We start from the raw sequence: 72,089 nt of genomic DNA on the forward strand, positions 1-72,089 counted from the left end.
TGCTTCAATCTTGCCCACAATTTTCACTCAACTTCCACACCACTTGGAATTCGGTTCTAGCTTGAGGAAATACATCAAAATGTGGGATTTCTTGGAGATTTTGTGTTGGAAAATATGATCTTCATCTAGGGTTTCTTCTTGGACTTTGAAGGTATAAACATCTACCACCAAAGTTTTTACTTTCTTGTTCCATTTCTTGGTTTTGAAGTTTGTAGCTTCCTTCTTGTTGCTGTTGCTTGGATTTGGTTGGTTGAAGTGGGTTCTATGAACTCCCACCTTCATTGATCAAAACTAGAATTTTCGAAACTGCACGAAATCTGGAAATGGTCATCAGAAGGCTTGAACGGTGTATCTTTGATTGAACATAACTCTTTGTACAAAAGTCAAAATTAGTACAGTTTGTGGCATTTGAAACTAGACATTCTTAACTTTAAAATGGTATAAAAATCACTGTCTAGTTCCTTTTGTGTGAACTACAGTGAACTGATAAATTTGGCTATTCTGTTTAGTCTGTTCATTCAAATGGAGATGAGAAGCTGTAATTTGTGGCTTGAATTAGAACCACTTGTGAACTGATTTTGGAAATGATTTCTTCTGATGAAATGTAGCTTTTGGAACATAGTTTCCAACGCCACCAACTATTCTTAATTTGAGGTTGTATAGAATGAGATATGGCCTGATCTTTAACTTGCAGCAAAACTGGAAACCGGAAAGTTTCTTCTCTCTTGCTGGTCGAATGGTCAAACTTGTTTTGGAATGTTTTGTTTCGAAAACTTTGATGTCAATTACCTCTAAATTGCTCATTAGATATTTATGGAACCTTAGTTTCAACATTTGAGCTAATTGAGGATGATTGTGTGGGACAAAATGTTTGAAAAGGAAAGAGAACCACAGATGGCAGATTTGCTTTGAAATTTTCCCGAACATTGACTATCTTGTTAACTGTCTTCCCACATGAGTTTTTGCGTGAAATTTGGTAGAGATATAGTTCATATATGGAAGATTTAGTGTACCAAATTTGGTGTATTTTCAATGCCATTTCTATGGCTAAATGATACTTCAAAGATAGCTTTTCAAATATGGAAAAAAGACTGAACAGTTTACAAAACGCAACCAACTTTGAACTGATGTATCTTGATACTCGAAACTCAAAATTTAGTTCCGTTTATTATGTTTGAAACCTTGTTTAGAACTCTTATTGTGTTATGAATTCAAGGGCTGATTCACTAGGCCCTGCTCTTGGTTGCCAACCTGCTCGAACCAGGACTGGGCTCGGTTGGGTAGGTTCGAATCTTGGACCACCGTTTCGGTATACTCAAGTATTACCATTGGAGGGATAAGGTGATAACCAGACAACAGGGGAAATGACTGAAGTTATAAGGTGAAACTGACCGAAAAAGTTTCACTGGTACACCGTATTCTTTTAATGTGTGTTTATTTCTATAAAATGATAAATGTCTCATCTTGATGTGCCAATGTGAAATCTTGATCCATATGTGTTATGCTTAATTTATTTGATTTATTAGAACTGCTTATGTTTCTTGGAACCTCACTGAGTTGTTTAGCTCATTCCACACTTTTGCTTTGCTTAATAGAGTTCGAGACCGAGAATGCTCACGAATAGTACTAAGTTATTTTCTTTTGGAGATTTTAAGTTGTATTATAGCAGATGACTGTAGTACATATTCTTTTGGATTGTATTTAAGGTTGAAAGTTAACTAATGGTAAGTATGAAATGTTTTAAAGTACTTTAATTATATATTGAAAATAATTGACGTATTTCTAGCTCTTGAATTTTGGATTGTAGTGAGCCCCGGCAAGAGTTGGGCAGGCGTTCCACGGATACCCTTGGGTTCGCCCTTTGGAGAAGTGGTGGCGTCACAGGTGGTATCAGAGCCATTTCGCGCAGTTTCTACTCCGGGTGAGTTCGGGCCAAGGGGTGTTATGATCCCTATTATGTGAATGAGTAAAGAATTAAGTACTATTCTACAGCGTAAGTTGTGAATCATGAATATGATATGTATAAACCTTTTATCTTGATACTTGGGGAATTAGACATGTATGTTGGGTATGAATCTCAAAAGTGGTGATTTACTATTGGGACCGGCCGGCTTGAGTTGTGAATTATCTTATTTCAGATTCTTATACACGAGTATTTAAGAGTTGAGGGCAATGCTAAGGACTTGAGATCTCCGTTTGCGGGGAATAAGAAAGGGCTAATGTTTTGCGAGAGCAAGCGTAAGAGGTCAACAGACGTCTAGTTCGACTAGTAAGAGAAATGAGAGATCGGATGGAAAATATTTTAACCGAGTAGGGGACAATATCGGTCAGAGAGAAGTGGAATGTAGTTGAGCTTGAGAGAGAGGTGAAAAAGATCATGGCCTAGAGGATCCTAGTGTGGGAATGAAGTTGACTATGTTAGGAAACGAGAATCATCTAATTCCAATTAATCTAGTGAAACACTAATTTTGATATTTTGTAATGGGACGATGGAAATAGGACTTAAGAGTTTGTGTCTTGGAGATGCATGTACCTTTGTTAATCACCTGTTCGATTTTTTTTACTGACCTTGACTTGGTATATACTTTACTTGACTGTAACTTATGTTATGATTTAATGAGCTCTAGTTTGTGTTTGACTTGTACAGTGATATTGTTATTTGTGCAAGAGATTTCATTTTCCTCTAAAGTTATTACTGGCATGTGTGTGCAGTTTAGTTATGGTTTAGTATGGGGTTTATGCGTGTGCATATAGATTAGCTGTGCACATGGAAATTAGAGGACAACGAAAAGGACGTCAACCCAGACAACCCCGAAATCAAAGAGTAGATAATGGGTCTACTACTGATCAAAACGCTGAGCAAAGGGTTGGGGGTGGAGTTGACCAAATGACATTAGTTTTAACTCGCATGACGGGTGTACTAGAACTCCTAGTAGCTCAACAGGGTTAGGGGGTTGGATAAGAAAACCCACGTGAAAATCAGGAGATAGGAGAGGATCGAGTTTTGGAGCGGTTTCAGAAATTCTCCCTACCCAGATTTTCTAGAGAACCTAACCCAGAAGTGGTTGAAAATTGGTTAGAAAATATAAGAAATATATTTGATGTCTTGAACTATACAGAAGAAAGACAAGACACTTTTGCTGTATTTCAACTTGAGGGAGCTGCACGAATCTGGTGGAATGCTATAAGAAACAAGTGGGAAAGAGATCAAACTCCAAGAATTTGGATAAACTTTGTACGAGAATTTAATGAGAAATTTCTTCCTCCACTAATCCAAGAAAAGAGAGAAGACGATTTTATAAAACTTCGTCAAGGAACTTCGAGTGTGGCTGAGTGCGAAACATAATTCACGAAATTATCTACATATGCTTCAGAATTGGTGGAAACGGAGCGGAAGAGAATAAGACGGTTTAACCGAAGATTAAATTTAGAGATCCAAGATGCCCTTGCCGCAGCACAGATTGAAACATTTAGTGACGCTTTTGAGAAAGCATAAAAGGTGGAGAGCACAAATCTCAACTGAGAACCTTTCAAACGAGGAAAAAAGATGTATCGAATAGTAGTCACTATCTTGAAGTACCAAGAAAAATTGGACCGCCACCTAATGTTAGAAAAGGAGTGGATGGAGTAAGACTACCATTTCCTTCACCATTCACGATAAAGAAATCCGAAGGGACTATGTCATGAGAAGCTCCAGTAGAACAGATACAATCAAGGGAAACTTCGCAGGCAAATGAATTCACAACTCTTCATTTGACCTGTGGATATTGTGGAACAACGAATCATACCCAAGAAGACTGCTGGGTGAAGGGGCGAAAGTGTATGGGATGTGAAAGCACCAACCATAAAGTTCACGACTGCCCAAAGTGGTATTCACGAGAAACTACTATTCAACAAGGAAGACAAGTCAATGGAGAAAGAAACCGACTAGTGGCACCTGCAAGAACGTATGAAATGATCACACAACAGGGTTCAGGATTATCTGAGGTTGTGGAAGGTATGAACTTCGAGAACGTAATTCTTTTAAGAGGGAGTGGTTGTGATGACTCATGTTTTTATTCTTAAAATAGTCAATTTTATAATTATTTGCCCTAGTTATATTTAATTACCCTAGTAGTGCATGAATTTTTCATAAGTTTCGATTTTTCGCGTGCGCGTCGTAAGTTCGCGTATTTCGCATCGGAACGAATAAGTGGAAATTTAAAAAGTTTATATTAGGTTAGTAAGAGTGAATAATTACCATATTAAAGGAAGTACCTTGGACTATTAGTGCATGAGTGTATCAAACCCGAGAGGAAGTGGTAGTGCAAAATCCCATTTGGGCACTATTAAGAGTTGACTTTTTGTCCAACACTTATGGCTACTATTCCATTCTTTCTCCCCAAGTTTCACAAGAGTCAAACCAGAAAACTCCCTCATCTCTCACTCCAAATTTCAGCCAGCCCTCAAGACAAGAAAAGAAAGAAGAAAACTCTTCATTTCAAGCTTTCATTTTGCTTCAATCTTGCCCAAAATCTTCACTCAACTTCCACATCACTTGGAATTCGGTTCTAGATTGAGGAAAGACAACAAATTATGGGATTTCTTGGAGGTTTTGTGTTGGAAAATCTGGTCTTCGTCTAGGGTTTCTTCTTGGGGTTTAAAGGTATAAACATCTACCACCAAAGCTTTTACTTTCTTGTTCAATTTTTTGGTTTTGAAGTTTGTAGCTTCCTTCTTGTTGTTGTTGCTGGGATTTGGTTGGTTGAAGTGGGCTTTATGAACTCCCACCTTGGTTAAATGAGGGCTGATATGTTGTTTATGTGTGTGTTAGTGTGTTTGTGATGAGTTTTACTAGAAGAGGAAAAAGAATGAGAGAAAACCGTGAGAGGAAGTAAGTTGGCCGAATCAGTCCTGTTATTGCCTTGCCTATATTTCAAATTTTTAGTAATTTTTTTGCTGTGAAATTGGTTTTTAAACGTTGTATATTGTTTGTAAAAAGTTTCTACCAAAAATCATTTGATTTGGTTGATCAAAACCAGAATTTTCGAAACTACACGAAATCTGGAAATGGTCATCAGAAGGCTTGAACAATGTATCTTTGATTGAACATAACTCTTTGTACAAAAGTCAAAATCGAGTGTCGTTTGTGTCATTTGAAACTAGACATTCTTAGCTTTAAAATGGTATAAAAATCACTGTCTAGTTCCTTTTGTGTGAACTGCAGTGAAGTAATAAATTTGGCTGTTCTATTCAGCCTGTTCATTCGAATGGAGATAAGAAGCTGTAACTTGTGGCTTGAATTAGAACCACTTGTGAACTGATTTTGAAAATGATTTCTTCTGATGATTGGAACATAGTTTCCAATGCCATCAACCATTCTTAATTTGAGTTTGTATAGAGTGAGATATGGCCTGATCTTTAAATTGCCGCAAAACTGGAAACTGAAATGTTTCTTCACTCTTGCTAGCCGAATGGTCAAACTTGTTTTGGAATGTTTTGTTTCGAAAATTTTGATGTCAATTAAATCTAAATTGCTCATTGGATGTTTATGGAACCTTAGTTTCAACATTTGAGCTAATTGAGGATGATTGTGTGGGACAAAATGTTTGAAAAAGGAAAGAGAACCACAAATGGCAGATTTGCTTTGAAATTTTTCCGAACTTTGACTATCTTGTTAACTGTCTTCCCACGTGAGTTTTTATGTATAATTTGGTAGAAATATAGTTCACATATGAAATATTTAATGTACCAAATTTGGTGTATTTTCAATGCCATTTCGATGGCTAAATAATACTTCAAAGATAGCTTTTCAAATCTGAAAAATAACTGAACAGTTTGCAAAATGCGATCAACTTTGAACTGATGTATCTCGATACTCGAAACTTCAAATTTAGTTCTGTTTGTTGTGTTTGAAACCTTGTTTAAAACTCTTATTATGTTATGAATTTCAAAGGCTGATTCACTTTCTGTGAATTATGCCAATTTTCGTGCCAAAACTTAGAGATCTGTTTAATCTTCAACTCGGAGAATCTTGGACATGGCTTGACTTGGATTAATGTATGCTTAGATATTTTCAAATGCTACCCTCATGGATTAAGTTATTAAGTGATATTTGCATTCGGTTTGAACGCGTTATTTCTTAAGAGAGAGTAGCGAGAATACTACTAGAACTTGGTTGAATACCTAGATGAATTGTAATTGTATATATCTCAGGTGATCAAAAGGATCCCGATGAACTCGTATGATCTTGCCTCGCTCTTGTTTTATACTTTTGATTTCGGTGAGTGTTCCTTATATATTTAAGTGTTAAGTGCTACCTATAATTGTTCCAATGAAATTGTCCACCGTTTTAAGGCGAGTGCGTACTTTATCACACTCGACCTACTAAAATAATAAATTTCTACCGTTTAACTGTGAATTTCTACCGTTCACCATTGATTACTTACGCATGTTGTAAGTTCTAAGTTGAACTGGGCCCTGCTCTTGGTTGCTAACCTGCTCGAGTCAGGACTGGGTTCGGTCGGGTAGGTTGGAACCTTGCGCCACCATTTCGGTATATTCGAGTATTACCACTGGAGGGATAAGGTGAAGCTGACCGAAAAGTTTCACTGGAACACCGTATCCTTTTAATGTGTGTTTATTTTAATAAAATGATAAATGTCTCATCTTGATATGTCAATGTGAAATCTTGAACCATATGTGTTATACTTGATTTATTAGAACTACTTATTTGTCTTGGAACCTCACTGGGCTGTTTCTCTCATTCCACGCTTTTATTTTTTTTAACAGGGTTCGAGACCGAGAATGCTCACGAATAGTACTAAATTATTTTCTTTTGGAGATTTTAAGTTGTATTATAGCAAATGACTGTAGTACATATTCTTTTGGGTTGTATTTAAGTTTGAAAGTTAACTAATGGTAAGTATAAAATGTTTTGGAGTATTTTAATTATATATTGAAAATAATTAAAGTATTTCTAGCTCTTGAATAATGGATTGTAGTGAGACCCGACGAGAGTTAGGTAGGCATTCTGCAGATACTTTTGGATTCGCCCATTGGAGAAGTGGGGGCGTCATAGGTGGTATCAGAGCCACTTCGCGTGGTTTCTGCGCGGGGTGAGTTTGAGCCAAGGGGTGTTATATTCCCTATTATGTGAATGAGTAAAGATTTAAGTACTCTTCTAGAGCGTAAGTTGTGAATCATGAATGTGATATGTATAAATCTTTTATCTTGATACTTGGGGAATTAGATATGTGTGTTGGGTAGGAATCTCAAATGTGGTGATTTACTCTTGGGACCGGCCGGCTCGAGTTGTGAATTATTTTATTTCAGATTCTTATACCCGAGTACTTAAAAGTTGAGAGCAATGCTAAGGACTTGAGATCTCCATTTGCGGGGAATAAGAACGGGCTAATGTTTTGCGAGAGCAAGCGTAAGAGATCAATGGACGTCCAGTTTAAGTAGTAAGAGAAATGAGAGATCGAACGGAGAATATTTTAATCGAGTGTGGGACAATATCGGTCTGAGAAAAGTGGAATGTAGTTGAGCTTGAGAGAGAGGTGAAAAAGATCGTGGCCTAGAGGATCCTAGTGTGGGAATGAAGTTGACTATGTTAGGGAACGGGAATCATCTAGTTCCAATTAATCTAGTGAAACACTACTTTTGATTTTTTGTCATGGTACGATGGAAATAGGACTTAAGAGTTTGTGCCTTGGAGATGCAAGTACCTTTGTTAATCATCTGTTCACTTTTGTTCACTGACCTTGACTTAGTATGTACTTTACTTGACTGTAACTTGTGTTATGATTTAATGAACTCTAGTTTGTGTTTAACCTGTATGATGATAATGTTATTTGTGCAAATGATTTCATTTTTCTCTAAAGTTGTTACTGGTATGTATGTATAGTTTAGTTATGGTTTAGTGTGGGGTTTATGCGTGTGCATATAGATTAGCTGTGCACATGAAAACTAGAGGACAACGAAAAGGACGTCAACCCAGATAATCCCGAAATTAAAGAGTATATAATGGGTCTGCTACTGATCAAAACGCTGAGCCAAGAGCTGGGGGTGGAGATGACCAAATGACATTTGTTTTAACTCGCATGACGGATGTACTAGAGCTCCTAGTAGTTCAACAGGGCTAGGGGGTGGACAAGAAAATCCACGTGGAACCAGGAGATAGGAGAGGATCGAGCTTTGGGGCGGTTTCAGAAATTCTCCTCACCCAAATTTTTGGGAGAACCTGACTCAGAAGTGGCTGAAAATTGGTTAGAAAATATAAGGAATATATTTGATGTCTTGAACTATATAGAAGAAAGACAAATCACTTTTGCTGTATTTCAACTTGAGGGAGCAGCTCGAGTCTGGTGGAATGTTGTAAGAAACAAGTGGGAAAGAGATCAAACTCCAAGAACTTGAATAAACTTTGTACGAGAATTTAATGAGAAATTTCTTCCTCCACTAGTCCAAGAAAAGAGAGAAGGCGATTTTATAAAACTTCGTCAAGGAACTTCGAGTGTGGCTGAGTATGAAACACAATTCACGAAATTATCTACATATACTCCAGAATTGGTGGCAACGGAATGGAAGAGGACAAGACGGTTTTTCCAAAGATTAAATTTAGAGATCCAAGATACCCTTGCCGCAGCACAGATTGAAACATTTAGTGACGCTCTTGAGAAAGTACAAAAGGTGGAGAGCACAAATCCTAACTGAAAACCTTTTAAGCGAGGAAAAGAGATGTATCTAATAGGAGTCATTACTTGAAGTACCAAGAAAAATTGGACCGCCACCTAAAGTTAGAAAAGGAGTGGATGGAGTAAGACTACCACTTCCTTCACCACTCATGATAAAGAAATCCGAAAGGACTATGTCACGAGGAGCTCCAGTAGGACAGATACAATTAAGGGAAACTTCGCAGGCAAGTGAAGTCACAACTCCTCATCTGACCTGTGGATATTGTGAACAACGAATCATAACGAAGAAGACTGCTGGATGAAGGGGCGAAAGTGTATGGGATGTGGGAGCACCAATCACAAAGTTCACGACTACCCAAAGAGGTATCCATGAGAAACTACTGTCCAACACGGAAGACAAGTCAATGGAGGAAGAAACCGACTAGTGGCACCTGCAAGAACGTATGAAATGATCACACAACAAGGTTGTGGAAGGTATGATCTTCGAGGACGTAATTCTTTTAAGAGGGAGTGGTTGTGATGACTCATGTTTTTATTCTTAAAATAGTCAATTTTATAATTATTTGCGCTAGCTTCCATCTTGCTTCAATATTGCCCAAAATCTTCACTCAACTTCCACACCACTTTGAATTTGGTTCTAGCTTGAGGGAAGACAACAAATTGTGAGATTTCTTGGAGGTTTTGTGTTGGAAAATCTGGTCTTCGTCTAGGATTTCTTCTTGGGCTTTAAAGGTATAAACATCTACCACCGAAGCTTTTACTTTCTTGTTCAATTTCTTGGTTTTGAAGTTTGTAGCTTCCTTCTTGTTGTTGTTGCTGGGATTTGGTTGGTTGAAGTGGGCTCTATGAACTCCCACCTTGGTTAAATGAGGGCTGATATGTTGTTTATGTGTGTGTTAGTGTGTTTGTGATGAGTTTTACTAGAAGAAACTGGAAGAGGAAAAAGAATGAGAGAAAACCGTGAGAGGAAGTAGGTTGGCCGAATCAGTCCTGTTATTGCCTTGCCTATATTTCAAATTTTTGGTACTTTTTTTGCTGTGAAATTGGTTTTTATATGTTGTATATTGTTTGTAAAAAGTTTCTACCAAAAATCATTTGATTTGGTTGATCAAAACCAGAATTTTCGAAACTACACGAAATCTGGAAATGGTCATCAGAAGGCTTGAACAGTGTATCTTTGATTGAATATAACTCTTTGTACAAAAGTCAAAATCGAGTGTCGCTTGTGTCATTTAAAACTAGACATTCTTAGCTTTAAAATGGTATAAAAATCACTATCTAGTTCCTTTTGTGTGAACTGCAGTGAACTGATAAATTTGGCTGTTCTGTTCAGCCTGTTCATTCGAATGGAGATGAGAAGCTGTAACTTGTGGCTTGAATTAGAACCACTTGTGAACTGATTTTGGAAATGATTTCTTCTGATTAAATGTAGCTTTTGGAACATAGTTTCCAATGCCACCAACAATTCTTAATTTGAGTTTGTATAGAGTGAGATATGGCTAGATCTTTAAATTGTAGCAAAACTAGAAACGGGAAAGTTTCTTCTCTCTTGTTGGCCGAATGGTCAAACTTGTTTTTGAATGTTTTGTTTCGAAAAATTTGATGTCAATTACCTATAAGTTGCTCATTGGATGTTTATGGAACCTTAGTTTCAACATTTGAGCTAATTGAGGATGATTATGTGGGACAAACCGTTTGAAAAGGAAAGAGAACCACATACGGCAGATTTGCTTTAAAATTTTCCCGAACTTTGACTATCTTGTTAACTATCTTCCCAAGTAAGTTTTTACATGAAATTTGGTAGAGATATAGTTCACATATGAAAGATTTAGTGTACCAATTTGGTGTATTTTCATGGCCATTTCGATGGCTAAATGATACTTCAAAGTTAGCTTTTCAAATCTGGAAAATGACTAAACAATTTGCAAAATGCGACCAACTTTGAACTCATGTATCTCGATACTCGAAACTCCAAATTTAGTTTCATTTATTGTGTTTGAAACCTTGTTTAGAACTATTATTGTGTTATGAATTTCAAGAGCTGATTCACTTTTTGTGAATTATGCCAAATTTTCAAAGTTTACTGAAAAACCAAGACTGGTTCAAACCTGTCTTCTTGGAACTGAAAGTTTGAGCTGAATTATGAATGCTTTCTAGTTGGAATCGTGGAAAAGTTCTTCTGAGAACTTTTAGTACTCTGAATTTAGTTTTCAACAGTATAACGTTTTTCATTTTTGGACCTACAAAACTCGAGATGCGATTTTTCAAAGTAATGTCACTTTAAACTGGAAAATTTCTGTTTCAACCAAATTGCTCCTTTAAGAACTTTTTACCTTCCTTTGTGATTGTTGTATTGTTTTAAGTTTGATTTCGTGGTTTAATAAAAGGTTTCTTTGGAATTTTAAACTTTCATTTCAAATCTTGGTTTCCGAAGGTTAAACCTCTCTTGATGCAATTACTTGGTCATATAACTCTCTTGGTTAATGGTGCTTCTCTTCGTACTTAAATTAGGGACTTCAACCCCTATTCTTATGACCTTGATAATTGTACTAGAGTTGGCAATTATACAAGTGTTTTAAAAGAATGATTTGAAAGGTTTCTTGTGAACTTAATTAGTAATGCCCGGAATGCTTTGGCTAAGCTTTCAAGTAAATATATCAGTTTTCCTCGATTTTCGTGCCAAAACTTAGAGATCTGTTTAATCTTCTACTTGGAGAATTTTGGACACGACTTGACTTGGATTAATGTATTCTTGGATATTTTCAAATGCTACCCTCGTGGATTAAGTTATTAAGTGATATTTGCATTCGATTTGAATGCGTTATTTCTTAAGAGAGAGTAGCGGGAATGCTACTAGACCGTGGCTGAATACTTAAGTGAATTGTAATTGTACATGTCTCAGGTGATCATGAGGATCCCGAGAAACTCATTTGATCTTGCCTCGCTCTTGTTTTACACTCTTGATTTCAGTGAGTGTTCCTTATTTGTTTAACTGTTAAGTGCTACCTATAATTGCTCCTATGAAATTGTCCACCGTTTTAAGTCGAGTGTGTACTTTATCACACTCGACCTACTAAAATATTGAATTTCTACCGTTTAACCGTGAATTTCTTCTGTTCACTGATTTACTTGATTACTTGCGTATGTTGTAAGTTCTAAGCTGAACTGGGCCCGCCCTTGGTTGCTAACTTGCTCGAGACAGGACTGGACTCGGTCGGGTAGATTGGAACCTTAGGCCACCATTTCGGTATTCTCGAGTATTACCACTGGAGGGATAAGGTGATGGCCAGACAACCGAAAAAATTACTGGAGTTATAAGGTGAAGCTGACCGAAAAAGTTCCACCGGAACACCATATCCTTTTAATGTATATTTATTTCTGTAAAATGATAAATGTCTCATTTTGATGTGCCAATGTGAAATCTTGAACCATATGTGTTATGCTTAATTTACTTGATTTATTAGAACTGCTTATGTATTTTGGAACCTCACTGGGCTGTTTAACTCATTCCACGTTTTTGGTTTACTTAACAGGGTTCGAGACCAAGAATACTCACGAATAGTACTAAATTGTTTTCTTTTGGAAACTTTAAATTGTATTATAGCAGATGACTGTAATACATATTCTTTTGGGTTGTATTTAAGATTGCAAGTTAACTAATGATAAGTATTAAATGTTTTGGAGTACTTTAATTATATATTGTAAATAATTGAAGTATTTCTAACTCTTGAATTATGGATTGTAGTGAGCCCCGGCGAGAGTTAGGCAGGCGTTCCGCGAATACCTTTGGGTTCACCTTTGCGAGAAGTGGGGACGTCACAAAAGATCTATCACTCTAAGTCTAATCTACAGTAGAGCTATCAAGTGGAACCTCCTTCGGATCCCCCTCGAAAGGCTCTTCCTCAGTGCCCTCCTGAATTGGACTCTGAACAACATCCATCACCTCATCGATCAACATAGTAGTGTTTGCCAAGATCCCAGAAACCCAATCCCGAACCTCCTCACCTAGCCTAGTTATTCGAGTTCTAACCCTCCGAAACTCATCATAAGCGGTCTCAGCGCTAACCATCTTGTTCATTGCCGTCCCCTCTAATCTGCAATCCTATCACCCTGAGCGTTCACCATAAGGCTCAACTCCTCTATTTCCTGAAGTAAATCTCGGTTGGTATTCACCAACTACCGATGCTCATCGCCAAGAGATAACACCAGCTCGTTAGGGTAAGCATACTTCGCCCTACAGGGACAATGGGGAAATCTAGAAGCCGGCGAGTATCGGACTCGAGTTTCTCCACCCAGTGCTCGATAGTAAATAGACCTAAGAGACTCTACGTGGCCATTAGCATGACTATTACCATTAGCAACGTGTCCTCCATTACCATTCTCCATCCCTGCAAAACAACCACAATTTTCGGGTTAGAACTTAAAGTCACTAACTCGCTCAAACAGTACTTAAGGTATAACTAAGTTATCTCGTTCCTACTCTCGAGGGTAAAGTCCCTAATATATCTCCCATATAGATCTCTAATCTAGTGCTTTAATACCAACTGTGACGCCCCCACTTCTCCCAAGGGCGAACTCAAGGGTATCAGCGGGACGCCTGCCTATCTCTCACCAGGACTCGATACCATTCTAATTCAAACTTAAACGTAAATGGCCAATAATAAAAGTCGAACTAAAGGGAAGTCGCTTCTAAACATAAGTGTTCATTCTTACATCACCTGTTCACAAAATACATCAACTTTTCTAAAATATACGATTTTCAAAAGATGTCTAATCAAATACATTCAAAACCCTAATTAACCGTCCATCAAGTCCACTTCTCCACAATTCTTTCCATTTCAGCTCCTGTTAAGGAAAACAAAGCTAAAAGGTGAGCAAATGCTCGTGAGGCCAAGAAATACACATGAAAACACGTAGTCCAAGTTGAAACAACATTCATATTGTAAGTAAAACTGTAAAGTTCAGATATTTAACATTTCAAATAATACGAGTAAGCAGAAATAATTCAAGGATACTATAACTCTCAGGAGTTAATTTCCACATAGTCGAGTCAATGTCTTGATCAAATTCCATGTTGACACTCCGTCAACCACATAAGTATCAAATCTGTAGAAACACCACTTTTTTGAATCCCGTCACATTTACACCCCCTTACTAGGTCCGCTCGTCATAGTTTTGATATTACTCGAGTATATCATGGCAATACTATGTGAGTATGCCAAACAAGATCTCTCCAATAGATTAAACTTCACGAATAGCTCATGGTTGACTAAGCTGCTCGACTAAGCCCATGCTGGCTCGATTCGCAGAATTAGCCAACAAATTTGGGCATCCCCCGAATACGAATATAAGTCGAGGAGGTTCACCCCACTCGACAACACGACATGCACAACGAGTACGAGTATAATAGTCGATGAGATTCACTCCAATCGACTTTAAAACCAAGTTTCACACAAGTTGAGTTCGAGTAATCACATAACAAGTCAAGTAGCAAATTGAGCAAATGAGAGCGAGTGCAGTAAAGTACACACTCGTCTCATCAAATACTATTCACGTATTCAAGCAAGATAAATCAAGTAGACACAAAGAATTATGCACTTGAGACTCACCAAATCAAAAGTGAGCAAATGATCAAATAAGCTTTTAGGCGTCCGCTCCGAGATTCTCTTGAAGATCCTCTTGAGCGTCTGAGCAAATAACGAGTAACTTTTACTCATAGCCATGCATTAATCAAGAAAGAGTGTACACGTTTAGACTAAGTCAATGCCTTAAAAGAGAACCTTAATTTCTTGAAAATTGAGGTTCAAAAGTGAAGAGTTAAAGTCCCAAAAGAAACTTGCCTCTTCCACAAAATCGAGTTTAAAGCGGTCTATTGATATCAAAAGAAAGTAACGAGTTTTTAAAACTCATTCCCCAAGAAATCGAGAAATTTCAGATTTGTGCGACAATCTTTGGAAAATCAAATCTTGAGTTTCGCATGTCTAAAAATGGAAAAATCTATACTGTCAGAAACTAGGTTCGAAGTACTAAAAATTCCTAGAAGACACTTTTCCAAAATTCTAGACAGAAAGCACACATTTTTCAGCTCAGAGTTTCAGTTCCACGAAAATATATTTGAACCGGTCTTGGTTTTCTAGCCATCTTTGGAAATTGGGAATAATTCATAGAAATAGAATCAGCCCATGAAATTTGCCACACAATAAGATTTCCAAACATGATAAACGGAACTAAATTCGGAGTTTTGAACGTCAAGATATAGTAGTTTAAAATCGGCTGACTTTTGTTCACTAATAAAAAATTTCCAGGTTTGGAGAACAAAATTTGGGACGTTATTTGAGTATCGAAATGGTCTTGAATTTACGCCAAATTTGGTACGCTTAAACTTCTATATGTGGACTACCTCTCTATCAATTTATACATAAACTTACGTGGGAATGCAGTTAAAAAAAACTACCAAAGTTTAGGAAATTCTCAAGGCTAATTTGTTCTCTTGCCTTTCTTTCTTTTCAAGCGTTTTGCACAATGAAATCAGTCCCAGTTCGGTTCATTTTTGAAACTAAGGTTCCATAACCATTTGATGAGTAATGGATGGGTGATTGACATCAAAATTTTTGAAACAAAACATCTCAAAACCAACCTAACCATTCGGCTAGCAAGAAAAGGAAGATTTCCTGTTTTGCAGCTTTGCTGCACTTTCAAAATTAGGCAACATCTCACTCAATACAAACTCAAATTGAGAATGGTTGGTGGTATTGAAAACTAGATTCAAAATTTTACATTTCATCAAGAGAAGTCATTTTCAAAATCAGTTCACAAGTGAGAGAAAATTAAGCCACAAATTGTAGCTTCTCCGTTCCTCTCGGACAAACAGTCCCAGCAAGACAGTCAAATTTGACGAATAACTATGGTTGATTCAAAATGAACTAGCAGGTGATTTTTATACTGTTACAAAGCCCTGAAGGTCTAGTTTTTAATGCCACAAATGCCAATCAGTTTTGAATTTTGTACAAAAAGTTATGTTCGACCAAAGGAGCACTGCTTGGCTACCCTGAACCCATTTATAGATTTCTTTCAATTTCGAAAACTCAAGTTTTGTTCATCCAAATCAAATGATTTTAGCAAGGAATTTTGTACATCCAATATACAACATATATTCATGCATTTCATAGCCAAATAACTCACAAAATTTCGAATTACAAGCAAGATAACCACAGGATAGTTTCGGCTAGCTCTCATGCATGGCTTGTTCTCGATTTTTCCTTCACTTTCTAACCGTATTAATCTCAAATAACACATAAACAACATTAATCAAGCAAAAAATTCTCAAGGAAGCTACCTAAAGGTCACACCAATTCCACTAGCCTAGAGATTAAAGCAAGATAAAGTGTGTTTCCTCAAGTTCTCTACCTATTTCATGCTTAGAGTTGTAAATCCATGCAATCTAAGCTTGATCTTTGAAGAAAATGGAAAGATTTGAAGAGATAGTGGATACCTCTTTGTTGATCTTAATCCCTAACTTTTGATGTTTATAAAACAAATGGATGATATTAATATCTCTTCAAGATATACTTTCAGTTATGAAGTAAATCAGATTCAAAAATCAAGTGCAATTGAAAGAAACAAAAGTTGCTGAAAGCTATCGGACGCTTGTGAAGACAGGATCGGACGTCCGATAATCATTGTGGAACTTCAGACGCATGAAGAACTCCATCATCGGACGTCCGAAGGAAATAAGACATTCTCCCTAACTCATTGACCTCGATCGGAAGCAAGTATCGGACATCCGATAGGATCGTTCAAATTCGACGAAACCTGTCGGACGTTCACAAAGGCAATACCGAACGTCCGACAGAATTGAAGAAGATTTTGCAAACTCACTGCCTGCTGTCGGACGCATGTTTGGGTAGTACCGGACGTCCGATACTCCAATGACTAGTTGACTATTCAGCTACTTTCATCCATTGGAAGTATTAATGAAGCACTTTCTTGGTCTCCTATAAATAGAGTATGGTCAGAATTTTCAAATAACTTTTGCACACTGAAAATATATAAGATCTAGAGTAGTTTTAGTGAGAAAACACTCTTCAAGGAAGATTTATAGTCTTAGTGGTGTGAGATTCATCATAAGATTTTCAATTGTGAGTGAATACTTCATGAGTGTAGCTCTGTGAGAGTTGTCCTGGGGGATAGTAAAACTTCCTAAATTGACTGAGTGGAGTTCGGGGCAAGGAGGAGGTGAACCTTCCTTTGTACACAAGAGTGATTGTAATTCATTAACTTGAAGAAACTTGTTTGAATTAATCTATAAGCTCAAGAGGAGTTGGGTAGTTAATTGGTTTGCAATTCTTTCCTTTTTATTTTCTTATTGTTACGTTTGTGATTTTTATATTGCTTACCTCTTCTACTTCTCTCAAGTGATTTTGTTCATTCATTAATTAATTCATTGTGTGATCACTTAGAAAAGAGAGTAAATTTCATATTGAGCAAAAAGTGTCCATAACTTAATTAGATGTTTAATCAACCTAATTCACCCCCTCTTAGGTTATTTTCGATCCTTACAATTGGTATCAGAGCTTGGTCTCCTTGAGATTAATCTCAATCGGCTTTGGAGTAAAAATGACAAGCAATAATGCCATATTTTTTGAAGGACATTCTATCATTAGATCACCTATGTTTAATGGGTCAAATTATGTGAGTTGGAAAGAAAGAATGATTATCTTTTTGCAATCAATTGATATTGAATTGTGATTTATTATTAATGAAGGTCCATATGATACCTCTCTTATAGATGAAAATACTCATAGATCTAGACCAAAAATAAGAAGTGAACTGACTGCTGTGGATAGAACTCATCTCACGTTAAATACAAAAGCCATGAATGTGTTATATTGTGCTTTAAACTCAAATGAATCTATTAGAGTCAAAGGTTGCAAGTCAGTTAAAGAAATTTGGGATAAATTGAAAGAAATTCATGAAGGTAGTGAGAATGTTAGAGAACAAAAGAAATCTATCTTAATTACTAAATATGAGTCGTTTTAGATAGAACCTCATGAAAATATTGATCAAATGTATTGTAGATTTCATGATCTAATTAACGATTTAGAAGTGTTGGAAAAAGAATACTCTTTAGGTGAGAAAAATAGAAAAATTTTGAATGCCTTGTCCAAGGATTGGGAGAGTGAAATGACTGTCATTGAAGAAGTTAGGATCTAAATTTCTTGCCTATTGAATTTCTTATTAATTTCCTAATCTCTTATGAGCTGAAACTTAAGTCCAAAGTGCAAGAGGAAAAGGATGTAAGAGTAAGAATGAGCATTGCTCTAAAGGCATCTTAAGATGAAGATGATTCTATCTCCCTAGATGGAGAAGATGCAGAAGTTGACGACAGTGATCTAGCTCTCATCACAAAAAGTTTCAAGAGAATTCTCAAAAAACGAAGATTCAGAAAAGGAGGAAACAGCAACTCATTCCCTAATCAGTTCAGCAACACAAGAAACAAATGAAAGCAAGAGTACAATAAAAAATAAACTGATAAATGCTTTGAATGTGACCAACCTGGACACTACGTGAGTGAGTGTCCAATGATGAAGAAGAAAGAAGGAAGTAAATCAAGATTCAACAACTTTCAATTCACATGGAATGAGTGCAACTCCGATGGTGAAATTGAAGAGGAAGAAGAATCTGTTCAATTGGCTTTTATGGCCATTGGAGATGATGAGGTAATATCTTCTAACTCTCAATTTGAAAGTGATGATGAAAGTGATGATGATCTTGAATCTTTCATTATAAAATTGCATGATAGTTTAAAAGAGTCTTATGTTAGAAACAAGGAATTAAAACATAAAATTGGTTTTTTTCTTCAGGACAATGCACGTCTTTTTCAAGAAAATAAAAAACTGAAAACTGAAAGTGATTTCTTAAAAAAGAGTAAGAATGTTTTACACTTTAAGCTTGATAGAAAAACAAGACTTTGTAAAATGCTCAAAAAGGAACAAGGTGATTTGAAAAGAAGAATGGATAATTTAAATGATTTGCTCCAACATAAAAAAATAAGACTATTTTCAAGGTAATAAATCAAAGGCTCATCTTGGCACTCATGAGAAGAAGTTAAATTCTGGTAAAAATGAATTTGCTATTTATAAGAGAAGACAAGTAAGATTTATTAAACCTGTTCATGTAAATAACTCTTTGGTTATGTGTAATCTTTGTTATAAAAAAGGTCACATGAAAAGTGATTGTTATGTGAGAAAGAACATGAGAAGAGGCATGAAATGCATGTGGATAGTTAGACATGATACTAACTTTAACAAGTAGGTGATATTGGTAAGATTGATGAGATTCTTGTTCATAATACTTTTTTGTAATTCTTTTTTGATATTTCTGATGCTTTGAACTGAATTTTTCTTGATATTTTTGAATATTACTAAATTTGTATAATGTCAAAAAGGGAGAGAAAAGAACAATTCTGATCTAATGATGATTTGCTTTGTTAAACTCTCTGTGATATGTTAGTACTTCTTTTGGTATCAAGTCTCTGTGATATGTTGGTGATTGCTGAATTCTGGTATCATTTCTCTGTTTTTGTTTGGAATATTGGATTCTCTGTTATTGTTGCTGGATTACGGTATGATATTTTTACTCTCCTCTTATGATGACAAAAAAGGGGAGAAATGGATGCTATTTGTAAGGGGGAGCTTATGTGTAATAAGTAAGGGGGATGCTATGTGTAAGAAGGAGCTTATGTGTAATAAGTAAGGGGGAGCTTATGCTTATTTTTTTTTCTTTCTTCCATCCATTGTTTTGTCATCATCAAAAAGGGGGAGATTGTTGATCTTAGTCCTTAGCTTTTGATGTTTACAAAACAAATGGATGATACTAATATCTTTTCAAGATATACTTTCAGTTATGAAGCAAATCAGATTCAAAGATCAAGTGCAATTGAAAGAAACAAAGGTTGCTGAAAGCTATCGGACGCTTGTGAAGACAGGATCGGACGTCCGATAATCATTCCGCAACTTTGGACGCATGAAGAACTCTATTACCAGACGTCCGAAGGAAATAAGACATTTTCCCTAACTCACTGACCTAGATCAGACGCAAGTATTGGACGTCCGATAGGATCGTTCAAATTCGACGAAACCTATCGAACGCTCACAAAGGCAATATCGGAGGTTCGATAGAATTGAAGAAGATTTTGCAAACTCACTGCCTGCTGTCGGACGCATGCTTAGGTAGTACCGGACGTCCAATACTCCAACGGCTAGTTGACTGTTCAGCTACTTTCTATCCGTTGGAAGTATTAATGAAACACTTTCTTAGTCTCCTATAAATAGAGCATGGTCAGAATCTTCAAATAACTTTTGCACACTGAAGATACATAAGATCTATAGTTTTAGTGAGAAAACACTCTCCAAGGAAGATTTGTAGTCTTAGTGGTATGAGGTTCATTGTAAGCTTTTCATTTGTGAGTGAATACTTCATGACTGTAGCTCTATGAGGGTTGTCCTGAGGGATAGTAAAACTTCCTAACTTGACCGAGTGGAGTTCGGGGCAAGGAGGAGGTGAACCTTCCTTTGTACACAAGAGTGATTGTAATTCATCAACTTGAAAAAACTTGTTTGAATTAATCTATAAGCTCAAGAGGAATTGGGCAGTTAATTGGTTTGCAATTCTTTCCTTTTTATTTATTTATTGTTACGTTTGTGATTTTTACATTACTTACCTCTTCTACTTCTCTCAAGTGATTTTGTTCATTCATTAATTGATTCATTGTGTGATCACTTAGAAAAGAGAGTAAATTTCATATTGAGCAAAAAGTGCCCATAACTTAATTAGGTGTTTAATCAACCTAATTCACCCCCTCTTAGCTTGTCTTCGATCCTTACACTCTTGAACCCTTGAAGAAATCAGAAATTTCTCACCACAAAACCTCTAAAAAAACACCATAAGGGTTGCCTTTCTTCAAGCCAAGATGGATCTCCAAGTAGTAGGTGAGTTGGGTGAAGATTTGTGAGGGAAATGGAAGCAAAAATGGTGCAAGATGAAGAGAGCTTCTTCTCTTTTTTTCCTTTGCTGTTCGGCCGAGACTATGGAGAGGAGAGAGAGTGTTTTGGTTGTTGTGAAACTTCCTTTGGAAGATTGGAGGGAAAAAGGTGCAAAAAGGTGTCCAACGTCAACTTTAAATAATGCATGAATAGTGTCCCGTATTTCCACTTTTCTCTCTTGTTTGATTCATTTGTGCACTAATCCTCAAATGTAATTTCTTTAACACTATAATTATTCACTCTTACTAGTCTAATATAAATTTCTAAAATTCTTCAATTAGTCGCGCGGCGCGAAAAATGCGAACTTCCGATTCGCACGCGATAAAGTGAAATTTAAAAGCGATTCATGTAACGATAATATATTTAACCAATACTAGGGTAAATAATTATAAAAATAATTATTTTAAGAAATAAAAACATGAGTGCTCACATTTTTAATACTCAAATGCATCATTAAACACACTATTGGTGAGTTTAACATTCATGAGTCCTTATTGAGATCAAGTGTATAAAGTTCATACTAAGACTCATTTAAGTGTGAAAATAGTTCATTCACATTTCATTTCACTCATATAACTACTTTGAGGTGAATTTCTTTAACTTTGCATGCTAGTTTGCATTTTCACCTTTTCAACTCCATTCTTATTCATCCATAAGTTTGCACAATGAATGTATGAAGGTGCTTTAGGATGCATAAATATACTAAATGACTTCATATGACTTATTTTTGAGGTTCAAAGCATACATTTGCATATTAATTGCATGGTGAATAATTAGGATCAACAGAGCTCATTATTTGGCCATATAAGAATCATATGCACTTCTTGGACATTAGTAGTAAAGCTTGTTGCTTTTATTTTCAACTATTTGCAAACTAATAGTTATCACATGAAACTTTTGCAGTCTTTAACTTTCATTTATGTAGGTAATGGTTAAAATTCAAATAAGATGAGGTCATCAAAAATCTCAATCAAGATGCCAATTCACCATGGAGAGACTTATTTTTTCTTTTCACACATTGAGGACAATGTGCACTTTAATTATAGGGAGGAAAGGTTTACTTCCTTTTTAATTATAGTGATTTGAGAAAAGTGGTTTGAAATTTTCACAATTTTGTCAATTTTCAAAGAAATTCCATAACCATTAGTAGCCAAATTCTCCCTTCGGAGTAAAATTTATGTTTTTTAAGAATTTTATTTCCTATTTGACTTGGAAATAGCTTTTATGTGACTAGAATTTTTGTTATGAAGAAAGTATATCTTGTAAAGTGAAGTAATTATGACTTGAATTTTACATGCTTAATAAGTTTCCTATCTTGATTGAATTTCATAATTTGAGTGATGAATATGGTCAATATTTGCATTACTTTTTGTATAAGAGAAGTTCCTAAAAAAATAAAGAGAATAAATAAAAGTTCTACTCCTATGATTCTTGAATCATAGCAACCTGGAGTTGTCTATAAATGTCAATTTTCGCGTAAAATAGCTCTTGAATTATGACTTTGCAAAAGCAACTCTAGTTAGTAATAAAGTTGAGTAACCAGAGGTTTTCATCTGTCAATGTCGATTTTTGCATCAATAGACGTCTTCACTACTTGAGGAAGTTATATGCCTTGACTTGGCCATATGACTTGTTAAAAGGTGAAATTAAGTTGAAGGGAGGAAATGAGTTGAACAGGTCTTAATTCTTGATATAGTTCTCTCTCCTTTAATTCCTATGATGAGTATTTGTGGTAAAATGAATGGTTGTATAATGGTGCTTACGTTGTTATTGAGGAAATGAATTTGAAAGACGCATGGGCAAAAGGGATATATTTGAACTATTGTGATAGTTTGTACTTCTTAATTGCTTGAGGACAAGCAATAATTCAAACGTGGGAGAATTTGATAAGTGTGCATTTTTAGTGTTTTAAGTATATTTTATTATTAAATTTTGGTGTGTTTTATTTATTTTTATAGCTAATTAACTAGGTTTCTAATGAATTATGCATTTTATGGTTCAAAGTGTGAAAAATTACATTTCTATGTGTTCAAATGGTGAAAACATCATGTTTTTTTTGTAGGTTTTAATGATTCAATCATCAAATGGAGTGAATTGAGAAGATATTTGGATGATTGTTGATAATTTGAGGTGATTTAAATCGAATATGAAGTGCAAAATGTGTATGAAATTCAATCAAATATAAAAGAAGAAATGTTTGATAGTTTTGATACTTTTTGGTATTTTGAATATATTTTGAGTTAAAAGTATCAGATTGAAGTGATTCTTGAGCCATTTTGAATCTAAGACATAATTTATATTTCTTGTGAAAATATCTAATCCAATTCATGAGTTTTTCTGGTCAAAAAGTCAAAATACAATTAGTCATTTTTGCAATCAAAAGTTGAAACAAGGGATTGACTAGTCAAGGGTATTTTAATCATTTATCAGTCTAAAGAGCTCAAAATTATATAATTCTTGATCAATTGAAAAGCTAATTCGAATTACTGAAACTTTCATATTTTGTGCAGGAGGTAGTTCAACTTTCGTCATTGAGAAAATATCAGTTGAAATTGGTGCAAAAACAGAGTAAAGTTGAAAATTGATCAGAAAAGTGCAAACTTGCAGGGGAGGCAATACGCAAGTACAATGCATGACTTAGACCTACAAATTGACCCCGTGTATTCTGAAAACATGTGTAAGTTGAATAGTCATTTGTTCTTATTTTTACAGCTTTTTACAGCTCAATTCAAGGAAGAATATCGGTTGCAATTTTAAAGAAGGATATGGAGACTTGTAGAAGAATATTTTTGGAATCTCAAAAATCATTGATACCAACTTTAACAACTCATTTGGAGCTTTAATTTTCTAAATAGGGCCTTTATTGAGCATCATTATAAAACATTGGAAGGCTAGACACACTACAAAAATGTAATTTTCACTAGTTTTTCTTAGTTCATTAGTATAATATAATTAGTGTAGTTTATCTATCTTGTACTTGTAGTTACATTTGGTTGAAGAAGTAAAGAGCAAAATGGAGAGTTGGAAATCATATGACAAAGGTAACTTCTCTCCTATCATTTTCTCTTTTGTATTTGAGTTCGTGTTTAGTTATAATACAAGTTTTCTCTTTTCTTTGATTCTTTTTGTGTTTAGCTAAAGTTTATACCTAGAGTTATGGATGAACTTTCTATAACTTGTTTGTGATGTTTACTTGATTACTTGATGATATTATTTTGAAGAAGTTATTTATAACTTTTGCTTTTCTAATCATGATCAACTAGCCATTAGTTATGATAATCTTAAGGTATTAAGTATATAATGAAAATTGAAATTTAACACTAGTTCAAAAAAGTGCTAAACGTTCACTCACGAAAGTACAGAAGCATCTTTTGTAGCTTTAGCGGTTTGTTCCATATAATTTTATGGAAGAAATAAACTCGTCGTTAATTTCACAACTACAAAAGTAGGTATGGCTTAACTGTAAGTATAGTTAATTCACTACGAGAATATGTTTTACATACATTAGAAAATTACGCCATAACTAGTCAAGATAATAATATTCAATTTACCGATAATTTCACTTGCAAGAGAAGTGGGGAACTCCATAGCTCTAGGAGCTTTCTATTGTTATTTTTATTATTTTTATTTCATGTTCATAGTGTAGATTTAATTTCTTACATTTGTGGTAATCTAAATAATGAAGGAGTTCGAAAACCATCGGTAATTGACAACTTTCCCTATGAGATCGACACCTAGTATCTCTGTACTCGATAAACAATCTCTATACTTATAGAAAATAGAGTATTTAGGTTTTATTAAAATTTGGTGCATGCTAAAATCTCGTCATATTTTATAGATTAATAGAAACTAATTTCATTTTTACTAAAGTACATACTAGCTGATCGAAAAAGTTGACTTGGACAGTCCAAGATTTTATTGTGCCAACATTGTTTCATCTATTGAAATTTATTTTTTTATTTTAATTCTTATTTAGTCCATTTTGCATCAATTTTAGGGCAAGGATAGTTTTCATTATATAAATTGGTGAAAATTAAATATATACTACTTGAACGAGAAAATTGTTTTGAATAATCACACGATTTCATTATGGCAAAGCTATTTTAGTTGTGGAAATGTACTCACACATTGTTATTAATATATTACCACTTGCTCAATATACTTTATAGCAGACAAAGAGTGTGATAGCTTTCATTATACAAATTCATATAAATATAGTACTTTCTGCTGCTAATTATATGTTTAGATACTTGTTGAAAATTTACTTTGTACTGTCCATATTTTACATAGTCTAAATCTATTTTACAACATGAGAAAATCACCAATTTGGTCCTAAACATTTTCACTAACACCAATTTGGTCCCTTAAAGTTTTTTTTTACATGAAATTAGTCCTTAAAGTAAAATATCTACGCCAATTATGTACCTGTGTCGCGGCGCTGCTCCAAACATGTCTTTTATTTGAGTAGACGGCAGTCCATTCAGGGCTTTTTAGGCAGTTCATGCCAAGATCAAAAATTAAAAATAACAAATGAAAATCCAAATCAAGAAGATGATATGAAGGCAATGACGAGATGAGAGATGGTTCAATTTAGCCAAATTAGGGTCTTGAGCAGATCCCATTCTAAAATGTCTTCAAATTCCTCTTTTCGAATGCATAATAGAAGGAGAAATATGGATGAGGGGTCGTCCAGTTCAACCCCCAATGGAGATCCAAGGAACAAGACATCACACTTCAACTCTTGGAGGATTCAGCTGAGGAAAGGTTGAAAACTACAATGAAGATGCCTGTGTGGAGTGCCATTGCCAAGAAGTATGCAAAATAGTTAGTTCGTGGACTGCAACAAATCCATCAAGAAGGTTTTATGGATGTAGAAATTACAGTGTAATGTGACCAACCGGAATGGGATTTATTTGGGTTCATTCCTTTTTTTAGGCTAATTGTTTTTTTTATTACTAATCAGAGAATATATGATAATTTACTAATGCGCCATGCTTGCAATTTCTTTTTATGGCACGATCCTCCCATGCCAAAGTACACCAAGAACTTGATAGTGAAATTGCTACGAGAGCTAAGAAAAGCCGAGGGGGAGAAAATGGAAATGAAGAAAGAAGTCCTTAAAGTGAAATTGCTACCAAACTATTACTGTTGGTAGTGTTTGGCTGCTGCATTTTATTAGTGAGAGTGTTGAGTGATAATGCCAAAAAAAGTGATATAGGCAACCCTAGGGGAAGACCCTCCTAGAACCTCCCAACCTTGTAATTATCAGAGTTGGATCTTTTCTCCCAACAGAAATTGAACTCGATTGTTCTCATTAACTCAAGACCTCTGACACACAAAGGTAATCAGCAACCTTAAGCAAATAAGGATGGATGAAGCGACACCACGATTAGGGAACAAGCTAATCGATAAAGTCTGATTTGAATCCTAAGCCATGAACTCAAGAATTCAAGAGTAAGTTCGGTTAAGAACTTGAAGGAAAATTCCCCACGATTTCTGGTTGTAATAATCTCCCCTTTACTCTTACAAGAGGTGCCTTTTATAGGCTAAAACTAGGGCAAAAATCCGGCCCACATAAACCTGGAAGAAATTCGGTCCGCACAAAGAGCTTAAAGAGCCAGCTCTTTCAGGCTTTCCGATAAGGCCCAATAAGTAATAAAATACTAAATGCCTAACAACTACTAAACTAGACAGTCTTAAAACAACTACCAACTAAGCTAACAAGTATGAGATCATTCCTTCGCTTTAAACGTACAAGTGAACAAGGTAACTTCATGGTCCATCAAATCTTCAAACTTAGTTTGCTCCTTGCTTGTATGGTGAATGATCAAGGCTTGTAAAGCTTCCTTCACCCTCTTGGATCTTGATCTTGTCATCGGACCGCCAAGGTGGACCAAAGGATCCTTGACCCAAGGTTGAAGTTAATTATTGCACACCCGTATACCGTATCCGCATCATTCCCTCTTTCCTCGAAAAGATTCGTCCTCGAATCTTCAAAGTCTCCTCTTGAAAGTGAGTTGTCCACAAATCGATGGTGCGCTTAAAGGACAGCAGTGTTGGAAGTAGACGAATGACTACGAGCCATGTTGCATGTCGTTTGGTCAGCTTCGGGAAGCGCTCAAACAAGGACATGCGCCAAGGTAGGAAAGAGCTTGTGTAAGGCGTGTGAAAATCCCAAGTGGCAATCCAAAACTCTCTAATTAGTCTTTGGCCATGGATCTTCACATTGACACCTTGATTGTGCAAAGGTGTAAAATCCAGCACTAGTTGACATTGATTTGAATCATCTTGCTTGGATAAAATGGGAGTAACTTGTTGCATGGATGAGGCACTAAACAACTTGTGAAGGACAGCTTTGGGATCTTGCGTGACACACAATTTCTCATCTTCCAACATATAAGGTAGCAAACAATTGAATTCCACTTCATGAGAGTTACTCGAACTAGCACAAGTTGAAGTTGACAAATTGAGCACTTGGCCACCAACTTTTGGCGGAGTGAATAAGCATGAAAGATCACCACATTTAGTTGGAATAAGCACAAAATCAGGTTGTAAGTCTTGAATCAAAACTGGAAAATTGTGGACAGCTTTACAACCTACAAAAACAAAATAAACTTCAACTTGAAACAAATTTGAAATCGAGTAAAGAAGTAATGGTACATTATCAACTAAATGGTAAGAAGGTATAGAACAAGTTTTAAGTGTGAAAACTCCCTTTGACACTTCATCATTCCTTTCACCAATTGATTCAATTTGAGAAGGCATTGCTAGCCTTTTACACTTTTCTTCAAAATCTGGATAAGAAATACAAGTGTTAGGATGGAAATTATACTCAAAAGAAGGTAAAGATGATGAATGACCCATAGGTAGCAAATGAGAGTCAAATTTCGGAATTCTCCCTTCATGGTGGATTTGATGTGATTCCCCTTTGGTATGGACAGATTTGAATTGAAATTGTTCCATGAGATGATTCCAAATAGATTCAATTCCTAAAAGACAAACTCCATGGAAACTAGTGAATTGTACAAGTGACTTTGGAATGGAGCATGGCATGACTAACTTCACTTGACTTTGCTTAATCTGCACAAATGAAGAAACACTAAATAAAGCAAAGGTAAGTTCGTTAGAAAAATAATAAGCCCTCACATTTTTGCTCAAAATCGTCTCACTTTCTCTCTTTTCTTCCTTTTTACCACTCATCTCATCAGATTTTTTCATCTCTTTATCTAGTTTAACGCCCTCGATTGTTTTCTCATCATCAACCTCCTCAACAAATGGTTCAATAGGATGAGATACTCCTTTGTTGGGAATAGGGTCAGCTATCTCCTTCTTAGAAAACTCACTTTGATAGCATCCATTTGACTCCATTTGTTTTTGGTGTAGAAGACGTTGATATGTCTCCCAAAATGACTCCGCATGAGGTGGTTCAACTCTAAGTTTAGTCTTAGAAAATGCTGAATGAACCTTCTTATCACCTCTTGCATAAACCGGCTTTAAAGAGGTAGATTGCATGGAACCCCTCCTCTTGAGAGATTCATTCTCTTGCTTGAGTTTATGTTCGTTCTCTCGATTGTACAAGTCCATGGTATAATGGAAGGGTACAAATCGTTTCCTCATCACTTGCTTCATTTCAGTCCAAGTGGCAATCGGTTGTTCCCTATTTCTCCTTCTTGTGGCACATACTTGCTCCCACCAAATAGATGCATAATCTTGAAATTCAATAGCTGCAAGTTTCACCTTTTTATCTTCGGAGTAATTGTGGACTTCAAACACTTGCTCAACTCGCCTAACCCAATCCAAGTAAGCTTCAGGATCATTTTTCCCATGAAAGGTAGGCATCTTGGTCTTGATGGACCCAAGATTGTCATCGGTTCTCCTAGGTCGGCCTCGACCTTCCCTCGCTCCCTCTTGGCTTCTCCTTGATCGAAATGAGATGTGAGAATGATACCCCTCATCATCCGCATCATGATCAGCACTCTGAGCACTTGAAGCCCTATTGGGAATATCTCCAGTACCACGCATCTCAATGGCAGCCAACCTGTCGGATATTTGTGCCATCGTAAATTCATGTCTCTCCGCTTGTTTTTGAAGAGTTTGGAGCACCAGTTTGAGTGACACGTCGGTCTCAGACGGCTCAGGCATGTTCCCCTCTTGAGACATATTGTCCAACCTGCAAAACAAGTGTATCCTAGTCTACCTTGCAAAGCACTCGTGTATCACTCAAGAAAACACACTCACTCCCAATTTTCCTTCTCAAAGTTCTTAAGACAACTCAACTCTCAAAAATTCCAGAATTAATTACCCTATAAGCAAGTAATAAGACACAAAGCAGAATTTTGTAAATCCTAGAAAAAACTCTACCCGAAGCTGGAATTTTTTTTTTTGAGCTGCTGTTTTGCTGAGTTTCTGGTCAGTATTTTGGAGGGTAAGTGGTGCTTTTGGGATGTTCAAATAATGCAAGAACCAGTCCTCAAATTTCAGGGAAATCGGCTCGCAAAGACTAGCTCAACCGATTTTAGAAACCCAAGAATTTAAAGGCGGTGTGGCTAAGGTGTTTGTGGTTTAGGTTTGGTTTTGGAAACTGATTTTGGGGTGCTTGGGGTCTGGTTAGGTAGTTTGGGGTCTTTGGAATTCAATCAAGATTGGAACTCAAGAGTTGGAAACCAATCAAAATTAGGAAACTCAAGTTTTGGGAAATCAACCAAGATTTGGAGACTAATCAAGATTTGGGAACCCACCAAGAATTGGAAACTCACGATTTTTTTGGAAACTTGATTTCCTTTGTATGAGAGCCAATTCCTTCTCTTCTTCCTTTTTTTTTTCTTTCGTTTTTTTTTCTCCTTTTTTTTTCGGCTCTTCAAGGAACACAAATTCAGATCACACCAACAAGTTCAAGAAAACGGATGAAAGGTTATGCCAATTCCAAGAAAACCCTAGTTCTTGGTTTATTGTTCAAGAATTTTCAAAACAAGACTTGGTGGTCCAAGAACTTCAAGAATTTGTTCAAGAAACACAAGAATTTTCCCAAATTACGTTGTGGTGTTTAGGGTTTGCAAGAACAACAACCAATACTCAAGAAATAGGCAAAACAGAATTTCAGCAAAACTCAAAAGAAAATTCCAGCAATACTCTAGCAACTTGGACACTAAAACAATATAAGGTACGTGACTCTTTTTTTTTTTTTTTCTTTAAACCCTAACAACCCAAACACAAGTATAACAAATCCAAGAACTTGGACAGAAAACACAAAAAGACAACACCCAAACAGTTTTTTTGTTTTTTACTCGGATGAACAGTAACATGAACAGTACGCTACAGTACGATGAACAGTAATTCGGAACAGTAACGATGAACAGTAATCGCTACAGTCTTTTTTGTTTTTTTGACAAAAGACACAAACTAACAAGATTTGAACAACTTCAATTAAAAGAGAATTAACCTGATGCTCTGATTACCAACTGATATAGGCAACCCTAGGGGAAGACCCTCCTAGAACCTCCCAACCTTGTAATTATCAGAGTTGGATCTTTTCTCCCAACAGAAATTGAACTCGATTGTTCTCATGAACTCAAGACCTCTGACACACAAAGGTAATCAGCAACCTTAAGCAAATAAGGATGGATGAAGCGACACCACGATTAGGGAACAAGCTAATCGATAAAGTCTGATTTGAATCCTAAGCTATGAACTCAAGAATTCAAGAGTAAGTTCGGTTAAGAACTTGAAGGAAAATTTCTCACGATTTCTGGTTGTAATAATCTGTCCTTTACTCTTACAAGAGGTGCCTTTTATAGGCTAAAACTAGGGCAAAAATCCGGCCCACATAAACTTGGAAGAAATTCGGTCCGCACAAAGAGCTTAAAGAGCCAGCTCTTTAAGGCTTTCCGATAAGGCCCAATAAGTAATAAAATACTAAATGCCTAACAACTACTAAACTAGACAGTCTTAAAACAACTACCAACTAAGCTAACAAGTATGAGATCATTCCTTCGCTTTAAACGTACAAGTGAACAAGGTAACTTCATGGTCCATCAAATCTTCAAACTTAGTTTGCTCCTTGCTTGTATGGTGAATGATCAAGGCTTGTAAAGCTTCCTTCACCCTCTTGGATCTTGATCTTGTCATCGGACCGCCAAGGTGGACCAAAGGATCCTTGACCCAAGGTTGAAGTTAATTATTGCACACCCGTATACCGTATCCGCATCAAAAAGGCATGTAAAACAAGGACTCAAAATATTGCAGTAGCTCAGATAGTGCTACTAGAAAAAAGTCGTCTAGTGTTCATGCCATTCTGTTTTAGTTATCAATTGTAATTAAAGGTTGGATGTTGAACCTAGTTTAGGACCTGGAAAGCTTTTGTGTTATGTATGACTATTGAAACATGGTTAGGTACTTGTTTCTCATGTTTAAAAAAAAAATTTAGAAGAGTTTTGCTTTAAATTTGAACAATCCCAACCTTGAAACCAAACTCTGTAGCAACACAATAGCAAAATAACCAGCTATAACTGCAACTAGATATCAAGTATGTCATTTCAATGCAATAAGCTACTCACCAAAAAAAAAATTGTTGCAGAGTTTTGCTTTCATTTTTAAGAATCCTAACTAGCAACCAAATACATAGTACGTTAAGTTTTTCCAGATAACAACCTGAGCACTAAAAAATTTTAGAACTTGCCAATGAGTATCATTCCAACCATTAACAAAAAAGGGATATGTTCATATCAGTTGGACAAGATCATTAGGTACCAAAAATAACATCACAATTCCAGCAAACTAAAATGTTCCAACTAGTATGATTTAACTAGGGAACTAGGATACATGTTCCATAAGTAGGCTCACAAAAAATGTTCAACCAAATATTCTCAGCCAAAATACATAAGTAGGCTAAAAAAACTGCCTTCAGTCCCTATATTCTGGATCAAATATGTTGATCAACTTTGGGTGTGAGCTACTGCAGCTACTTGACATTACTCATAATCAGCTAGATGGTCTTCAGTTCTGGGTTCATTCTCCTCATCTGGTTCATATATTAGCCTATGTGCCTGCATAAACATGCAAGTATAAGTGTTGTCATAAAGAAAGCATGCAAAGTAGAAGTTGTTTTTCATCTCATAAACTAACCCTCTGCTTTATCCTGTATTTTTTCCCAACTGACTCAACATATGGGCTATAAGCATCCATAGATGCCTTCCATATTCTCCAAGATTGTGCTTGATATGTGGGACATGTTTTCCTATTATGTCCTAGAGGTCGACAAAATCTGCATTTTACAGTCTTTGTCTTTTGTTCAGGAACTTGACTAGGAGTCGAAGATGTAAACTCTATTGTTTTAGCTGGTTGTAGAACTTTAGTTCATGTACATGAAGCTACAAGGGAAAATAATAATAATCAGTGCTATATAGATATAATTAACATGCAAGTTGTCATTTATGTATGGATCAACAATGTCCTTCACTTCCAGCAGCTTGTTTTTCAACTGTATAGCCTTGCCAATAGTGGCTATTTTTCAACTATATAGATACAATCAGTGGCTGTTTTTCAACTATATAGATACAATCAGTGGTTGCTTTTCAATAGCTGGTTGTGCATTAGACACATTACAACATAACCCCTCTGTTTAGAGAAAATATTAACAAATGGACTAAATATTACTCAAAATAGTATAGGTGTTTGGTAGGAAAAACAAACCAGCTCTTGAAGTATTCATCTCATTTGCACAACTTTGCTCGCTGTTGTGGCTTTTCGGGCAAGTTCTTCTATTGTGACCCAACTCTTGATAAGTTTTGCACCTATTACTGTTGAAAGATGGCCCCCTACTGCTACCATGTGCAGTTAATTGCTCCGGTGATATAAGTTGGGGACATTTTCTTTTAGTGTGCCCTTTTTCATGGCAGTTTGAGCAACTCAGTAGACTGACTCCTGCTCTTAATAGCTTTATAACTCATTACTGCCTTTTCGAGGTTCATCGGGTTCTCTCCTCCTTGCTTTCTTAGGCCTTCCAAGAAGTCTCATTTTCTTAGGTGGCAGTACAGGTTCCTTGGTCAAGGCTTCCCACGCATTTGGACCACTTATTGGAGCAATAGCATGTTCATATCCAGCCAAGTACGCCTTCCTTGAATAACACTTGTTCATATAGTCCTCTGGTTTGCCATATGCAAGTGAAATGCATGCAATAGCATGAGAACAAGGCAAGCCTGTGAGTTCCCACTTTCTACAAGTACACGAACACTTGTCTAGGTCTACCACATAGGTTCCCCCATAGATATGTTGCACTTCAAATCTTTTGTCATCTGACTATCGAGCAATATTGGCAATATACTCAATTTTGGCCTTATCCAACTTATTCTGAATTTTTGGGCCAATGTCATTAGTCTGTTTCTTCATCCATTCTCTTTTTGTCCTTAATCTCTCCATAAGATAAACTCTAATGTTCTCAAGCATACCAAGAATAGATTTTTCTCAAGCCTCTAGGATAGCTGAGTTGAAACTCTCACACGAGTTATTCAATAGAATATCACACTTTACTGCTTCTCTAAAGTGTGATCTTGACCAATATGTTGGATTAGTGTTGTCTAGCAGCCACTTGTGAGCATTACCATCAAACTCTCTTTAAATTTCCATTTGATTTTCAAATCTCCTCATATAGGATGACCGTGCACACGCCCAAAATCTATTCTTTATTGATTGTCTGGGGTGCAACTTCTTCTTGTTGTTGTGTAGGTGTCGTACACAATGTCTATGCTTTACTCTTGGAATCACTTCTTCAATAGCAGATCCTAAACCCTGCAAGTGTCGATCAATAAGCAAAAGTCGATTCATTGAAATAGGACAAAAAAAATAGCAAGCATAAGCAACAAAATGTTACCTTTTGCCTATCACTAATGAAATTCCAGCTCCTCTGTTCATAAATTAACAAATCATACTTCAAGAATTCTATGAACTACTTCCAAGAATTTTTATTTTCGACCTCTACCACGGCATAAGCAATAGGATAGATGTAGTCACTTGCATGAATACCAACTGCTATTAACAATATTTCGGGGTGTGGACCCCTCAAGTGACAACCATCCACCCCAATCACATGTCTACAACCAATTTTGAACCCTCTTTTCAATGCTTCAAAGCATATATACAATCTTAGAAATCTCTCCTTACCACTAATTTCGTCATTAGAGGTCTCCATATGCACTGTTTTCCCAAGATTACATGTAAGCAGTTCTTCACAATAGTCCCATAGCTTTCTGTATTGGTTTTTGTAACTACCATGAATCAACAACTTAGCCCTCATGAAAGTCTTGCTTGCCTGGTGCTTAGTGATGTTGACATTGAGTTCAAGGTGAACTTTTTCCTTGAACTGTGCAATTGTCATGCTCTTGTTCAGCTTAAGAAATTCCATGTAATGTCTACTTAAGAAACCTAAATTGGCCTGTTTGTGATAAAATGTCCTACCACAATGACAAGATGGTCCCATGGTTCGTATGACAGATGCATCACTATTAGCCTTTTAGAAGCATAAATGATTTAGCTGCAATTTGCAGCCTTGCAATTGGCCCTCATTAGTCTAATATCATTCTTTTTCCATTGAAATATTTTTCCCTATTTCACACCATAGTAATCAACGGCTCTCTTGAGGATTTTTTTATCATCAAATAACAACCCAATATAAAATTTTGGTTTTGCCATGTCAATTTCAGACCTAAACCTGACATATTTTGGCTTTCTTATCCTTAAACTGTCCTCATCCGAGGACTCACAGCAACTATTTAGATCCTGAGAGTCGATTGAGGCTGATTCTTCATGCACTGGGATGGGATCTCCATTATATAGATTCAAGTCATCTTCAGCCCCATTTTTGCTACTTTCTTGTTTGCATGCTGCTGTTTTTTCTATTGCATCATAAGTTGGTTTTATGGCATTATTTTTACCACATCGAGTCTCTCCATCAGCAAGTATTTCTCCCTTTTTTTTATCAATTTTTACCCCTTTTTTAGTATTAGCAACAGCTTTCTGGAAAATCACATCGTCTTTGTCTTTGCTAAAGTCATAATAACTATCATCAAAACTTTCAGCATTGGTACATTCTAGTTCTGCATCATCATCAACCATGCAGTCATCTTCTTCCTCAATAACTTCAACTAGCATTGTAGTATCTTCAAAGGTAGTGCAGTCATTGAAGCTTATGTCAACATAACAACAATCTTCTTTTGACACATTAGACTCGGCCACACCAACATTACACCTGCCTAATTTACTCTCCAACAACCTAATATGAAATTCTTGTACCAAATATAGTTCAACACCACCAATTTGGCTCCCTATGGCAGCCATATCTACAACATCATCTTCACTATCTATTTTGCAAATTTTAAATTCATTCTCTCTACCTATAACTCTATAATACAATTTTACATTACCTTCATAGCAAAGTACAGAATAAAGAAAGGCTGTTCAAACTCACTCCATTTGTAAGAACACGCTTAAAAGATTCCATATTGCCCCCGGCATACTTTTCTTCTGGTGGTCCAAACTATACCCCACCATGAAATATTTTCAGCATAAAATAATCCAATCTGTGTCCTATTTCTATTTTTTCCACAAAAAGACAAAACATTTTTATTAATTATTTTTCACGTACTCAACCTTTATTCTGTCCCTATTTTCAGTAGCATGAAAGCAACAATATGATGCAATTTTACCAACAAAAGGACCACATGAGCTAAAGAAAAACAAAAAAAGCAACATCATCCCATATCATATCCCATATTTACTACCTATGAAATGGACATACTGCATAAAATAAAAAATTGATTCACAATAAGTAAAGAATCAACAGATTATGTAACCAAATCATCACAAAATTCACTTCAAGTAAAACTATAAGTGATTGGACTTACCAAACTTTTCCACTACCATTTCACTGGTTTTACCTCCAGCACTCTTTTGCTCACCGAATTGTTCCATCCTTAGCGATTCCATTTTATTGAAATTGTTTTTCATCATCTGATTCGTGTCCATTGATTCAAATTTCAAATGGCAGCAAAAAGCCCTAATTTGGTTTCACACATTCTTTCTCAGACACTTTCCTAATCTTATCCATTTCATCACATTTTTAATTTCTATCGAAACATTAAAATGATCTTGGCATGAACTGCCCAAAAAGCCCTTGAATGGACTGCCGTCTATTCGAATAAAAGACACGTTTGGAGTGGCGCAGTGACACAGGTTCTTAATTGGCCTAGATATTTTACTTCGAGGACTAATGTTATATAAAAAAACTTTAAGGGACCAAATTGGCATTAGTGAAAATGTTTAGGGACCAAATTGGCAATTTTCGCTTTACAACAACCCTAAAGTAGCCATGATTTTTATTGTACGAATTGGCAAAAACCAATTACCTCCTATTGCTAATGTGTTGCTTACAATCTAGTATAGATTTTTAAATTTTGCTTTTGTTGTGCAAGTGTTGTTGTTGTGTATTAGTAATACTAGGGGGAGGCCTGTGCAATGCGCGGGAGTGGGGTGCCTGTGTGTCCGCTCTTTACGAAGGTTAGATAGATCTCACCACTTGCAAACATCCTTGCAAATTCCATACAAATATAAGAACAGTGAAGAGAGAAAAGATGGAAGTTGTAACTGAGAAGCCATACGAAAGTAATAGAGAACCACACCATAGTATTATAAAAAATCATAGCTTAGATCAGAATGTTTGAGTTCATGACCATATGCACAGGGATATAGGCCCAATGATAGTTTCAGATTTAGATTAAAAGCTCAGTGGCTCCTTTTGTAAGAAGGTATAATAGACCACCTTGCACTTAACCTAATTTGAAACAGTCTTATTTTAGATACTTCTATTTACGTAGAACAGATAAAGGAAAAGTTCAGCTGTGACGACCCCACTTCTCCCAAGGGCGAACCCAAGGGTATCGGCGGGCCGCCTGCCTAGCTCGCGCCAGGACTCAAAACCTAAAGTTCGAAAGAGCACTAAATACAATATATACAATCCCAAAAGAGTTATAATTACATTCTCCAAAAGTATCGAGTCAAACCACCATAACAAAAACAAACATCCTAACTGTTCAACTATTACAAGCCAATCTAACTATACTAGTATACGAGCCAAAAGTCCCCGCGTCGGCCCCTGCTAAGGAAAACAAAAGGAATGGGGTAAGCTATATGCTTAGTAAGTAAACAGGGGCGAAAGCATAAATTTCACATAACAGTTACACAATAAGAGTAAAGCAAAAGCAGAAAAGTAACATCACATAATAAGGATACAGGTGGCTCCAAAGCCAACTCATATGCCATGCGTGATCTCCTGCCGACACTCCGTCGACTGCAAATAATAGTCCGTAGAACTTCACTTGTACACCCACCGACACCTTATCACCCTCACTGGCCAGTCACCTCACAAACTTGCCCGGGCGAACGAAATCACAAACTTGAGCTTGAGTCACAAGCTCGGGTCACAAACTTGGTCACCTTCTCGGTGAACCGGATTCACAAAATTGGTTCATAACATGAACCTACAAACTTGGTGACCTCAGACTAAGTTGGACTGCCTTCGACCAAGCCCTTACCGGCTCGAATAGTCCAACCAGGTCAAGAGTTCGCCCCAAACTCACAAACTTCACAAAATTATTCAAAATCACAAACTTTGCAAACTTTACAAACTTTATTCGAAAGTCACCCCGAGCCACAAGCTCAAGGGTTTTGGTTCCAAAAGGTTCATATACATATGCCAAGTATAATTATACATTCAAATTAGGGTTTAGGTCGAGTGCGATAAAGTACACTCTCGCCTAAGTGCCCTTTTCACATATCTCAAACACATAGCAAAGAAAACACACCAAACTGGCCTGAATACTTACCCAGAAACTGAAATAGCAAAAGTACAAAGTCGGATCGAAATGAACAGCTAGTAGTGGGCCCCACCAGTTCCGCCCAACTCACCACCGTCTGAAATAGAAGATTGTGTCACATAATATCGCAAACGACTACTATCGTGCCTAAAACAAGCAAAACGGCAAAAACGGCAAGCGCGCACGTAAATATGACGAACGGAAACGGAGACGGCCGTTAGCGGAAACGGCAGATTTGACACTCGTTTCTAGTTTACTCATAAGTTGAGCTACGAATATCGGATTAAGGCGTATGAGACGCCATATCGAAGCTTAAAGGATGAACAACAACTGTTATGAAGACATCCAGAACTGAAACTGGAGGCTTTAGTCCCAGATGAACCAAACACAATCACTTACGAAATCTGGCCAATGCACAAATGGTCAGTTTTTGAGTGCAAACTGTTTTCTATGCTACACATGGTCAAAAGAGCTGAAAATTGGCAGTTAGATAGTTCATTCCAAATGGAACAACTTTCATGAAGGTCGGCAATCCAAATTTGGAACGGAAATTGGTCATCAGGACCAAAACAGATTTCTGGTCATTTTCACGGGCAGGCCTTGTTTGCTCGGCTATATCTCAGGTTTTATAAATCCGATTCATGAAATTCCAAGGGCGTTAGAAAGCTCTGATATAGGGCTATAAGTTTGGTGTTTTGGTCGGAAGCCCAAACAGCTTGTAACTCAGTCAAATGTGAAGCCAAAGTTCCAGCCATAAACTTTCCAAAAACGTACCAGAATCACAAACCGTATTTGACCTCAATATGCGGTAATGGCACCAAATTCACTACGGTTATCGGATGGGGGTGTAAGACCCACCGTTTCGAAGCTATGAAACAGGGCTTCAACAATGTAGAAGGCCACTCAGTCCAAATCCTAGCACAACTAGGTCAAATATGCAAAATAGGAAACCAGAATTACCAAAACAGGTTTGCAAAACACACAAAACTGTAATACGTCAATCGCAGCCTACACAGGTCCAAATGCCGAAATTCCAAAGGCATAAGTTAGCTAAGACATCCAGCTACATTTCCTCAGAAGACACCAACTTCAAAATCCAAACCAATTCCAGTCAAAACAGGCAATTACTATCGCAGTTCGGACATTCTGTGCACCAAAAACAGCAACAGTAAAAACGGTATAACTCACTCTACACTAGTCCAATTGCCCTGAAATTTTGCAGGCACACTAAAATCATCACTACCTACAACTTTCATGTTTTGAGCAAAGTCCAATTCGGCCTCTAGCTATGACCTAAAATTTCGGACAGAATAGGGGTTCAAGAACCCTAACTTTTCACATTTCATTCCAATTCCAAAATTGGTTGCATTTAACAACAATCCACACCTACTAGAGCCAAAGCCCCTTATTACCAACCATCATACTAGTCCAAAACATCAAAATCATATGAAACCAGAAAATTCATCATAAAATGGAAAACTTCACCAAAACTCTTCAAATCAAGAAATAAATCACATTTTCCAACACTCAAGCCACTTCTAAGCATAATATAACCATCATTAGGTGTAGGGGAAAGGTTGAAGCATCACTCACCTAATAACAAGAGAGAGGAAGATGATGGACACCTTAGCTCTTCCAAAAAGCTTCAATAAACCAACCAATATCACCAAAAGGAAAGATTGTATGGAGTAAAACTAACATAAACTCTTGATTTGGTGGATTTTGGTCCAATTGGAAGCTTGAAAGTTGAAGAATTTCCTTCTTCTTTGAGAGAGAAAGGGCCGGCCAACACAAGGAAGAAAATGGTGATTTTTGAGCAATTTTTTGGATATTTAATCTTTTGGTCAAAAAAGTCAAGAAAGTGAATAGTAATTCTTAAGTCTTCTCCAATGAAATGGTGACACTTGTCACCACCATTAATGCATTCCTATCCTTTCTTTTTTCTCTCACATCAATCATATCTCACTCTCTACTTATCTCTTAACACCCAATAAATTTTACACAGTATCCGGAATTTAACCTAATTGGCCGAATTTTTCCGAACTTTTCGCACTAGTGGGTCCCACGTCCGATATACGTTCTTAATTTCTCAAAAACTAACTAATACTAGAAAAATCATCTAAAAACTATATTTACTCATAAAAATTATCTGGGGAATTTTCTAATAAAGAAAATGTAGAAAAAAAATGGGTTTTCAATCTTAACCGGAACTTAGGGTTTAAATCGTAATTCCTACTTAGGGTTTTCGAAATACTCCCAAAACCAAACGTTACCGCCAAATTAATGAATATATCAACGTAGTACGAACTGGGGCCTCACATCAGCCAAGATTGTCTGTTAAAGTAGTAGTACTTAGGAATAGTGAAGATCCATTCGCAAAGGATATAACTGCAAGGACGGGCTTTGGCAGTTTAGGTGCGGTGTTTTTTAGTGGGGTTGACTCTGAGTTTCATTGGAGCTGCTGCAACTGCTGGCTTTTTCTTCTTATCTTTTGTGTTAGAAGGACTGAGTTGATCCACTTCTTTGCTTTGTGTGTCTCCTTCCATTATGCTGTCAACTTTTTCTATTGCCATATCTTCAGCCATGTCGGTAACATTCTTTTTGGAATGTTCTTCTTGTGCTGCTCCCCAAGTAGATGTTGTAGCTTTGTAGTTGGTGATATATTTGCTGATGACATAGTTTTCTTCTGCAGTAACATTGTTGATATGGGCAACTATGGCATTGTACTTTTCTGAGCTCCTAGAACTGTGGATTGTATTTGATTTCTTGACCAAGCAAACTAAGTTTTTCTGCTTGATGAAATCTGCTATAGTTGCGTACTGGACATTTCCCTGTAGGAAGAATAGAGACTTTAAGTATTTATTTGAAGTGAGCAGAATGTTGCAAAGTAGTTTTGAGTTCGAATGTACCTGCTGCTCTTGTTTTTGGATGTCACTTATGCAGAATGGGAGGAGTTGTTCAACATCATCACCACTCAGTTCCAGAGTTATAGCACCACTCATATCACTAATTTGCACTGTTAGTCTGCAGCTGTATTTGGGTTCATGTTATTAGAAGCTTTTTGGCAACAGTGGTTGTTAATATTAGATTAAGGTATATGTTTACCGTGGAGTGAGACGGATGCGCTGGTAGCATGAAGTGCAGGTGATCTCACAATCTGGCCTTGCTCTGATGTATTTGTAGCAGTGGGGGCATGAATGGTACCATAGTTTTTGACTTCTATCTAGAAGTTTTGGTATGCCTCTAAACCAATAGGGCCTTGCCTGCAATGAATGAGCATTGTATTAGTACAAAGGCCAGGAAAAGTATACCATTTTTGCTAATGGTAATAGAGGTCAAAGTAGATAATAAATTTGTAGCACTGTTAACCTATTGTGTTAATGGTTTCGGGACATGGAGTGCTAAAGAAATATCAATAAGGGGCCAAAGTGAATAGTACACATAAGACAAACTTTCTAATCCTTAAGTATGACTGGCATCAATTTATGACAACCAAATTAAATATATATGTAAGATGGTATCTTGTAGTTGATCGGTCATGCACGATCATCTATTTCAGTCCTCCACAAGTAACAAAGATGTCTTACTTTTCAATGCCATTTCATAATGTCTAAGAGGATATACCACTACGAAATAACTGTATTTGAAAGGAAATCAAAACCTTTACGGTTCGTAAAGTACTTTGTATGTAACATTAGGTTAAGTGTAAGCTGTAATATGACTGGTTATAGAACTTTAATTTAATATAGGTGAATTAACAGGTTTTAAAAGACAAGGAGTTGAAGAGTCAGAAAGAAAAGTACAAAATTATGGTAAGAGGCTCTTAATGGATCATAACTGTTGAACATTTGATACAAATAAAGTGAAATTACTTGTTGCGCTTCCAAATGGTATGCTAATGTCAATGCAACAGCCATTTGTTAACGTATATTAGACCAGGCAAGAATTGTATTAGGCCTAGAAGACCCTCTTATAAAAGATAATGCAAAGCGTATGAAAATTGAATTTCACATGGGCGAGAGTTTCATAATAAAACTATAGAATCCATCAAGCAATTAAAAAGAACTAAAAAGCTTTACGCAACAGTGAGGTTCACAAGAGAGAAAGTACAATTTGACAAGTAAGATAATGAGTAGGGGAAAAAATGGTAATTACTCAGTAGCATTAAAACACAGGATTCCACCTACAAAGTCACAGAGACGCAGAAATACGAAGAAATCGGAAAAAACAAGTAAATAAAAAATTACTGGGTAAAATGGGAAAACAGGAGCGACTAATTTCATTAACGTGGACAAAATTATTGTATGAAAGCTCGTATACCCGGAAAAACCAAATGAAAGGGAGCATTAATTAGTACTACAAAACACGTACGGATACAATGAAAACTAAACTCAAGACAGTTTCGCCCAAAACATTCAAATCTCATTACCAATCAATCAGGATAGTAGGGAAGGATAGTTCAAGCTTGTAGTCAGTATAATCCAATTCGATAACCCACAAGCCAATTTTGTAATGAAAGAGACTACAGACTTTTTTACTGTTGGCATGCATGTAGAAATAAAGAATTGTGAGTGAGTTATATATGTACCTCAGCCACAGCTCTGAGGTCGCTGATAGTTATAACTCTGTCATCATCTGGTACGGGTAGGAGTTTGAGACAATCAGCATAAGTCCGCTCAGCAATGAAGCGCGTGATTTCCTCTTGATTGTGACTACACCTAATATTTTATTTGTTGTAATGTAAAGGATAGTAAGCTTTTTTGGTAATGAATGTTGAATAATTCATAATTTAACTATTTTAAAGTAAAGTTACCAGTTACGCAGGTCATTGGCTTGCTGAATTGGAGGATTGATTTGAATGCTGCTGGAGAATTTGGTGGATAGATGCATGGCTACAAAGTTGGCAATAGCAACAAAAGTTTTTCCTTTTTTGGTTGCATTCTACTTTGGATTTTTGTAAATGGTTTTTAAAAGAGTACTTACTATGGTAAGATTCACTCAGACTCGAAGCGCTACAACCACAAGTTGGGTGTGGATCATATCAGCTATGTCTTGTCCCTCTTCTGATTCATGCTCTCCCCAAAGGGTCAGTACTATTGGGTGCGACGTATGATCTGTAAGAATGATGTCCCTAGTTGGTGTTCCGCCTCTGATTACTTTCGGGTGCACGTGAATTGCTATTCCAATAAGATCTAATAACCAGAGTTTGATATTAAAAAGTGTAACTATTACTGTGTAAGTTGTATGTTAAGGTAAATCAGGAATGGTACCTATTTCATCAGTTGTGTCAATGTGCTGATAAACTGAATTGTAGTTAGCAAAGTTAAACACATTAGGTATCAGAGGGGGGTCCACTTCATCGATTTCTTGGACAAGCATGGAGTTGTCAATGGTCCATGACCACTCATTTGGGTAGGTACTGTACCTTGGCAACACATTTTGAATCCTAGCATTCGATACATAATATCTTCGATATGGTTCAAAGTACTTCCTGAAGAACATTATATCTCCAGCATAAATTAGAGCTTGAGCAGTTTGACCCCATAATTTTGAATACAGTAAGTGCTATGGTAATTAATTAGTTGTGTATAGTGCCAAAGTATGCAATGATAAGCTATATTACCTGACTATCAACAAACAGCAACTTTTGGTAGCGTTTTCCATTTCTTGAAACCTGAACCTTTTGCTTTTCAATCACTTGAACAATGGCAGTCCAGTTGTCCATGAGAGGTTGGAGTTCTGTGAAGTTTACCAGGTTGCTTTCCATTTTTTGACGTTTGAAGAGTGCTGCAGACAACTACCACAAAATCGAAGGATTCCAAAGACAAGAGCTACACTCTGAAGTAGTAAGTTCACTGAATTTAAATATAATCTATTACTAAGACATTTACTGGTACTTTATTTGCTATTTACATATAACAAAGTACTGGAATTATTGACAAGATAGCTGCAATACATCCTTGTAAACTATATTAGGAGTCACATAATCTAAACTTGAATCATATATAGGAGGCGTGATCAAAATTTTAACAGATTTGCTATTTTTAGCTCTAGATAATGCAACATACAGTTGCCCATGTGAAAAAACAGGTTCTTGCAAATAAATGCCAACATAATCTAAAGTTTGCCCTTGAGCTTTATTAATGGTCATTGCAAAACAAAGTCTTATAGGAAATTGCATTCGTTCAAAAGATATAAGAGAATTAGGGTCATTTTCAACACGAAAGCAAATTCTATGTAGAAATACTTGCTTGCCAGCAAATTCACCAGAACTTATGACTGCATCGATAATATTGTGTTTAAGTGATTTGCATAGAAGTCTTGTTCCATTACATAGACCTTCTGGTGGGTCAATGTTTCTCAACAACATTATTGGTGCATTTTCTTTCAATGTCAATCGATGTGGAGGAAAACCATTTGGAGTGTGGCTATTCATGAAGTCCTCTAAAATTGCTTGCTGCGAATTATCTAAACATTTATCTCTGCTTAAATAGTCAAATGGGGTTCTGGGAAATTCCTGTATCAGTTTTTCATTGATCTGATCTACAAAATCATTTTTTGTAGTTAAAATTGCTCTATTAATTAATGAGTATGTATTTTGAGAAAATATGTTGAAGTTTGGATAGACAGTTGTAATTAATTGATTTATGGATTCTTCTTCATTTGTATAGCAAAGAAGCAATGCTTGAGAGGTGTGAATACTTTCATTTTTAACTGTGTTTTCTGTTCCATTACCTATGCGAAGAAGGTACTTGCTAAAATCAGGATCTAATCTTGCTCTCATGTTTTCCTTCAATTTTAATTTCTGCAGATGAGGCCAAATATAAGATTTTATAAGGCTAGCTTCGATAAAGTCTGATTTTGACCCTTTTACAACTACCGGAAGAACTTGCCTAAAATCACCACCAAATACCATCACTTTTGACCCAAATAATTCAGAGTTATCCATTAGGTCTCTAAGCAAACGATCTACTCCCTCAATTCCTGCTCTATGTGTCATAGGCGCTTCATCCCAAATGATCAATTTGGCTTGCTGTAATAACTTTGCCAATGAGCTTTGTTTGCTTACTTTGCACATGTTGTTAGGATTCATGTCTAAAGGAATTTTAAATCGTGAGTGGGCTGTTCTACCTCCAGGTAAGATAGAAGCAGCTACTCCACAAGAGGCCGTTGCCAAAGCTATACATCCCTTTGATCTAACTGCAGCTAGTAGCGCACAGTACAAGAATGTTTTCCCTGTTCCCCCAGGCCCATCAATAAAGAAACTCCCTTTGCAGTGTACAAAAACAGCATCTATGATAGTATCAAATGCTACTTTTTGATCTTTATTTAATTTAGAGATAGCAGCAATATCTTCTTCATTGACTTTAAAGTTTAGCTCAGAATTTGTGTCTCTTGTACCTCCATCCATTTCATCAAACTTTAAGATTTGTGGTACTAATCCATACATATTAATGATTTTTCCCATTGACTCTAAAAACTTGCTAATCTCATAGAGAACTTTATGTTGGACCTGATCGTTTGACAAATTCAAAGTTCTATTGAAATCTTCTGACATAGATTCTTTGAATTTTAACCATAAACTTCTTGGATCAGTAGGAGTGAAGTAAACTAATAGAGTAGCAAATAGTCTTCTAAAGCTATATGGCATGTGGTATAAAGCTACTTCTTCTAGGCACTGCTCTTGAGGGTTATTGGATTCAAATAATCCTCTCATTATTACTGCTTCTGTAAAGGTTTTAACATAAACACCATCGACAGTTTTCAGGTCATCAAATGATGTTGGCCCTTTTACATTCAATAACAATAATCTTAAGAAGTACCTCTCACCCTCACTTGGATTTGCTGTAACAATTCGGCCTATTGAACCTCTTTGTTGCCTAATATCCCATATGCGTTTACCAAGTTTCCACACAAAATGTTCAGGAAATTCTTTGTATGTGCATTTCAATGTTTTGGCTCTCTCATCAGTAGCATTCATATGAAAAAATTCAGTTAGCATACTTTTCTTAGCAAATTTACTTTTCAAAAGATCTCCAAGATCAGCATCATCTTTGAAGGTCAGAGATTGGTAATCAAGATGTAGCTGAAGGTTAATGACAGCAGGATGTGTTTCAAATAAGAGAAATCTGTAAATTCGCCAAATGGCTTCAATAGGAGAAACCCATCTTGCTGATTGGTACTCCTTAATTTCATCTATCTCTTTAGATTTGTCATCTGAATTCACAGCAAAGTATATTTTATCATGTCCCTTATATATGTACTTATAAGTATACTTGACTACCTTTATTGTTGAGCAAATTTCAACATTCATATGGCAATTGAATTTTGCTAACAAGTAAGGATTATATGGAACCATCCATCTATTATCCAATTCATGGCCTCGAACTTTTACCTTTTCTCCATTGCTCCTCCGCCTATATGTTGGATAAGAATTTTCATATTGTGTAGTCTTTTCTGCCCACTGTTTAGGATAATGATTTTTGCATTTTTTAACTATTGTACCTTGCATACACACATTATCTGCATTTTTGTCGCCACAAGGACCATGCATCATGTGTTTGCGAACCATTTTAAACAAGTGTGGATACTCTTTTTTGTCAGGAATCTCAGCAGAAACTATGTGATTATAGGATTCCATTGAATATAATTTAACGTTGGGTGTAAAATTATTAAGAAATGTGCATGCGACAACCCACGTTTTGGAATTCAACAACATAGGTGTAAGCAGCTACTTTACCCAATACCTCTTTTTTAAACAACTCTTCTTTTAAAATTTCTAATTTGACATGAAAAACTCTAGCAGAAAGATCAACACGGTTTTGAGACTCATCAGTGGGCAGTAAGTTTTCTTTGATTTCTGGCCATGATTGGTTACAAGTTATTGTTAAAAAAATGTTAAGTTTTCCGAATTTTTGAACTAAGGCCATATCTTCTTTTCATATCACGAGGACCTCCTATAAAAGATGCTGGCAAAATTACTCGTTGCCCTACTTTTGAACCTCTACATTGGCCCTCAACTACAGAATCCATGACACCCTGTAATTGTTCAGTCCTAATTTGTTGTTGCCTATGCCGGAAAAAATCAAGCCTTTGACTCTCAATTTTTACGTACATGTCCACTACATACTGTTGAAATGCACGGGCAGTATTAAGAATACTTGGTTTATTTTTCTCCCTCATCTGGAACCTATATGCATAGTATTCACGCATGGACACATTCTCCTTTGAATTCTCAAAGTTTTTGAAAGCTGTTTCAAAAAATTTTAAGCTTCAATTTACATTTGGTAAACTAAAATTGTATTCATAAAATTTGTATTATATTTAAAAACAACTAACCTTTCTCTTCTGATTCTATTATATCTTCGGCAGATCTGAAGCTTGTTAAATTTGCAGTCTGCTGATGATTTCTAACTGACCTTTTCCTTTTTTTTGGATTACCAGTGCTAGATCTTTGAATTCTAGGTTGCCACCCTGTTTCGCCAAAGGGAAATAGAAGTGGATACTGCAATGGATCATAACAGCTATAGTAATATTGAATTCTACAGCTTTGACCCTCTTTTGTGTATACTTGAATGTGTCTAGCATAGCTGTCCTGTGAGTTTTCACCTTCAACCCACAGTGCAGCTACTTGGGATACTGTTGGCTTGTTAAAGACTCGCTGATCAGTTTGACAGTAAGATTTCAAGACTATTTGATAATTGTCCAAGTCTGGAACATGTCTCAGGCTTCGGAAAAAGCAAAGCATAAGGGTTACTTTTCATGAGTTTCACCACTATGCTCTCAATTAGTTTTGTTGAAAAAGCCAATCAATTTGCGATTTCATGTTCAGTATCATGAAAGTATAACTGCAAAAACATTCCTGATCCTTCATGGGGAATCAATTGATTTATAAAATGATACGTTTGGCCCTGAATTTTAAAAGTATATATTCTGTTTCTTCTTTGGCAAAGCGATTTATCATAGTTAACTCCAAAAGAGGTGAAAGCGAACATACAATTGTATGTTCTTACATAGGTTCTGAAACAAATTGCTTCTTCAGTTTCACTAGTAAATAGCTCTATTAATATGTCTGGCATTTTATTCTCTTCTAAGACTACTTCTCCATCAGAGCAACAAAAGTTTGCAGACTCAGAATAAATTTTTTTAGCTCCACAGTACTTGCAATTCTGTTGTTCTGGTAATCTATCAGCTTCCAAGCTTATCGAAGATAATGCCTCAATTCCCTTCACCACCTTTTTACGTTGTTTGCGTACCTTGTTTTGTTTCCTAATCGAAGCATTTTGGTCTTCCCCACAGCTTTTAACTACATGAATTGATTAAAAATGTCATTAATATGGTTTATAATATGTTGAAGTTTTACAACTTGTTTTATTATGTAGAAGGAATAAACCTGAATTCTATTTACACTTTCGTCTTGACATATGTTTAGCTTCTCTTGAACGTTTAGCCTCAACTGAATATCCTATATGTGCAACTTTAAAACATTATTATATACAAAGTTGTTATTATATATGAGGTCAATGGGATCGCCACTGTTATATGATCAACAATGGTGATCAGTTTTTAACTAACCTGTTAGATCCTCCATTGCTTCAGAAAGCAAGCTATAGCAGGAGTTGCAGATGGGTGGTTGGTCTACAATATTGGCAAATAAGGTGATCGCTTTTAGCTAGTAGCTAAGGAGAAATCTAGGTTGGTAATGTTTGTTTCAAGAGGAAAGAATAATTAAACTTAGCAGTAGGAAACAGTAACTAAACCTAAAGATTGGGTCGCTTTAGAATGCTGACACTTTTTTACCCGTCGAGCTGTAGAAGTAGAACCTATACATTTTCCACAGGATGTTAACTAACATATTTGTAGGTCTCTTTTAATATATCTTTGGATATTTGTGAATTAAAAATATTTTTAATTCCATGTGGTTCACCTTTGTGATATGTTGAAAATTCTGAAACATGCTCCTTCTACCTTCGATTACCTTCAACTTTGTCTCCAGGAACTAAATAGATTGTGAAAATGTTATGCCTATATGACATCACAATAGCCTAAAGGAAAAGGGATTACAAAAATTACCTGCTTCACTGTGGTGCTTATGACCACAGTTAGGTTCCTGAATGCGAAAAGTTTGCTGTAACAGTTGCTTATTACTGGTGTGCTCATCATCTGAGCATAGAGATAGAGGAAAAGGTAGTTTAGTTTACAACCATACTTGTTGGGAGTTATTATAGAGGTAGGTGGGCCTCTAAATATTCACTATAATGTAGTATATACAGTGTGATACCTTTTTCTCTCAATACTAACAAGGAGGTAAAAGTAATCTTTGTCTTTTCTTTTTTACTTTTATAGGTATCACGGCGTTTTTTTCATTGGATTTCTTTCTGCTCCTCAGTTAAAGAGGCATATCTTTGTCTAGCCTTTTCGTTATGTCAAGCTTTTCGGTCGAACATTTTAGGAGGAGCAATGTTTCGATTCATAGTGGGTAGCTATGGATATGTAGGGTCAACTAAAAAAAGTGGTTGGAACTTGAGGTTTACACAAACTTGAACAATTCGAATGAATCCTAAGACACAAGCTTATTTGTAGTATACTTCAGCACAGATTCAGCCTACAAATATTAACCACTTTTTGCTACCGAATGAACTGCAGCTCTTTTAAAATAAGGAACAACTACAATACTAATTGCTTATGCTTTCATGTACATACACATGTCATGAAATCTATGAGCGATGAAAGAGCAAAAGATTTTTTAACTGCACCACATAATACTCAAATCCAATGTAAACAAAAGAAGATTGCCAAACAAGCATAAATTGTAAACTAACGGAGATTTCCAAGCAGGCATGAATTCAATGGTAAACACAGTCCACAAAATCATTTAAAAAAAAAACAAAACAGCTATTCCAGCAAGTTTGGAGAAAAGTAGAAAATGAACTAACCTTTTTCAAAAAGAAATCGATAAAACTTGATCTTGATGAGAAGAGTTTGAGCCTGCATGACAAAAAAAATAATTAACTTTGTATGAAAGGCCGGAACTAATAAACGGACGAAGGATGCAGATGAGAACAAACACAACAGGTCTAAGAAAGCATGGTAATTCTTTTTTGAAAGCAAAAGCCAAAATCAAATGGGCAAAATTACTTGTATACGAATCTCACCTCAATTCAAAGGAAATTCCTTATCGGCGACCAAACATATCACAGAGAAACAGCTATATGTAGCAACATATTTAACACCAACCAATCATAGAAGGAAAGGAGAGAAACGGAAGAAGATGGAAGGCTATGCGTGTAGCAAATGCGAAAGGAGGAGGAAAGCCATAGGTGGCAAACGTGGGGGAGCTAATACTTCATCTTGTGGCTGTTTAATAATTAGAGCCATTAAGAGGAATAAAGTGGAAGAAGAAGCAAATAAGCGGAAACCAGACCTAATCGGCCAAGGAATTAAACAAACCCAACATAATAAGAGGAACAGAAACTGACATGGGTGGCAAACATGGAGAAATTAAGAGACCGTTTAACAGAGGGAGGTGAAACTGATGGAAGTTGAATTAAAAACCTCTCATGATAGTCATCACTAATCAACGGGGCTTCGGTGAAATTTGCAAAGGGGCAAATGAGAAAACGGTTTTGGGCGGCAGAGGAAGAGAAACAGGGGTCTGAGCATTTAATGTTAGATTTGATTACTGAACTGGTGGGGTCCCTTATTCAGTGCTTATTCAGTGCTGCGTAATTAAGTTTAGCACCGGCCACTTCAGGATTGGCGTACGAATGATTATACTGGTGCATTTTACTTAGGATTTAGTATTCTAGATATGGGCTCATTTGGTAATATGAGCCCCTAAGCAATTAAGAAACACTTATGGGACCCATCAAAATAATAAGAGGAGAGCAGATTACAATGGGTGATAACGTTGCAAGCATCATGGATAAAATAGTCATATTAACACCAACCATTGCATTAACAACTTGTACAATATCAGCTCAACATCTCTACCATGTAGAGGAAATTGACAACGATATCCAAAAAGGGCGGTTGAAACTTAAAGCTGAAATGCACAACGAAGATTTTCTTATATATGTATAGGACTTTAGATCTCATTTAGTCTACTTTACAACATACTTAGGCAATCAAGCATGGATTAATCTTCTATGTACTGACATTATATACACTTTCAGCATTAGATGCATGACACAAAATCCAAATTTGAATTTGAAACTTATTTTGTATATGTGTCATATATCCAACCGTAATAGTGTATACACTGTCAATGTATATAAGATTTATTCATAAAGTATTCAATTACACAGAAATTGATAAAAATTGATTAGATTCCTTTTCTAATTTAGTTATGTATATACTGGATCAATAAAAAAAAAGTTGGCTTTGTCGCTCTAAATTGTGATGCCAATTTTGTATATCTTATTGATGCATATTTACTGTGCCTTGTCAATGTTTCACAAACTGTCCAGTTGATTTTGTAACTTACTTGAGATTACATCGGGTTCCATTTCACCAATTGAAGAAAACTGATTACTTCTCGTTACTAATGAGCTACATAACACAATGTTTCAGCAAAAAACTAATCTAGACATCTATCACTAAAAAGAAAGAAACTTGCAATACCTTAAGCACATTGTCACTAATTTTCCTTTTTATCGTACATTATATGGAATGACTATATGCGTTTTACTTGTTTTCAGCTGATACCTTCTCATCGACTTGAAATGAGTTTATACTAAATTAATTTGCAACATTTTAAACATTTGACAGGTACCAACCAACAAATTGCTAATACTTAGTGCACCTCAATCAGAACCTACTTACGTACTAACAATTATAATGTTCAATCATATGATATACGTTTCTTCAGTTACCTCTCTACATGATCAATTTATATAGATTTGTGTAACATACAAGTTGAAACTAACTTTTTATAGCATACTCAATAACAGTTTCAATTGTATAGATTTGTGGAAACCAATTACATTCTGTTACTAATGTCTAATATGTTACATATATGCTTGTTAAATAAAATAATACTCTTAAACTACTGAACTATGTTTTTTTGGATTTTGACTATTCAACTTGCAAGCACAAAGTTTACAGCAATTAGATAGAAGGAAAAGACATTTTAATATGTTTTGTCATACTTGCCTAATCAGTGGATCAAAGTCTTTTGCAATGGCCAGTAGCCGAAAACCCTTAACTAACACGGCATTTGAGCCCAGCTAACTCCTATTGATGTTTTTCCAATCAGCTTTGCCAGCTGTTGCAGAGTTCATTAATCTCGGACCATGCAATGGCATTGCAGTTAAGAAGAAACATCAAGTTCTCATTAGCTGGAAGCCTCCAGCTCCAAATTTCCTTACGCTGAACATGGATGGGACTTCCCATCCCAGGTGGACTACATTCGAAATCACTTGGGTGACCGGGTAGGAGGATTCTGTAGGAAGCTTGGATGGGCTATACACAATAGCTGAAATTTGGGCCGTAACTGATGGGCTTGACTCAGCCTAATCACTCAACATCACCCACCTGCAAATTGAGTTAGATACCAAAGTAATTGTGGATTTGTTTACGAATCATCACTCCCAAACTCGTGAACTTTCGGCTTTAATTTGCGGGGTCCTCGTGGACAGCTTCTAGGCCACTTCTATTAGACATCTCCACTAGGAGGCAAACTAGTCTTTTTGGCAAAAATGGGTGTTGAAACTATCGAAGAATTTTTGTCTTTTCCATCCAAACCCAATTCTTTATCTGGTTTGTTAGACTTAGGCTCTGGGGGCCCTTGGCTGCCTCGGTGTGTAAACTCAATGATTGTGTTAAAAAAAGGTATTATTCTAAAATTTTTTCAAAAGAGGAAGGTGGAGATTTAAGAAACGGTGAGGAGGAAAAGGAATTGAACCTAGAACCTCTACGCCCTAAAGCCTCAACTTTTGCAATAAAAAGATTTTTAAAAATTTCATCTCAAAATTAAACTTTTTTTAGATAGAGGGAAATATCCTACTTATTTCATGTGATAAGGGGAAAAATAAATAAAAACTATTACTATAAATTTAACTACGAAGATTCTAGTAAAGGTTTAAAATGCTCGGATAGCATACTGGCATAGTATTTTAAAGAACAACTCCAAAAGTTATGAAAGCCAACTCTACCCTTTTTCTCTCCTTCTTGGGCATTGCCGACCTAAAAAATGTATACTCGTATAGAAGAAGAAATATAGCAACTAACAGAAAAGCGCAACTGTACACGCATTTTATTTGACACTATCTAGAATTTTATACTGACAAAAGGAAAAATGTACGAATTTCCAAGCCGTTAATATATTTTCATTTTTCAATAATAATTTTATTTACATTTCCACTTATCATGTGAAACGAACGGGATATATCACTCAATCTAAAAAAGGTGTAATTATGGACGAAATTTAAGTAGACCCATATACACAAATATATTTTTTTATTATTCTGTCAAGGATGTTGATGTTTTTTAAATGTTTGTCCTAGATGATACGAAATATTGAAATTAACTATGGCATTTGGAACAACCAGTCAAATTTAAGGGCAAAAAAAATAGAACTGATGCTAGGAGGTACAATGTGTAAATTCTACTCCCTCCGTCCCATTGAAGTTGTCATACTTTCCTTTTTTATCTGTCCCAAAATAATTATCACATACTCAAAATAGAAATCTTGTTTACATCCAATTTCAACATTTACCCTCTTAAAATATGGGTCCTACAACTTTAATTCAAAAGTCAATGTAAAAAGGAAGCACCACAATTTGGTGCATGAAAGACACCCCCAAATGTGTGCCATGCGTTTGTTGATACGTGCTTTTTGGTCATGGATTTTTGAGTTAAACAAAATAGATAGGCCCCACACCAATAAATTTCTTGCATAACTTTCTTTGTATGCATTACACGTCGGAGGGCAAAGGTAGAAAGTGAGACAAAAGTTGCAAGATTCGGTGCACTGTTAATAAAAATCACAACTTCCCAAGTGTGACAAATTTATCGGGACGGAGGGAGTATATCTCAAGTGAATTTATTAGTGATTAACCCTTATGGGTACAAGTATTATTCGATATTTCTGTTATAAAATCTTAGAACTGACTAACAATTTTGTGGTTCAAGCGAGAAAAGATTAACATTAGGACATTAAATGCAAAAAATGATTATATCTTAGCGGGTTTTTTTAATTAACTTTAAAATTTATGAGTACAACAAAATCAACAAAATTATATGATTGTATTAGGCATGTCAATGGATGGGTTTTACCCAAATCCAACCCAGACCCAATATATTTGGATAGGGTCTAGATTTAATTTCTCAAGTTTAGACCCTACCCAGACCTAGACCCTATGAGAAAGTCATGGATCTGGGTAGGGTCTGGTTTCTAGAATCCATATCCAAATTCAAACCCATACCAGACTCTATCCAAACCCATATATATATTTAATTAAATAATATATATTAGTAAATTTATAAAATAATCTAATATTTTATAGCTACTGGATCAAATGCAGTAAGATTTTGCGATATCAGAATCTGCATTTAGTATTGGTGGTTGAGTGATTGATGAGACTCATTTTAAATTGCTTCCAGGTATGGTTGAAACATTAGTAACTACTGATAATTGAATTGAATAAAAAAAAGGAGTAAGTGTTTTTTTTTTGTGTGGTGGAAAACATGTTCCTGATCCACTATCTTTTTTTAAAGTAAATTTTAGACTTTATTCATGTAAAGGTCCAACACAGGACATAGGAGCACAATGTTCTAAGCGCTAGGAAATGGTTCTCCTCTCACAACTCTCCTCCCCCTCCTAATAGCTGGGACTCCCAACTGATCTAGTTGAATTGCCCCCCTGACCGGCACTGGAGCTGCCTGTAGGTTGTCATAAATCCGAAGCTGGTCCTGGGTATGCGTGATCCCCACATTAGCCAATGCATCTGCTACTTTGTTCATCTCTTGAACATAGTGCGAAAACCTATCCACCTCCGTAACCATTTGCCATATCTGCTCTACCTCCACCCAGACATGCCACGGACATTGAAGCCGCCGTTGTAAAACGCTCACTAAAATCGCAGAGTCCGATTGCACAAAAATGTGGCCACTCCTCGTCCATTGCACAACCGAAGTCCCATTAACAGCGCCAGAACCTCTGCCCGTAAGCAGGTTTGCTCACCAAGAAAAACTGAGAACGCAAAAACTAGTTGACCATCGGAATCCCTGATCACTCCACCTCCACCCCTTTGAAACACCCATCAGTGTTGAATGTCAACTGCCCAGTCGTACTTGGCTTCCACCCCACAATGATGAACCCATACCTGGGGGGAGGGAGTTTGGCAATTGTGTCACACATCTCCGGAAAAGCACTTGCATTTATCACTCGTGTAAATTGAATCTCGAACACTGCTTTCATATCCCTGAAAATCGCCTGGCAGACCTCTTGACTCCGCAGCTTCACTCCGTAAAAAACTGCTCTATTTCTCGCTTTCCAAATATTCCAGCATATCTAGCTGGGCAATCTGGCAAACACAAATCTCCATTCTTCGGACGTAGCCCCCAACAGCCACCAACTCAGGAGGCATGCCCTTAAATTTTGAGAATGAGGAGTGACCTCACAAATTGCATTGAAGAAGCTCTAAACCTCCAACACTAGTCGTCCAGTGAAAAAGACGATTGAACTGGAAAAAGACATGTTCAATCATCTCCGCCTCAGTTGCAGCACAGCAGAAACACTTGGACTGCAATTGGAACCCTATCGTGCATAAAACCTCATCCAACGGCAACCTTCTTCTCAGTAGCTGCAGCATGAAAAATGAGACCTTCAGCGGGAGATTTGAGTCCCAAATGTGAGAGTAGACGATGGACCTATGATTAACCTGTCTGACCTCCTGATATGCTGAGGATAGGGTGAACTACCCGGACGTTGTTGGCATCTAGATTACCTCCGCGTCCTGCACCTCTCCCAGGGTCGGCTTCCTCATGACAGAGGATGCGATGTCTGATGGCAGCACCTGTCCCAACCACTGGATATCCCACTTCCCCTGCACTATGCAGTCCCCAAAGGACCAGTTAGGTCGCACAGGCACTCTCAAATACAACGTCCCACTGCCTAACCAGTTATTATACCAAAAGTTACATGGCCCCTTGTGAATCAACCAAAGCATGGATAACTCCGCCTGTCCACTAACATTGACCATCCGCCTCCAAGTCGCTAAAGTAGATACCCGAATATCCGCCTGACACGGGTGGAGGCCATTGCAATATTTTGTGTGCATAAACCTAACCTCGAGGGACAATCCCGTTCGAAATGCCCACCATAGCTTGCATGAGAAAGCCGTATATATGTCCCTAAGCCTTTGAAATCCAGCTCCACCTTCGTCTACTGGATAACATAGGTGGGACCAGCAAATCCAATGCCATTTAGGTTCCCCGCCATTAGATCCCCATAGAAAGTTGGAGCAGACCCGCTCGATGATTCGAAAGACTGATTCTGGCATCACAACAGCAGACAGGAGATGTATTGGAATCGCCAATAGCACATGCTGGATTAAAACGATCCTTCCCCCAAGAGAGAGAAACTTCAATTTCCAAGAGAGGACTCTTCCCATGATGGCTTGACACACCTTCCCATAATGTGTGATCTTGCTTCTACCGCAGTATAAAGGATACCCTAAGTATCTCACCGGGAAGGATTGCCTAGAGAAGCCAGTCAAACGCTCTACTACCCTTCGACGAGCTGTGAACGTGGACGGATGCATGAGATATCCACATTTCTAGACATTGATGAGTTGTCCAGACGCTCTCTGATAACTGTCTAATACACCTATGATCTCCTTTAATGCAGTCGAGGATCCATTTGCAAAAATGCGCACATCATCAGCGATCGCTAAGTGGGTGACAGACGGGCAGCCCCTCGGAACTTTGAATCCCCTAAACCCAGGCTGCATAGCCATATCATTAAGGCCCCGTGACAAGACCTCAGCTCCAATAACAAATAGCGAAGGAGAAAGGGGATCCCCCTGCCGCAAACCTCTACTAAATTTAAAAAATCCATGTGAAGCTCCATTAATAAGAACTGAAAACTAGACATTCGACACCAGGCGCCATACCATGTCAATAAAGCGTTCCCCAAAGTCAAACTTACGCAGGACATTGACAAGAAAAATCTAGTCGACCCGGTCGTAGGCTTTTGACATATCCATTTTGAAAGCAACATTGCCTCCCCTAGTCTTTTTCCCAATACCCGTGATAATCTCTTGGGCCAGTAAGAGGTTCTCAGTGATATTTCGACCCTTAACAAATCCAGTTTGCTAGGGTGACACGACTCTAAGAAGAAGCGTTGCCACCCTATCCGCCAAGATGCGAGATATCACTTTATTAAAAAAATTACACAAACTAATTGGACGGAATTGCAAAAAATCCTGAGTGTTCGAGACCTTTGGAATAAGGACGATGGATGTAGAGGTCGTAAAACGAGGTAACTCGGCCCCACAAAAGAAACTCAGTACCCCATTGTACACATCCAGAGCCAGAATATCTCACGCAAAAGAAAAGAACTTACCAGTAAAGCCATCTAGGCCAGCCGCACTATCCTCGTCCATCTCAAGAACCGCTCGCTTTACCTCTTCCATTGAAGGGTACTTCTCCAAGATCCCATTATCCTCCGGTGTGACGAGACTTGGAATAAGCTGCAGCATCTTTAACTCTGCTCTATTGAAGGCCGAGAACAAATCTGAGAAGTAATTGATAGCTACAGACGCAATGCCCTCTGTGACGCCCCCACTTCTCCCTAAGGCGAACCAAAGGGTATCCGTGGGACGCCTGCCTAACTCTCGCCAGGACTCAAGCAATTTCATTCAAGCTTATTACCGGACCACACAAAACAGGTCAATAGCTTAGATACAACAAATGCGGAAGCGTTCAAACTTAACATAGTCATCCATTATCCAACCCACGCGTAGGTATACAAAATACATCATGAATCCCAAATACACATTACGCCCTAAAAGTTACATTTCAATTCCAAAAGTACAATCCAAGACCAAGGGCATAACCAAAAGTAATAGAAAATCCTAAACAAAAGTACATCAGGAGGGTTTCTCCATTTCACCTCCGAGTTCAAACCTGTTAAGGAAAACAAATCTACAGGGTGAGCAAAACGCTCGTGAGGCCAAGAACACACATGCAGACACATAGCTCAGGTAACAAGCCCAAGTAACAATTCAAGTAATAATTTGCAAGTAATTAATAATGCCAACAAAATGTAACCAAAAACAATTCAAGGATATGGTAACTCTCAGGAGCTAAGTTCCACATTTTGCCAATGTCATTCGTATATCTCCCCGCGATGACTCTCCGTCAACCGGGTTGATATTTCATATCCGTAGTTCACCACTTACTCCTCATCCGTCCACCATACACCGCTTCGGGCCCGCACGACATTTATAAGGCGATATTTCACGAGTATGCCAAGCGAGATCTCTCAATAGATCAAGCTTATCATGTGAATCTCATGGCTCACCGAGGTTCCCGACCAAGCCCATGCCGGCTCGAGTTTCAAGGTCGGCATATGAGTTTGGGCGTCCCCCATGTATCATGTAAGTGTCAAAGAGATTCACTCCAACGACGTATGCAATCACCGCATACCATGTCATGTATTCAGGCATTTGACATATTTAAGCATGTATTTCAGGTCATGTAAACCAGGCAAATCATGTTAAGCATGAGTCATTTGTTTCAAATGAGTACGAGTGCGATTAAGTACACACTCGACTCCATTTTTCAAAACCAACTAGGCTAAACATGTAATCAGGTAAGCCAAGCATGAATCAAGACCATAGAGTTCAAGTAATCATACACTTGACACTCACCAAGTTACGCAAGCAAGTAAGTTGGATTGAGAGTTCAAACTTCCATGGTGGGGTCCTCTTGGAGGTCCTCGTGCGTGCCTGAACATCGAATAGAAGACAATTTCTATAAGTCCCCAAGTGGCGAGAAAGATTGAACACGAGTAGGGTTCGGAAATATTTTGGAAATTTCGTTTGGGTTTGTCTTTGAAGTCGGATTCGCAAAAAGGTGAAAGACTCGAGTAAAATCGGATTATTATCCTTAGAATCATTGGTTGGAAATGAGTACGAGCGAAACGATTGCAAAACGAACGATCAAAATCCGAAGTGGGCTGGCCACGTCACAATCCGGCCAGAACCTGGCCGGATTGGAGGTAGTGGCTAACCTCCCTTTATTTTTTTTCAAATTTCACCACTAATCCGGCCGATAATTCTGGCCGGATTCAAGGCCGGATTCTGGTAGAATAGTTCCCGCGCGGGTTTCTTTTGAAATTCCAGAATTTTTGATTTTTGGTAAAATCTTTGAAAAATCATAACTTCTTTTCTACTAGTCGAAACTTGATAAATTTGGTACCGTTGGAATCGTCTTCCAAAGTACTAAAAGTCCTTAGAAGACACTGTTCTATGAATCTAAGTGGAAGGTATTCAAAAATGAGCCTAAAGTTGCTGTTCCAGATCACCAGGATTGAGCCGGGTTGGTTTTTCGCTAACTTTGGAAATTCGGCAGAATTCACTCGTTGCAAACCAGCCCTTGAAACTTATAACTCAATTAGAGGTGCAAGTAAGGTTTAGGACAGAATAAGTGGATATGAGAATCGGAGTTTCGAGCACCAAGATATGGTAGCTCAAAATTGGAAAAAATTCAAGACTGTTGAACAATTTCCAGATTTGGGTTTCCGACTTTGGACCTTTAGTTAAGTATCGAAACAGACTTGGATTGGTACCAAATTTTGTATTATAGTACTCCTATATGAAGGGTATCTCTCTATCAAATTTCGTGGAAAAATACCTTCAGAAAGGTGGTTAACCAATCAACCAAAGTTTTGAAATTACTAAGGCAAAACTGCCTTTAACTCTATTTCTCTCCGTTTCCAAACATTTGGCTAAGGAAAACCTCCAAACTTGGTCCATTTGTGTAGGAAAAGTCTAAAGAACATACATGGTACATTTGGTAGGTGTTTAGTACCAAGAAATTCGTTTAGTAAGACCACAACAAGTCTTACATCAAATCTGTCCAAATCCAAGGGTTTTCAAGAACAGGGCAGTCACCGTATTTTGATCATAACTCACTCAATTTAACTCGGAATTGAGCATGGTTGATAGTGTTGGAAAATACATTCATAGGGCTATAATTTCACAGAAGAAATCATTTTATGTTTCAGCATGAAACTGGCTCAAAATTAAGCCTAAAGTTGCAGCATCATCAAATCATTTCAGCAGAACAGAGAAACAGGGTAGCCTTCTTAAAATGATTGGTTTGGCTCACACACTTGGAACCAAAATATGCATTTTATACTGTTGGAAAGGTGTGGATGTCTAGTTTCAAATGCCACTGACGGCACTCGATTTCGACGTCGAAGGACAAAGTTACGGCCTAAACACTATCGCTGGACAGAGCTACACGAGAACAGTTTTCCAGCTAGACTAGTTTCACAAAGAAATTCATTTGCCCAACCAAACCTTAATATTTTCCAATGAAAATTTTTACACAACTAATACAACACATAAAAATTATATTCAATCCATTAAATCATCAAAATTTGGCCTTAAAATAACCGAACAAGGCAGGGGCAGAATCGGAATTTTTCTATCCCATGAGTTCCTTGAGGTTTCTACTAATTATACTCCATTAATCCACCATTTCAAACACTAAACCAACATTATAACACAGCATCAATCACCATATCAGCCATCAAGACAGAGGTGGGAGTTCATAGAGCCCACCTTCCATTTTTTCAACAACAACCACAACCCATAAGAAATTAAGAGCTAAAAGATATACTAGAACTTCCAAAAATTGAAGTTAGAAGGCTGGATTATGACTTACTCTAGTTGATGTTCAAGTCAGAAATTCAGTCCCTCCTTACTCCTAAGTGAGCCGTGAAAAGCCTCCCCTTTTTAGCTAGATATGAACTCCAAGGCTTAGGCTAAGTAGTGCTAAAATTTGAGAAGATTTGGTGGTGATTTGAGTGAGTTTTGTAGAGGAAATGTTGGAAAGTTTTCGGTTGTTCCTTTGCTGTCTGCTAGCCGGCCATGGAAGCTTAGAGAAATGAAATGTTTGGTCTGACCCTTTGGCATACAAGGAACGCTGAACGTCTAATAGTTTAAGTGCGCAAAAGTCAATTTGCAAATAGTGCGCATAAGCGCGCGTTTTGTGCTCGATTTCTCTTAAGTTTGTTGCACTAGTGCACTAAACCTCTAAGGTATTTACATTCATATAAATATTATTCATTCTTAATTGTTCCAAAATAATGGTCTAAAGTCCCTCAATTAAGCGCGCACGTGAAAACATGTATTTCCAATTTAGGCGCGATAAAATGAAACCTTCGAGAAATTCTTATAACGATCGTACCACTACTATCGCTTGAGTACTTAGGCCTAAAGTTACCTATTTTGGACCATTGTACCTATCTCCAAATTTTCGAGCTTATTGTCGCGCCCCATTTTTATAAGAAAAATAAATAAATAGCTTAAAAAGTGAATTTTTGATTTGAAAAATGATTTTTGATTTACAAAGAAAGTGGGTCTAAATGGGACTTGAAAATGCGACGATTTGACCCAAAATATAGTTTAAAAAGGGTTTTCAAATAAAAATCAGAGTCGCCACTTGGTATAGAGTTAAGGTGTACCAAGTCACCTAAAAATGAATTTTTTTAAAGGAAAAAGATAGAAAAGAAACCCCTTTTAAACGACTCCTAGTCTACGTAAACCAACGAAAAAGGTTCGGGAGTCACATTTGACGAAGGGGAAGGCAAGGATGAAATCCAAGGCACCCCTTCGACTTAGCCAAGGCTAGTTGTGTGATTTAGTCAAAGAGTTTCTTGTTTTAACCAAAGCATTTATCACATTTGGATGCACTATATGAATGCAAAACCTAGACCTAGGGGGACATCGGGGGGCAAAATTTATCTTCAAAACTTGAGTGGTGCCAATCACATTAGTTGTGATGCCCAATAGTGACTCTTTGGAGAGGTCACAAATAATGCAAAAATACGAGACTCTAAGAAGAGGAAAAGAATAAAATAATTATAGAAATATACATGTCTTAAAGGAATGCATCATGTCGGGTACGGGGGACTAATGTTCGTGACTCAATTTTCCCTTTTAATAGAGGGAATACGAGCGTGCTAAGGCTAGCAAAGCCAAACTCCTCCATATCCCATATCCAAGGGGTTTTCCCTAACCTAATCAAGCAAATGATTTAACCTAATTCTAATGCTTATATGAAATGCAAGTCTAATGTCATGTTTCATACAAAAGGGGCGAGTAATATACATATAAGGGAGAATATGGGGGAAGGGGTATATGTATATAAGAAAAGAGTCAGGCAATATGGTGAAAGAGGCCCTAAAAAACAAAGATATGCGTGAGATGAAGTGATCACACAATCATGCAATCATGATCTAACGCGCGAAGGGCTCCTAAGGGTCTAGCGTTGGACTAGCCCATATCCACGCTCTCTCACAAGCATTGGACTTGCAAGAGCTCGAAGGGACAACCATGACTAGCATTGGACTAGCCACGGTTACGTGCATTTGCATCATCATACACATATATGAGTAATGTGCATAATTAAAGCAAGTAGACATGTGAGCACGTAATTCACATAACACATAAGCATGCATATCTAGATGTCAAACCCTAAGAAAGCAATTAAACACATAGCACATACGCATGCAAATCACACAAGGAAAAAACGAAGAAAACCTAACTATTACATTAGGAGGGGGAAGCCTACTACAGTCTAAGAGGGGAAACGGAAATAAAATAAATAAAATAATAACCTAGTTATTACAATTTTGGCATTCGAGTGCCTTTCAAATGATCGAAATTGAAAATAACTATACAAAACTAAAACAAATAAAATGGATAAATAAATAAAATGAAAACATTCAAAAGGCATGCAATTAAGCACATAAATCACATAGACACATAGGGTCAAATAAGGTGGAAATAAGGGATAGAGTGTACCTCCCTTGCAATGGTATTCAAATGAAGGAAAAATAGCTTCAAAACAATAAAAGGGTCAAGGCGCCAATTTAATGGTGAATAAAGAGATAAATGTAAATCATGACACTAATTGAACTCAAATAGTCTCAAATATCAAAATTGCTTAAGGGAAATGCCATTAGAATCGAATGAATCATTATGTACATCAATCAAGCCATTAAAATCCCAAGGATAAATGCCCAGAGTACAAAATGGTGGTTAGTGCCCAACTAAAAACAAAAGCCCTGAAAAATCAAGTTGTGGGACTCAAATGCAAATGAGGTAGGACCTTATTGCAAGAAATTAACACATAATTGGGCCTTTGTGAAGCAAGAGGAGACCTGAGGGGTCAAAGTGCAATTTTTGGGAACCTTTTCATGCAACCCATGCAATCCACGAAGGAAAGAAAAAAAACAAGCTTCTGCAACATAAGCTTTCAACAACCGAAACAAAACTCGGATGCGCAACTTGTTTTTTAAGTTCAGATTTCAAACCCAAACACAAAGCTTTAAACTAGGCAGCAAACTACATAATCACCATCATCCAAACAGGCAGAAAAATTAGAAGAATCTCATGCGAAATTCTGGAAAAAAATGCAGACATTTGAAGAACAAAACTGCTGCAACTCTCTCAATTTTCTTATTCAAGCAACCAGGATTAGAGCTATTCATTTTATCACGAGCAAGACGATTTATACACAATCAAATTATTCCTGTGAGATAGGCAAATGAATCCAAACCAAAAATCAAAACAACTAGTTTACTTGGTTCAAGCATAACAGAAACAAGAGACCGAGAATAAGTAACATCAAAACTACATTTTTGCTTGCTAGTTTCTGGTTTGAGGAGAATTTCCTTTTGCAAAGGAAAACATTTCCATTACGCACCCACTACCATGCTAAACCCAGAGTAAGGGAACTGACAAATGCAACCCAGGAAAAGCAAATGAATCCTAAAAGGTAAGCAAGCTAAAAAACTTCAGCAACTCAAGAAGAAAAAGAATCTGTTCGCACGGCTGCATCATGATCAAGAGTGACTCTCGGCTCCTTTAACTCTGATGTACTAACCTAGAAATGACTCAATACAAATCATAATATATTCCAGCACAAAAACCTGGAATGAAGGGGAGAGGGTAGATTCAACAAGGCACATCACTCCAGCATCCAAACAAGCAAGAAACATAGAAAGAATTGATACAAATTCTTGGAAAATTCATGCACAAGAGTACAACAGCAAGCTCGCAACACGGCTTTCACAGTTTCTGATATGATTTCTTTTCATCTGAACACCGCTAATGACTTAAACAACAAAGCCTTGGATTAAAGCAACAAGATTTCCAAACATTTTCTCACCTCTTGATCCCCCCCAAAATCCTTTGAGAAAGCAAGAACAGGTTTTAAAGAAACAGGTGCTAGAAATGAAATGAATGGAAAAGGCAGCAAGAAGAAAGTAACGAAGGAACGGAGAAAGAATTCCTTTCTTGTACATCCTAACCTCCCCTTTGGCCATGAGACAATGATGAAACCAGATTCATCAAAGTCCAACCATGAAATGAGGAGGAGCCGAAACATTTCCAGCCCAACACATGCACACATTCATTCTCATTTTCACAGCATTCAACGTCGGACAGATTTTCACTTTTTAAACCAAGACTAACAAGCTCCTCAATCAATACGCAAACAAACCCCAAACAAAACAAGCCAAACCAAAGCTTCAACCCAAGTCAGACGCAAGGTTAATGCATATTAACTTAGCAGAGACCCAGCAAATGAACCAAACCCAGTTTCAGCTTAGCAGGTTGGGTTTCACTTAACGATAGAAATGAAACAGAAAACAGGATAGAAAGTTACCTGTTCCACTGCCCTTAAAGTTGTACCCTCAGCAACAGGTGCGACGGCCGTAGAAGGAAAGCAGCAACAGAAACGGCAGCGCCACCGCCAAAACCAATTTCGACAATACGATCCTCGATGTTCCTCTTCTCACAGAGCTTGGCAAAGAACCTAGGCCAGTCGGGTTCCACAGTCATACTAGCATCCTTCACCAACGTAACGACCTCCTTCTTCCACTTGGCCGACGGAAGTTTCGGTCTTGTGTGGATATCCTCTGATGCCGCGGCCGCTTTACGTTCTTCCTTTCCTAGATTTCCTTTTCCTAAACCCTCAGTTCTCCTGTCGAAGCTTTTCTTCTCATGCTCACCGCTCTCCCTTTTTCTTCTTTCCCGAAGCTTTCTTGTCACCAAAACCCTAGCCGCCTCTTCCCTCTGTTTTTTCCTTCTCTCAAACCCCAGCTCTATCTATCTCACCTCCTCTCCAGCCGTCTCAGAACACTCCCTCTCGCTCCCCTCTCTTTTTTTTCTCCACTCTCTCTCGGCCGCTCCTCCTGTTTTTTCTTCTACTCTCCTTCTCGTTTCTTTCTAATTTCCTCGCTCAAGCAGCCGCCCCCTTTTTTCTCTTTTTTTTGCTCTTGATCCAAAACTCAGCCGCCACTGCCCTCTCTATTTCCCAGCCGTCTCCTTTCTCTCTTTTTTTCCGCTAGCCTCCCCCCCTTTTTTTTGGCTGCCCTTTTTCCTGTTTTTAAGGCACCCCCAAAACACTAAACCTAAGATGGAGGGCCAAGATCTCATACCCCAAAATGGTTTTTATCTCTCTTCCTCTTGTCCCCTTGATCTTTATAAACGAAATTTTTGAGTGAGCTGGACTTGTATGAGAGTACTTGGAGGAAAAAAGAATGCCACGGAAATGAAAAAATGGAATCAAATAGCCAGCTGCGATTTTTCTTTCTATAATATCCGAAGCCATGCAAAAAGAAATGAAGAAATGGAGTGAGTCCCTTTTTCTTTTTTTCTTTTTTTCTCTTTTTCCTTTCAATGAATTAATTAATACTAAAAATGTCCTAAAGGTAAAACTAAGAGACTAAAATGCAAAAATAAATGGATAATAATAAATAGAATAGAATAGTAATAAATAACGCTAAATTTAAAAAAGATTAATATCTAAAATTCCAAAATAATAAAAAAAATGAAAAAAAATAAATTCATGAGATTAATAAAATAAAAGTAGATGATAAAATAAAAAAATAAATTAAATTAAAAATTTGGTGTCTACAGTTTGGCCATCTTTGTCTGAGTTTTGAAAAAACTTGAGACAAAGAAGTAGACACCAAATACTTACCTGTGTTATTCGGCTGCAGCTACTCGAATGACTGTCATTATTGAAACGAGGACTGACCTCTTTAACAAAATTTTTTTTTAAAAAAAATGGGACTGACCCAAACAAGAAATCTAAAAGCGGGACTGACCCGAACAAGGTTTAAAATCGTGGGACTGGCCCGAACAAAATTAAAATCATGGGACTGACTCGAACAAAATTTAAAAGCGGGACTGACCCGAACAAGGTTTAAAATCGTGGGATTGGTCCGAACAAAATTAAAATCATGGGACTGACCCGAACAAGGTTTAAAATCGTGGGACTGGCCCGAACAAAATTAAAATCATGGGACTGACCCGAATAAAATTTAAAATCATGGGCCCGACCCGAATAAAATTTAAAATCATGGGACTGGCCCGAATAAAATTTTGTTCCAATTGGCTAGAGTTTTCAGACACGTTTTCACTTTTCACTAAACAAGCTTTTAAGAAAATAATTTTTGAATCGAGACACTTTAAAAATATAACGAAACTATAAATCCATGAACTTAGGTCTAATAAGGTTAGAAAATTTTATTCGTGGCAAAAATCCAAATAAATAATTAATTAAGCCAAAATTAGGGATTTTAAAATAATAGATTTTCGAGTCCTCACATCCTCTCCCCCTTAAGAAATTTCGTCCTCGAAATTTACCTTGATTGGTGAACAGGCCTGGATACTTTTCTCGAATTGCTTTTTCGACCTCCCAAGTTGCTTCCTCCAACCCATGGTTCTTCCAGAGGACCTTTACTAATGGTATCTGTTTATTCCTCAATTCCTTTACCTTCCTATCCAAAAGCTTAACCGGTTTCTCCTCATAGGTTAAGGTCTCATCAATCTCAACATTTTCCGGTTGCAGGACATGTGAAGGGTCCGGATGGTACTTCTTAAGCATAGATACATGAAATATATTATAAATTTGAGATAAACTCGGCGGTAATTCCAACTTATAGGCTACACTCCCCACACGTTGGATAATCTTGTAAGGTCCTACAAACCTTGGCTGTAACTTCTTTACTTTTCCAGACATCAAACTTGCTTTCAAAGATGTAATCTTGAGAAATACCAAATCTCTAACAGTAAACTCCAAATCCTTTCTTCAATTATCGGCATAACTCTTTTGGCGGCTCTGGGCAACCTGAATTCTCTGGCGTACCAACTTTACCTTTTCATTAGCTTCCTCAATCCAAGATACTGTGGTCGGATCTAGGATTTTCCGTTCACCTATTTCGTCCCAACAAATTGGAGACCTACATTTTCGACCATAAAGTGCCTCATACGGGGCCATCTGAATAGAAGAGTGGAAACTATTGTTGTAGGCAAATTCCACTAAAGTCAAAAACTTACTCCAATTTTCTCCAAAGTCCAGAACACAAGTCCTTAACATGTCCTCAAGTGTTTGAATTGTCCTCTCCGACTGTCCATCAGTCTGGGGATGATAGGTGGTACTAAAGTTCAACTTAGTCCCTAACACCTCTTGCATCTTTTGCCAGAACCTCGAAACAAATCTCGGATCCCTGTCGGACACGATACTCACGGGTATTCCATGCAACCTAATGATCTCATCCAAATACAATCTGGCCAACTTCTCCAATGGGTACTTCATGTTAATCGGTAGAAAATGGGCCGATTTGGTCAATCTATCCACTATTACCCAAATCGTATCATGGCCTCTCTGTGTTCTTGGTAATCCCGATACAAAATCCATAGTGATATTCTCCCATTTCCACTCAAGTATTTCTAGAGGTTGCAAAAGTCCTGATGGTTTCTGATGTTCGGCTTTAACCTGTTGACAAATTAAATAAATTCCCTCTTCATGTTCTCCCACCAATACAGACTCTTTAAGTTTTGGTACATTTTATTTCCTCCTGGATGTACCGTAAACTTTGATCGGTGCGCCTCTTCTAAGATTTCTCGTTTAAGCCCTTCATTCTTTGGCACAACTACTCGATTCCGAAACCTCAATATTCCATCTAACCCCAGATTAAAATCTGTCTTGTCTCCCATTTTAATCCTTTCCGCCCATTTTTACACTTCCGTGTCCTTTTCTTGAAATTCCTTAATGCGTTCCAATAAAGTGGAAGTTACTATAATATTCCCCAAAATTACCTTCCTTGGTTCCAATTGAGGATTCCAGTAACTCACTTCTTCCAATAATTGAAACTCCTTAATCATCAATCCAGTCATTTGTACTTGACGGCTCAAAGCATCGGCCACTACATTGGCCTTCCCAGGATGGTACTTAATAGTGCAATCATAGTTTTTCAAAAATTCCATCCATCTACGTTGCCTCAAATTCAGCTCTTTTTGAGAAAACAAGTACTTAAGGCTTTTGTGATCTGTAAAAACCTCGAATGTTACCCCGTACAGCTAATGTCTCCATTTCTTCAAAGTAAAGACCACAGCCGCTAACTCCAAATCATGAGTTGGGTAATTCCCTTCATGCGGTTTCAATTTCCTAGAGGCATATGCTATTACCTTGTCATTTTGCATTAAAACGCACCCCAGTCCTTCCTTAGAAACATCTGTGTAAACCACAAAACTATCCTTTCCGTTTGGTAAAGCTAACACAGGCGCTCTTGTCAATCGTCTTTTCAATTCCTGAAAACTTTCCTCACACTTAGACTCCATATAAACTTCCCATTTTTCTTGATCAATTCAGTCATGGGTCTAGCAATTTTCGAAAAATCCTGAATGAATCTCCGGTAATACCCTGCTAATCCAATAAAACTTCGAACCTAGGTAGGGTTTTCCGGTCGTTTCCATTTCGAAACATCTTCAACTTTAACTGGATCCACTTTAATCCCATCCCTAGAAATTATGTATCCCAAGAAAGTCACTTCTTTTAACCAGAATTCGCACTTGCTGAACTTAGCATACAATTGATGCTCCCTTAAGGTCTGCAAAACAACCCTCAAGTGATTCTCATGGTCTTTCACATTCTTGGAATACACCAAAATATCATCAATAAAGACCATCACAAATTGATCTAGATAAGGTTTAAAAACCCTATGCATTAAATCCATAAAAGCAGCAGGAGCATTTGTTAATCCAAATGGCATCACGGCAAACTCAAAATGCCCATATCTTGAGTTAAAAGCAGTCTTGGGTATGTCCTTCTCCAAAATCCTCAACTGATAATAACCTTGTCTCAAATCCAACTTAGAAAATACTACAGCTCCTTGCAATTGGTCAAATAATTCATCAATGTGGGGCAAAGGGTACTTATTCTTAATTGTAACATCATTCAAGCCTCTATAGTCTATACACAGCCTCAAACTTCCGTCTTTTTTCTTAACAAATAAAACTAGAGCTCCCCACGGTGAATCACTTTCCCGTACAAAACCCCGTTCTAACAAATCTTGTAATTGCAATTTCAACTCCTTCAATTCGGCTGGGGCCATTCGATATGGCGTCCTAGAAATAGGGGCTACTCCCGGAGTTACATCAATCTTAAAGGCTATTTCCCGTTCCGGGGGTAGAGACTCCAATTCTTCAGGAAAAACATCAGGAAAGTCTTTCACTACAGGCATGTCCTCCAAATTCACCTTATCACTAGGGGTGTTAATAAGAAAAGCCAAATATTCTTGAGCTCCTTTACTTAATAATTTTCTAGCCCGAATTCCTGAAATAAGTGCAGACGAAGCTAATTTACCCCTTACATCCAATTTCAAGGTTGCTTCTCCTGGAATACGCAACTCTACAATCTTCGTCCTACAGTTTAACTGAGCGTTATAACGGGCTAACCAATCCATCCCCAAGATTACATCGTATCCCATAATCGTCAATCCCATCAAATCAGCCAATAATTTTCGTTCCCCAATCCAAACTTCACAATCTTGATACACCAAGTTAGCAATTAGACTCTGATCCCCAGTAGGCGTTTTAACTTCAAGATCATATGGTAACTTAATTGGTTTCAAGTCTATCCCACTCATGAAATTAGGGTTTACAAAAGAATGTGTAGCACCTGGATCAATTAAAACCCTAACTAAACGGTGAAAGATTGGAATTGTACCTTCTACCATCTCAATTGCCTCAGGAACTTGTTGATAATCCAGTGCATAAACCCTGGCCGGTACTTTCGGTCGACTCCCTCCGGCACTGGTTTGCTTAGAGGCTGACTTTTCCAGTCTCTGGGTATCACCTCCCGTCTTCATTTTGTTTGGACAATTCGCGAGCTGGTGCTCAGTACTACCACAGGCCAAGCACTTCCCAGACTTCCTCCAACAGTCATTTTCAGAATGGTTGGGTTTTCCACAGTACCCACATGTAACTTGAGGGGCCACCGCTGAACCACTAGAAGGCGCTCTCCTAACCTGTGTCAGTCCACTACGACCTCCTCTAGATAAAGCTCCTCTCGAAGCTCCAACAGTCCTTGGTCCTCCCACTCCTCTTCCCATTTTGGAAGGCTGCGCACTTTTACTAGCTTGTCCAGAGGTATGGCTAGAAAAGTTCCATTTTCTGTTGTGGAAGTCTCTCACTTGAGATCTTGCACTCTCAACCCTCTGTACTTTTTCTAAAGCCTCCGTAAATGTAGAGATTTGGGCCGCCGCTAAGCCCTCCTGGATTTCCACATTAAGTCCCTGAACAAACCGTCTAATCCTCTTTCGTTCATTGACCACTAGCTCAGGGGCATACTTGGAAAGCTTAGTGAATTTCCCCTCGTACTCTGCTACGGTAAGGGTTCCTTGTTTCAACTTAATAAATTCATCCTCCCTCTTCTCTTGGATTAAGGGTGGGAGAAATTTCTCATTAAACTCCCTCGTGAAGTTGTCCCAAATCCAGGGGGTTTGAGTTCTTTCCCATTTTCCTTTTGTCAGATCCCACCAAGCACGGGCTATTCCCTCAAATTGAAAAGTGGCAAAATTCACTCGTATCTCCTCAGTGTAATCAAGGGCAGCAAATATGTTAGTCAGTCTCTCAAGCTAATTCTCTGCTACCTTGGGATCCGGTTCACCCATAAACTTAGGCGGGTTAAATTTTAAGAACCTCTCTAAGGCTCTATCCTCTCCTCTTTCTTGACCCCCAGGTTGGTTGAACGGTTCAGGTCCTTGTCTATCAGCTAAGCGCTCTAGGATATCAATCATCCTGTTAATGGCAGTAGCCACTTGATTACCCTCAATATTTTCCTGGCCCTGGGTCGGTACAGTTGCCGATCCCTGGTCATTCCCCTGGGGTTGGGCCGGTCTAGTCCCTCGCCCACGGCCTCGACCACGACCTCGACCCCTTCTTGGCCCTTCCATAACCTAGGCGTGCCTAGTGCAAGAAATAAATAAATTATGCGATGCAAAGTAGAGAACATGAACCAATCAAGAAAACATCGAAATCGAAAATAACAATAATTTACATTCATTAGCATATCAAATTCATACAATTAGCAAGTCATGGGGTAGTCACAGAAATATAGCACACAAGTGCCATAAGAGTACTTTTAGTCACAGAAGACTAAAGTAAAGCAAGTGCCTCAAAAATAGGCCACACAGTCATGCAAAATACAATGGTCTCAGCACTTAGCATCACCCCTGCTAATTCTAGCTATACTAGTCAAAAGAGCCAAAAGAGAGGTCAGTCAATCTAGACCTAGTCCGCAGCAGGACTATCAGGAGGAACCTCCTCCTTAGGATCCTCTTCCGGATACTTCTCCTCAGAGTCCTGAGCTACATCCATCGCCTCATCCACTAGCCTAGTGGCATCGGCTACAATATCGGAAGCCCGACTACGGACCTCCTCTCTCAACCTAGTAAGCTGAGCCTTAGTGCTCCGGAGCTCCTCATTAACCACAGCAGATGTGGCCACCTCGCCCTCAATCACCTCCTCGAGCTCGGCGACCCTCTCGCCCTGAGCGCTCACCATCTGTCTAAGCTCGTCTACCTCTGCCTGGAGATCCCTGTTAAGATCCACTAGCTGACGATGCTCGTCGTCCAGAGCAAGCACAAGGTGATTCGGGTAGGCAAAAGTTACCCTACACGCACACCGTGGACGCCTATCAGTAGGCGAGTAACGCACTCGAGCTCCCCCTCCAAGAGCTCGGTAGTAGATAGGCCTCGGAGGTACTACATGGCCATTAGCGTGGCCATTCCCATTAGCTGCCGGCACTTCATTCCTGTTTTCCATCCCTGCAAAATAATAGCACTTTTCGGTTTAGAAATTTAAATCACTATCTAGTTCGGATATACTGTAATGCATGCTTACTTATTCACTAATTCGTCTCCAAGTATCACTCGAGGTAAAACTAACTTAGTTGCTAGTTCGCCC

At 37.4% G+C, this 72,089-nt stretch overlaps 2 protein-coding genes across 2 annotated transcripts; both read right to left on the minus strand.

Moving 5' to 3' along the window:
* Nucleotides 1-32,656: 32,656 nt before the first annotated feature.
* LOC113766716 lies at nt 32,657-34,193 on the minus strand. The gene is made up of 3 exons (XM_027310880.1): nt 33,696-34,193; nt 33,375-33,505; nt 32,657-32,933 (listed from the first exon to the last, which is right to left on the minus strand). Exons 1-3 carry the CDS (start codon nt 34,191-34,193, stop codon nt 32,657-32,659), a joined length of 906 nt encoding a protein of 301 aa, XP_027166681.1.
* Nucleotides 34,194-43,516: 9,323 nt separating this feature from the next.
* On the minus strand, nt 43,517-46,225 carry LOC113766717. The gene has a single exon (XM_027310881.1). The coding sequence runs from the start codon at nt 46,223-46,225 to the stop codon at nt 43,517-43,519; it is 2,709 nt and encodes a 902-aa protein (XP_027166682.1).
* Nucleotides 46,226-72,089: the final 25,864 nt, after the last annotated feature.

This window comes from Coffea eugenioides, chromosome 3 (assembly GCF_003713205.1).
Source record: "Coffea eugenioides isolate CCC68of chromosome 3, Ceug_1.0, whole genome shotgun sequence".
Lineage (NCBI taxonomy): Eukaryota > Viridiplantae > Streptophyta > Magnoliopsida > Gentianales > Rubiaceae > Coffea > Coffea eugenioides.

Excerpts from the sequence above, each read along its gene's own strand:
- LOC113766716 (XM_027310880.1), bottom strand. The coding sequence starts at position 34,193 with ATGGGACCATCTTGTCATTGTGGTAGGACATTTTATCACAAACAGGCC. Across the intron at positions 33,506-33,695 it reads ATCCTATTGCTTATGCCGTG|GGTTTAGGATCTGCTATTGA; the intron begins GTAGAGGTCGAA and ends CGACACTTGCAG. Across the intron at positions 32,934-33,374 it reads AGATTTTGGGCGTGTGCACG|AAAGTGGGAACTCACAGGCT; the intron begins GTCATCCTATAT and ends GTGTACTTGTAG.
- LOC113766717 (XM_027310881.1), bottom strand. The coding sequence starts at position 46,225 with ATGGAATCCTATAATCACATAGTTTCTGCTGAGATTCCTGACAAAAAA.